Raw genomic sequence first — 65,343 nt, 5'->3', positions numbered from 1 at the left:
CTAACTGCTCCCCTGCCAGCCTGTTTGCACCTAACTGCCCTCCCCTGCAGGCCTGGTCCCCCCCAACTGCTCTTCCCTGCAGGCCTGGGTCCCCCCAACTGCTCTTCCCTACAGGCCCAGTCGCCCCCAACTTCCCTCCTCTGCCAGTCTGGTCACCCCTAACTGCCCTCCCCTGCAGGCTTGATCGCCCACAACTGCCCTCCCTTGCAGGCCTGGTCCCTCCCAACTGCCCTCCCCTGCTGGCCATCTTGTGGTGGCCATCTTGTGTCCACATGGGAGCAGCCATTTTTGACCACATGGGGACAGCCATCTTGTGTGTTGGTCAATTTGCATATTACTCTTTAATTAGATAGGAGGATAGAGGCCTGGTGCACGAGTAGGGGCCAGCTGGTTTGCCCTGAAGGGTGTCCCAGACCAGGGTGGGGGTTCCCTTGGGGTGTGGGGTGGCCTGGGCAAGGGGCCTGTGGTGGTTTGCAGGCTGGCCACGCCCCCCAGCGACCCAAGCAGAGGCCCTGATATCTGGGATTTATTTATCTTCTATAATTGAAACTTTGTAGACTTGAGTGGAGGCCTGAGCCTGCCAGGGTGTGCAGAAACTTGGCTTCCTCCATTGCCAGGGAAACCCAAGCCTCCTGCTCACTCCCTTGCTGCAGCCATCTTGGTTGGGTTAATTTGCATACTCGCTCCTGATTGGCTGGTGGGCGTAGCTTGGGGATGTAGCAGAGTGATGGTCGATTTGCATATCACTCTTTTATTAGATAGGGTATAGAATACTTGTTTCACTGACTTGAAAAATACTCTGTGTTCTTCCCTCCCCTCTAAGCTCTAATAACAACTGACCTTTTTACTGCCTTGTAGTTTTGTCTTTTTCCAGAATATATATATGGTTGGAATAAAACAGTATGTGTTAGACTTTTTCATACCTTTCCCTATGCATCTCTTTCATTTGGCTGTCCCTGAGTTGTAGACTTTATAATAAATGGGTAATAAGAAGTAAAGCGTTTTCCTGAGTTCTACGAGCTGTTCTAGCAAACTATTGAACTCGTGAAGGGGGTTGTAAGAGCCCTGGATTTATGCCAGCTGGTCAGAAGTGTGGGAGGCAGGACTTACAATTGGCATCTGAAATAGAAGCCATTTTGTGGGATTGAGCCCTTAACTTGTGGGATCTGACAGTAACTAACTCCAGGTAGATAGTGTCACTGAGCTGGCATTTGAGAATTAGTCAATGTGGGGGGAAAAATATACATTTAGGTTCAGTGTACTAAAATGCATTTTAGACTTACAAAATTTTAAACTTATGATACATTTATGGGGCCATAACCCAATCATAAGTTGCGGAGCATCTGTACTCAATAAGTTTCTGTATTCTGGAGGGATTAGACAGGCAGAAAAAGTAAATGTTTCAATTCTGTTCACAAAGATATACATTACAAAATTGGTGTAAGTCATAAGTAGCTTAAGAGAGGAGAAAAAGATTTTCTTAACTTTGGAAAACAAAACATTAAGGAACCCTCAATATTTCCAAGAAAAAAGTTGTAAAAATAATAATCATTCCCGTTAGTTCATTCAATCCTATGTTATTAATTCAGGTTCTTCTTGAGTCCAGTTTTTCCATTTGTTCTAGAAATCCTTACCCAGTTAGCGATATGATCTTAAAGTTATTAGACATTTGCATTCTAGAGTACTTGTCAGAGGGCTTTCCATGAATCTCTCTGAATGTGAAGTTCTTTTTACAAAAGCATCAGACTAAAACAATTAACTGTAAGTGACAGACTAAAACAACAACAAAAAGGCCACGGTTAACATCTGTTAAGAGCTCATTTGATAGGAAAATGTAGATATTTCTGTGGTATATAACAATTTAAGATAATAATTGGACAATGAGAGCATTGACACACTTCCATGAACTTCAAACAATTTCTGAAATACCTATATTAGCAATGTATACCCATACACATATAAACTAAGAAGGTACATCAGCACATTATCTGATTATGCTTCCCACTTATTCACATACCAAATAAACCTAATTAATTTAACATCTCCCCCGCACAAGGTGAGAGACAAATCCTTTGAGATATTCCAGGGAACCCTTGGGGTATTTCAATGTTAGTTTTAGGTCAAATTGACTTCATTTAGAATTTGATTGTGGGAATTTATCAAAACCATCAAAAAGTTTGAACATTTGATTAATTAGAAAAGGAAGTCACTATGAAATAATGCTTCATTATCTTTTTAAGCAAAGTGATAGTACTAGATATTAAAGACATACAGAAGGTTTACATGGTTGTGGAAAAATCTTAGCTCTTTTATTTTTTAAAAAATATATTTTATTGATTTTTTTTTTTTTTTACAGAGAGGAAGGGAGAGGGATAGAGAGTTAGAAACATCGATGAGAGAGAAATATCGATCAGCTGCCTCCTGCACACTCCCTACTGGGGATGTGCCCTCAACCAAGGTACATGCCCTTGACTAGAATCGAACCTGGGACCCTTGAGTCTGCAGGCCGATGCTCTATCCACTGAGCCAAACAGGTTAGGGTGAGCTCTTTTAGCATTGAGAAGACTCGGGTCTCCCAAGTAATCAAAGTCTTAAAAAAGACACAAAATCTTTGCTCTCTAGCCAAATTACTTAAAAGGTAAGATTACTTTCAAAATCTCTTAGTCCAAAAAAACTTTTTGTCCTTTTAACAAAAAGACAAAATCTAATTTTAAAAACTTAAATTTGTTAAAATTTTAGCCAGTTTGACAACACATAAAATTATTTTCTAAATCTAATGAACAAAATAGAAACATACTTATAGATACAGAAAGCAGACTGCCAGCTGTCAGAGAGGAGGGGCTTAGGGAGCTGGGTAAAAAAATGTAAAGGGATTAGGAAGAAAAAAAAAGGGAGAAAACACCACACAAAACTAATAGGCACAGATAACAATATGGTGATTACCAGAGGGAATGGAGGATAGAGGAAGGTAGGAGAGAGTAAAAGGGGCATAAATAATGATGGGATGAGACTTGACTTTGAGTGTTGAACGTACAATACAATATACAGATGATGTGTTTATTATAGAATTGTACACTTGAAACCTATATAATTTTGGTAACCAATGTCACTCCAATGAATTCAATCAAAAATTTTTAAAAATTATTCCATTTGATAAATTAAAAAAAAAATTTTTTTTCATTTTAACACTTAATAGATATTATATAACTTTTTGCAGTTTTCCATTTTGGCTTAATGTACAGTTTGTTTGTTTTTGTAATTTTTTATTGATTTCAGAGAGGAAGGGAAAGGGAGAGAGAGAAACATGGATGACAGAATCATCAATTGGCTGCCTCCTGCATGCCCCTACTGGGGATCAAGCCTGCTACCCGGGCATGTGCCCTTGGCCAGAATCGAACCCAGGACCCTTCAGTCCATAGGCCGATGCTCTATCCACTGAGCCAAATGAGCTAGGGACCATTAGATAAATCTTATACAACTTTTTAATATCCATTCAGTTTTTATCCTATACTTTTCCTCTTTCCCATTCTGAAATAACCAGTCATTCAACTAATAGATAAATGATTCTTTTCCCTTAACAAAAACATGTCCTTCATACTTTTCCTTATTAAACACACACACACACCACACACCACATTTTACTTTCCTTACCTATATCCTACACAATTTTTTTCCAGCCTTATTATTTGTAGCAGTTTAAATTACATATATTGATTATAATTCTTAACCCTTAAAAACCTTAATTTCTGGTGAAAACTAAGAAGTAAGCAATTGTGGGATGTTACACTAGCATTCTGTGAATTGGACATATTTTATAATTTCTATATGCATATTTTCTATCATTTAACTTAGTATAATTTTCAGGTTTCAAGTTACCAAAAATATTTTGGAAACCATTTTTAAGAAGACATACCATAAAATGTATTTATTGTTGAAAAGTTTATTTATAAACTTTTATTTACATCTAATTTACCTATTCTTAACAATTATATTTAGCTTACTCATGAAGATTTCATGAGACTATTAAATAGATAAACATCACCTTATGTTATTTTTCTTGACAAATTTTTTAAAATATATTTTATTGATTTTTTACAGAGAGGAAGGGAGAGGGATAGAGAGTCAGAAACCTCAGATGAGAGAGAAACATTGATCAGCTGTCTCCTGTACACCCCCACTGGGGCTGTGCCCACCACCAAGGTACATGCCCTTGACCGGAATCGAACCTGGGACCCTTGAGTCCACAGGCCGACGCTCCATCCACTGAGCCAAACCGGACAGGGCGACAAATTTTGATAACATAAATTTATGATTAGTACATCCAGGTAATAGAATAAATGTTGTATGTCTGCATTTTTTTAATGCTGAAAACTATGAAGACACTAGAGGCCTAGTGCACAAATTTGTGCATGGCTGGGGTTCCTCAGCCTACCCAGTGATCAGGGCGGATTGGGGCTGTCTCGCCCAATCCTGATCGGGGCCAATTGGGGCCTGCTGGCCGGGGGGAGGAACCTGCAGGAGGTTGGCTGGCCACAGGAGGTTGGCTGTGAGAGTGCACTGACTTGCATTGAGCGTCTGCCCCCCTGGTGGTCAGTGCACATCATAGTCGACCAGTCGTTCAGTCATTTGGTCGTTTGGTGGCTTAGGCTTTATATATATATAGATTGTTACAGGACTAAAGGAGCTTGTTTGCCTGTGTGCATCAAAGCCCAGTAAGACACAAAGTGGAGCTTGCAGCAGAGAAAGAAAGGATTTACTAGTTGAGGAAGTGGCACCATACCCGGAGTCACAGGTGAATTAGTACAAAAAGGTCTGGCTCCTGGATGGCTTCCAGGGAGTGGGTTATTAGGGGAAAAATCATTAATCGTGGTGACGGGGGTCAAGGTGTCTACTGATTGGCTGGTGCTAGGGTAGGGGGTAGTTGTTCATTGTATCTAGTCCTGCGTCAGCCATGGTATCATTCTGTCTGGTTTTGCAAGGATTTGATCAATAGGAGGTTCCATTTTCCTGGGTTTGGAGCTGAAACACAACTGAAGCCTAGATGTTATGTTCCTCTGTGGTCACTAGACTCCAGACCAGGCGTCCTCAAACTACGGCCCGCGGGCCACATGCGGGTGTTTTTGCCATTTTGTTTTTTTACTTCAAAATAAGATATGTGCAGTGTGCATAGGAATTTGTTCATAGTTTTTTTTTTTAAACTATAGTCCGGCCCTCCAATGGTCTGAGGGACGGTGAACTGGCCCCCTGTTTAAAAAGTTTGAGGACCCCTGCTCCCGACTTTGTTTCAACATTGTTTGATGTTGACCAGGCTTCATTGTCCCGAGGGCTTAATGATTAAGGGAGTGGATATGCAAGAGAGAAGGAAGCAGGTGGTCAGGGTGCTGGATGAGGCCATTCTGAATCAAAAGGAAAGAAATGAAAACAGGTCATATTAAAGAAATGAAGTGTCTGCATGGTTACGTGTGTGCTTTATTTATTTATTTATACTTTTTAAAATGTATTTATTGATTTTAGAGAGGGAAGAAGGGAGAGAGAGAAAGAAAGGAAGGAAGGAAGACAGAAAGAAAGACATCAATTTGTTGTTATACTTATGTATGCATTCATTGGTTGATTCTTGTATGTGTCCTGACCGGAGACTGAACTTTTAACCTTGGCATATCAGGACAACCAACTGAGCTATCCAGCCAGGGCAACATGTGTGCTTTAATTAAACAACAAACTTAAAACCGCTTTTCTTTACCAAAAATTATGCTAGATTACATGAGCGTTAAAAAACACTTAGGTAAGTCTGTATTTATTTTATGTAAGCATTGGTTTTTAAAAGTCAATTAAATACACTTTTCTACAAATTATTTTTTGCACACCATTTGAAGATAGAAAAAAAAGTACACATTTACAACATACTTATAGTGATATACATAAACATACAGACAGATACAGAGATCTTACAACTTTGTTTTAAAATTTTAGCCATAAGACCGGTAAACTAATGCCAAACTCACTAGTTTAATAAAAGAACAGTTGGATGGAAATTGTGTTTCTGGCTGATGGAATAAGTTAAGAGTACTTATCAGATGGCTTAAGGTTGTTTTTTTTTATGTTTATCTTTTTTAAAATATATATTTTTAATTTATTTATTTCAGAGAGGAAGGGAGAGAGAGAAACATCAATGTTGAGAGAGAATCATGGATCGGCTGCCTCCTGCACAACCCCTACAGGGGATCGAGCCACGACCCAAGCATGTGCTGTTGACCAGAATCGAATCCAGGACTTTTCAGTCTGTAGGCCGACACTCTATCCACTAAGTCAAACTGGCTAGGGTAGATGGCTTAAGCTTTTTACTTAAATTTGTGGGAAAGACTTTTAAGATTTTAAAAATTTGCCTAATTTCTAAATAGCTTTCTTTTTTTCTCCTCTGATAAAAATTACTTCCCTGCCCTAGCCAGTCCCAGGTTCCATTCAGGTCAAGGACATGTACCTCTGTTGCAGTCTCCTCCCCGCCCTGGCGGGTGCAGAGGCAATCAATCGATGTGTTTCTCTCACATTGATATTTCTCTCTGTCTTTCCCTCTCTCTTCCACTCTCTCTAAAAAGCAATGGAAAAATATCCTCTGGTAAGGATAAAACAAAACAACAACGACAAAAAGGAATTACCTCCCTGAGTTTGCATTTCATTTTTTAAAAATTATAGTTAACATTAAATATCTGAATGTTACATTTCAAAGAGGTAAATCTGCATTCCTAGAGAAGACCAGGTTGATTTTTAAATCGGAAAGCCACCTATAAAGAATATAAGTTTCTCCCAGAAGGTTTTTTGTTTCCCAAACCCAGATCTTTTACAATATCTGCAAGCCTTTTGAGATGAATAGGGGCGTTTTGGGATTCGTGAAAAGGATAAGTAGGCATAATATTGCTCATAGAACTGCATATCTGTTCATTTAAAAATTTGATTTATAAGGCAAGTACAATTGTTTTTGATTCCTCCAAGAACTGGTTGCAACCTAAATGATATTGAGAGGCTGACTCACCCACCCAACTACATTATTTTCAGTTTGCTTCTCTTTATCAGGAAGATTTCCAAATAAGATAGAAGTTAAGATTTCTATACTCTAGATTTAGATCTCTGTGTCTTTGGAATGTTTTTATAAATATTCCCACAATGGCTTCAGAATGTTTTTCTTTCCCTCTGGGTACATAGTTTCATTTTAACGTGGCCTTAAAAAAGTTCCTATCGGGCTCTGAATATCAGCTTCCAATTGGGATAACTTCTGACCACGGAGCTACATTAAGAAAAATTTGTTCTCCAATATCAGCTGGTACAAACAGTAAATATTCCTTGCCAATATTGAACAACCTTATGGACGAAAGAGAAGTCCCCCAGAGGGTGCAAAAGATAATTTGGTGGACAGTTAGACAGGCATGAGCAGAGGAAGGACATGGGCCTGGTGCAGAAGGTCAACAGGGCTGAAAGCCCTGGGTGCCTAGTAATGGGCAAAACTGGGAAAACAAGGACCCCTATTGTAGGGTAGCCTTTCCTCCCCTAGCAGGTCGCTGGTCATGTGGTTCTGACCTTTTCCTGACCTTTCCTCCCCTGGCATGTTGATAATCATGTGGTAGACACCCTTGAAGGAAGAACAAGGAGCCGAAGAGTGGCCTCATGTGACTCCCATGGGGACCCTTGCATGACCACTCCCTTAAGCATTAACCTCTAGGGATAACACCTAGGCCTCAGTTGTGTTTCTGCTCCAGGCCTAGAAAAGCAGCAACGCCACACCATGGCTGACATCAGGGCCAGCTGCATTGACAGTGGAGACCACAACCCTAAAAGTACATACCTGGAAAGCTGATGAATATTCTACTGAGATCCTCCCTTGGGATCTCCATAAAATTCTCTACTCTTAGAAGCCCTTAGGACGAAGGACTCAGCTTCAGCGTGGCTTTCGCTCTTCACCATGCCTTTCCCCATCCCCGCCCCCCCCAGGCATGGCTTCCTTGCTTCTTTTTCCTAAGCTCCAAGGGCCCTTCTTGTGTCTGTGTAACTTGTTTCCTGAGCCCATTACTTCTAAGGCTCACTCCTTCTACCTCTGTGACTTTCTAAATAAATTTTTCTCTTATAGTTGGAGTCTTGGGATCCGAATTCTTTCTTAGCCAGAACTCAAGTACCGAGGTTGCTGAACAGAGGTCCTGTCTGACTCCACAGGTCTAACACCTGCTGTCATTTTGCAGCCGACAACACTAGTCTCCCAATATCGAGAGCCACTCCCAAAAACAGCCAAAAGGAAGACTTAGACAATTCCCTCGAGAGCTGGCAATAGCTGGTGGCACCGCAGTTGTAAGTGGAGTGCAACTCACATGTTGTCCAGACATATCTAGTCATAAATGTGGTGCAGTTCACACCTCTGTCCATTCAGACTCTTGTGAATTTGGTATTGGAGTACCCATTGATTACTGATTCTTTATATCTCAGGGACACCTATTGCCTTCTTGTTTTCCTTATTTTGTCCTGAGAGCTTAGCTTGTCTTTCTGCCTGCGTGGGGCATTGCAGGTGATCAATTCTTGTGTGTACAGGCAACTGACCAGACAGAGATGTGGGAAGAAGAAACTTCCTTCTACCCTTCAAGGTTCTTTCGGGTTTTTTAGCGGGTCTAATAATTATATCTTCATGAGACAAATTAAAAAGAGAAAATAACCACATTTAATTATATACATATGTATAGAAACCCCACAGAGACACCCCCCACCCCCTGCATGAGAGATCCAGGAACTGAAAGGTACAATGAAGTGTGTACGTGGCATTTCAAATGAAGGAGGAGGTGAGTTGCCTTGGGGCTTCAGAGCGGAGGAAGGTCATTGCAGGAAAAGCAGATGTTTATTTGCCCTGCCCTGTAGATAAGTCCAAAAAGTTATCTCTGATAATCTCTTACGTGCAAGGCTCCTCGTTTCGATTTTTCTAGGTAGTTGGGGTCAGGTGAGGAGTGGGGAGGGGACAGACGTTTCTCTGCAGCCCACATACCACAGAGGCACATTTGTGACTTGTTCTGAACACCTACAGAAGGGACAACGTGAAATTTTACCTTCCTCTCTCCACTAGGCACCACAGATTAGAGATCTGAGAGAGATGAATTTGGTAAAGAATTCTCACCCTTTGCCAGCTTCTGCCAATTTTCTCGGGGTCCTACCTACAGGCTCTGAAGAAAATGGGGTGTCCTAGTGGGTCTTATTTTGTCACTAGAAACTATAGAGGAGAAAAAAATAATTTCCCCTCTATTTTTTATAGCCAGTACTTAGTTGAGACCCCCTTTCCTTTAAGGCACCTCAAAAATGGATCCAAGTGAAATGTTTCCTACTGTGGCCACTGTCATTCAAGACTACCTTTTGTTCAGCCCTTAAACAAAATTGTATTCACCTGAGGCCTCACCCTGGACCCAATCCAGTTTCAGTCAGACCTGGTCTGACCTCCAACCTGGTTGGGTTTCTTTTTTATTGTTGTTTTTTTTCTTTTGTTTTTGTTTTTAAATCCAGTTGGGTTTCTAAGTTGGACGCTGTCCAACTCTGGCTGGTTTCTGGACCTAATCTGGAAAAAAAGAAATGCTCAAATAAAGTCAGGTAACTCATAACCCCGAGAGGGGCTTGCCTATGACCACCAGATGGAAAGAAAGCAGGAAACTCAGTGGGCTAGGTAGGTACCTACACTTGGTTGCTTCTTGCTCCTGGAGGTCACTGGGGAATCGCCTTTGGTTCCTTCTTCTGATACCAGAACTGTTAAAAGATAAACTTAGGCATGTTACATTTTTTAAGAGTTTATTTGAACAAAAATAGATTAGGATTGGGTAACACCAAACAGGAGCTCTGAGAGACTTTTATAGAGAAAAGGCGAAAGCAAGGAAATTATTGATTGGCTATAGCTTAAGCCTAGTTGGCTGTTTGTGACTGCTTTTCCTTTTCCTTTTGATTTCCCAACCTGGAGGCATTTGTATGCCTAGATTTTTGGCTTGCTTACATAAGCCACCATGGTATTAGAGCCACTTCATTCTAATGCCCCTTTCTTTAATTAATTTAACTTTTTTTCCCCTGTTATACACACCGCTACAGTTTATTATAGTAAAAGGATACAGATTAAAGTCAGCCAAGGAAAGAGACACAAAAGGCAGAGTCCAGGAAAGTTCAAATCATGGACCTTCCAATTGCCCTAATTTAACATTTTTAAATGCAGATTTATGGAGGGTTCCATGGAAGAATTATAAGGAAGTCAGTGATCATCAAAAGTCATCCAATGTATATCAAATAAAGATATTTTTTCTTTTTTCTCTTTCAAATAAGGATTATTGAGCTCCTTATTTGGGGATTTCTTTTTATTTTATTTTTAAATCTTTATTGTTAAAAGTATTACATATGCCCCCGTGTCCCCTCCCCCCCGCCCCATTTACCCCTTCTAGCCCGCCCCCCACCCCAGGCCTTCACCACCCTATTGTGTGTGACCATGAATTATGTGCGTGTGCGCGCGCACACATACACACACGCATACAAGTTCATTGGATGATCACTTCCCACCCATTCACCCTCCCCCACCTTCCCTCTGAGGTTCTGCAGTCTGTTCCATGCTTCTGTGTCTCTGGATCTATTTTATCCATCAGTTTATTTTGTTCTTTAGATTCCACATACGAGTGAGATCATGTGATACTTGTCTTTCTCTGACTGGCTTATTTACCTTAAGCATAATACTCTCCAGGTCCCGCCATGCTGTCTCAAAGGGTACGAGAAATTTTTTTTTTCTGAGCAATATGTCCCAACAGTGGGCTTAAAGGAGTCAGTAAACCACATCATAAACAGACATACTGCTATCCAGGCACTGTTGTTTTATTTATAGGGCATAGGTAGAGTATATGCAGCATAATTCTTAAGGACCCTAGAATTTTCAGAATGGTGAATGAGCATTGGTTTAACTTAATGTCACCAGCCACATTAGCCCCTAACAAGAGAGTCAGTCTATTCTTTGATGCTTATTGACTTCTGTCTAGCTATACAAGTCCTAGATGGCATCTTCTTCTGCTATAAGGCTGTCTCACCATTGAAAAATCTGTTGTTTAGTGTAGCCGCCTTCACTAACTATCTTCGCTAGATCTCCTGGATCATTGGCTGAAGCATCTATATCAGCATTTGGTGCTTCACCTTGCACTTTTATGTTATGGGGACGGCTTCTTTTCTTAAAGTTTATGTACCAACCTCTGCTAGCTTTAAACTTTTTAAATATATTTTTTAATTTGATTTTTTTTTTTTTTTTTGAGAGAGAGGTGCTGGGGCTGACCAGCAGACCCTGAGTGATGGATGAATGATTACTCTGACACAACGTTTGCTGTGAAAGAGAGGGCTGAGGGACTGCCAGGGTAAAGGAACCAGGCAACCTTGATCGCCTACCTCCTGAGGCTTTTATTGTAGCAGCAGTTTGAGATAAAGTTTATCTTTTAGATACAATCAGTAGGGTAAGTAATCTCGGGAGGACACTGTGTGTGCAGTGTCCTTTAGGCAAGGACACCTAAAGATTAAGCCTAAGGAGTCCAGTAAACAGCCGGGGGTCTGCACACGCACAGACTAGTTTGGAAAGGCCTAGGAATAAGGAGAGGCGCCGCCTTCGGCACTCCCCGAAGTCGGAATTCTGACAAACAGGGCGGGCCACCTTCAGCCCACTTCCCTTTTCTCGGAACGTCCTCCTTGCAAACTTTCCAACCGAGTCTCCCGTGCTCCCAACAGAGAAGGGAGAGGGAGAGAGAGAGAGAGAAACATGGGTGAGAGAGAAACATCCATCACCTGCCTCCTGCACATGCTCCACTGGGGACTGGGCCTGTAACCTGGGCATGTGCCCCAACTGAGAATCAAACCAGTGACCTCCTGGTGCATGGGACAATGCTCTATCCACTGAGCCACACTGGCTGGGCCTACACTTTTTTCCTAAAGCTCCCTAATCTCTCATAGTTTTCAGAGAATTTAAGAGAATTAGAACCTTGCTCTGGATTAGGCTTTGGCCTACGGCAGTGATTTTCAACCAGTGTGCAGCACAGAATTTTAAAACATGCCATGCCTGACTATTTAGTCAGGGGCACGGACCTCTTTTCCCTCAGACCGTCAAAAAATTGACAACAGCCAACACAACAATAGTCATCTGCTGAGAATGAATCAAAATTATACCTATTTTTTTTTGTCATATTGGCAAAAAATATATATATTTTTTGGTGTGCTGCAGAATTTTAGTAATTAGTTTGTGTGTGTCATGAGATGAAATATAGAAGGGCTAGATAAATTTGAATTTCAGATAAACAACTGATACATTTTTTGGTGTAAGTATATTTCAGATACTGCAATATCTGGGACAAATCATCAAATAGATTTTCTCTCCCAGCATCATGAATATAAATTAGTAGTTTAGACCTTCCTTGTGGCAAATATTTGAGATAGTTATCTATTTTGTCATTTTTAGGAAATTTCAAAATATACCATCTATCAGAAGAATATTCTCTTTATCGCTGATTCTCCTATTAACCTTTCCTAAGAAGGTTTTGTCCCACTTCTAGGGTCACCTCAGGTAACTTACTGCATCACAAAAAGCTCAAGAAACTGTTGTGTAACTAACGCTTCACACTTTTGTTTCTTTGTTTCTCCTTTTCCTTTGACACCTACTGCCCTCTCTTCTCCTCTGCTCTCCAGTATTTCCTTCTGAGATCCTTGTCTCTGTTTTTGTTCAAAGTGTCTCCATTGACATTTTTACCAAGGTTTTCTCTCTTTTCCCCTTTCTTCACTCTTTTTCTCTTTCTCTTTTCCTTCCTCTTTGCCTTCTCCCCAACCCTTTCATGTCAAAATTATAATCTGGCCCTAACCGGTTTGGCTCAGTGGATAGAGCGTCGGCCTGCAGACTCAAGGATCCCAGGTTCGGTTCTGGTCAAGGGCATGTACCTTGGTTGCGGGCACATACCCAGTAGGGAGTGTGCAGGAGGCAGGTGATTGATGTTTCTCTCTCATCAATGTTTCTAACTCTCTATCCCTCTCCCTTCCTCACTGTAAAAAATCAATAAAATATATTTTTTAAAAATTATAATCTGTAGAATCAAGTCAGGGTGCCAGGGAACAGCTTACATACAGTATTTTGTTCCAGAAGGAGATTCTGTTCTGAAAGTCCTTTGGCTACAGCCACTTGCCCGTCAGGGAAAAGAGAGCTTCAAGGAACAATTGCTTTCCCTGAGGATCTGTTGGGAGGGTGATGGATGTCACTGCAGTTACTTCAAGAACTGCAGGAAGAGGAGGGGAGTCATTGCCAGGCAGCGTGAGGGGAGGAGGTTGCTGGTAGAAAGAGCCAGTCAGGAAGAGTTTAGAAAAGGGGTGGAGAATGCAGTCTCTGTGTGCTGCCTGCAAGACCTTTCTGCAGATATTGTGTCTTTGTGAGCTGACTGCAGAGGCCGTGTGCATGCGGAATGTATGTGAATGTGCGTGTTGCTGATTTCAGATCATGGGTCTGTGTGAACTGCTGACTGCAAGAAATGGGAATGTATTGTTGAAAGGATTTTGCAGTCACAGTGCTTGTTTGTGGTTGGGTGGTATGTGTGACTGATTTTTTTTTTGCCAAATGCACTGTTCCAATTCCAGCTCTGGAAGTTTAGTGAAGTCTGGCTGCCCAAGCCAAGACACAGTGAAGTCAGAAGGAAAGAAAGAGAGAAGCTGTTGCAATAGGAGACAAGAAAAAGAAGATTTGGAAAAGGGGGGAATGAGAAAACAGAAGATAAACCATATAAATTCCTTCCTTAGAAAAGGAACAAATTTGAGAGGAGGGAAAGAACAGAAACATTCTTCCAGAGATTGTTTACCCTACTTCTTCTGATACTTTGAGATAAGGTAGTTGCTAGTTTTTTCTCCCTTATTTCCTTTAGACATGGTTTGTGTGGACATATATGTTACAAGTATATTTTAGTTATTCCAGGGACATTTAAAAACTTAACAATTATCCAGAAAGGAGCATTAATAGTTCTTAGATGAGAAAAAAAGGAGGCTTTTTGTTGTTGCTCTTGTTAGACAGGAGAGCTAAGGAACATAATGGAAAGACATTCAAATTTGATCAGAGATTAATTGAACAGAATTGGAGAATTATTTTTTTGTGATTAAAATAATATGCGCAGTGCATGACATATTTCAAAAGCAAGGGTGTTGAAATACACTGTATCTCCATCCACATTCCAAGGATAGTTATTGTTATTACTGTGATAATTAGAATTTAACGGGGGCCACCTACACCTGGATTTGAGGATTCAACTTAGTGGGACGTCCAGTCAAGATGGTGATGTAGATAACCGAGGTTCTTGCTTCCTCCCAAAACCACATCAGAATTACAACTAAAGTACACAACAGCCATCATTCAGAACCACCTGAATTCTGGCTGAATGGAAATCCTACACCCAGGGAATTAAAGAAGAGGCCACACTGAGACTGTAGGAGGAATGGAGACACAGACCCGGCTGGTCCCACACCACATGTGGCAGATAAAAAATTGGGAGGGATATCTCGGCTACAGAGGTCCCCCCTGAGGAGCAAGGGGTCCCAGCCCCACATTAGGACCTTCAGCCCAGACTTCTCTTTCCAGTGCCGGGAAGAGAAGTCCCCATAACTCCTGGTTGTGAAAACAAGTGGGGGATCTAGGCTGAGGGAGATGGAGAGCTGCTGGAATCCCAGGCAGTTCCTCTGAAACAGCTCATACATGGACTTACCCTTACTCACTTCCTCTGAGCTCCAGCATTGGGGCAGTGGCTTGAAAGGCAAGAGACACATAGGGGGAGGAACAGAAATGTCTGGCTTCAGGGTGGGGGCACTTCTGTCTGTCAGAGGCCCTCCTCCCCCAGAACTAAAATGTTGCTATTTACTTCTACTCTGAAATTCAGTCTCTTGGAATATGAAGTACAATATATCCAAACTGAAGACAAAAAGAGAAGCATTATATTATCAGGGGAAGCTTGCTCACAGAGATATTAACACTATGAGAATCTGGCAAAGATACATAGGAAAATTGACAGGGGGAAAAGTTTGCATAACTGTTATCCGGAAACCCCCGGTTCGGCTCTGGCTGCCTTTCGCTGTGTCCAATAGCGAAGGCAGTGTTGAATCATATTAGGCATTTATTGAGAAGGCTAGCCATCCAGGAAGACAGGGAGCTTACAAGCATCCGATCCTGCCTTCCAGCAAGGTGCAGGGGACGGGATTATAAAGGGGAAAGGGGCTGGGGTGAGGAATGCAGCTACGTGCAGGCCTGGGGGTCCCCAGACGTCAGCTATTGTAATTAGTCATCAGACGATGAGATGATGTTTTGACTCCTGGTGGGTTGGCCTGACCATGCTTATTGGTTCTGCTTGCTGGATCCTCAATAGCTTCACACAGGCCTTGAAAATGAAACTTTAATAAAAACTTAACCCTGTATTCACATAAGTATATGGTTCTAAGATTTAAAATAATATTTTCCAGATTAATTCAGGTGCTCTATTTATCAGGTTATAGGCTCTCCCCTACTATGACCCCGCCCAGCAGAGGGTCAATAATACTTAACCTATCCCTCAATCCCACTCACTGTTAAGAGCCCAATTCATGGTAATTGTACATCAGAAAAAGTAGTTTGTATTGGTGAAACTGTGGATAGAGTGTGCTTAAACTATTAACACACAGGCTGGGTCACTTGCCTTAAAAAAAAAAGGCTCCCGTTCAATTCTATGCACTGTCACTATGTGCCAGACACATCCTTAAAGATTCTTAATGCATGCAAAAGGATTGCTTTTCAGAAAAAAATAACTTTTTTTTTTTTTTAAAAAAAAACAAGACCAATGGAAAAAAAAAATAATAAGGCCATATTGCTTCAACAGATTACATAAGATAACTAGAGGCCCGGTGAACAAATTCATGCATGGGTGGGGTCTCTTGGCCTGGCCAGTGATTGGATCCGATCGGGGCTGCAGGAGGTTGGCTGTGGGAGCACACTGACCACCAGGGGGTAGTTCCTGCATTGAGCGTCTGTCCCCTGGTGGTCAGTGCACATCATAGCGAGCAGTCGACTGGTCCTTTGGTCGCTTAGGCTTTTATATATAGAGATAGTTACATGAATAATGATCAAATTTATACTTCATATTTTTACATGAAGTAATGAAGCAGACATTATTTTTAGCATTTCCTTTTTTTTCCAAAGTACTTTTATTTTACCAAAGTATTACATATGCCTAGTTTTTAAAGTCAAATAGTAATATTTTTAGCATTTCCAAAATGGGAAAGCAAGGTCCAAAAGGTACATTTTCTTAGATTCAATTATAGTTTTTGTGCTTTCATGGTTGATATTTTAAGTAGCTTGTCTTGGGTTAATCACGCACCACTCATTTTTTTAACTAATAAATTAAAAATTTTCAGGGGTTTGGGGTCAGATGAATTTCTTGGGAAGACATGAGTAACCTAGCATCTCTGGAGTCTGGTTTGAAATCACAGCTTTATTTTCTAGTGGCATGGTATTGTTGCTCAACCTCTATAAGCCTGTGTTCTCATCAACAAGATGGAGATTAAGTACTTCATTAAGTTACAAGGATTAATGCGGTAACTCATATAATACACTACATAGTAAGTGCTCAATAAATATTGGCTGTTATAAGATTTGATAACAAAAATAGTCAAATATCAATGTTTAGATATGTGTGTTAATGGTCCCAAGAGTTATAAATATTTACTGCATGTCTCTATGAGTATGAGACCATTAACTATATATGACTGTTTGAAATGTACATATGATCAGGACACTTCAGTTAGTCGATCAGATTATCTCATTAGAATATAATAGCTAGATTTACAGCAAGAAACATTAAAGAAAAATCCTCACTCAAGGATATGTTCTTACTGATTTTTAGAGAGAGAGAGAGAGAGAGAGAGAGAAAGAGAAAAAGAGAGAGAGAGAGAGAGAGAGAGAGAGAGAGAGAGAGAGAGAGAGAGAGAAACATCAATCAATTGCCTCCCATATGCTCCCTTACTGGGCATTGAACCCGACACCTTTTGGTGTATGGGACAACTCTCCAACTGAGCTACCTGGTCAGGGCAAGGAGAACTAGGGGGAAAGCGAAGGTTTTGTGAAAACAAATCTCCCAGGTCCAATCAACCCCGTGTCTCTGATTCTACTTGTGTTGCATTGGTATATATCTACATCAGCCAGAAAAGCATAACTTACCCATTATCTAGATTGCACATCAAGCAGAAATCTCTTAAGTACCCCATAGACACCATCTGGTGCAAATCTTTTCCTCCTGGGTTTAAAGATAAGAAAACAAGCTGGGAATTGATCAAAACTCAAAGTATAAAGAGAAGAATTCTAAACAAGAATGAATCCAGGGTTGTTATCAGTGCCTAAAATTGTGTTCTTTATGGGGTACCTAGAGAAAAGGTAGGGGGTGTCTTCTAACAGACCCTACACTAGCAAATAAGGGACAGTATGGGCAGCTGCAGTACATCTAGCTCACCTCACTGCTTCCTCTCCCGGAGCCAGCCGGCTAGAACCAGCCCGACAACAGTCTTCACAGTTAGAATAACTAAACACTGATCTAGCCTTTCTCCACCCACAGCCCTCCTCCTTTTCCTCCACTCCATTTCTGCACATTAAACTGAGCGCCTCTCTAACTATGCTAAGAAAATGCCCATGCCAGACACAAAGGAGGAAGGCGTGGGAAAGGGAGGAAAGACCGTATATTGGCTGAATCAGAGAAGGAAAGGATGTAAAGAAAAAAAAAAAAAAAAGAAAGACGAGCAATGTAGGTTTTACTCTTTCTTCTTTAATTGTACTTGGTTGTTAGTAGTATTTATTTGTCTCTACTACAAAGAAATAACCTAGGATGCTAGTTTAAAATGCAGCTTCCTTAGCCCTCATCCTTGATCTTTGTATCAGTCTGTATTTGTATCGTTGAGCCAAACTCAAAGCTTATGGAATCAGCCATAAGTCTACATTTTTAAAAATCTTTATTGTTGTAAGTACTGCATAAAGTTCTCCTTTCCACCACTACCTCCCCCTCCCCCATTAACCTCTTCTAGGAAGTCTGCATTTTTTTTTAATTTTTAAAAATATATTTTATTGATTTTTACAGAGAGGAAAAGAGAGAGATAGAGAATTAGAAACATCGATGAGAGAGACACATCGATCAGCTGCTTCCTGCACACCTCCTACTGGGGATGTGCCCACAACCAAGGTACATGCCCTTGACTGGAATCAAACCTGGGACCTTTCAGTCTGCAGGCCAACGCTCTATCCACTGAGCCAAACTGGTTAGGGCGTAAGTGTGCATTTTTAATAAGCATACCAAGTAATTCTTAAGTACATGAAAGTTTAACAATAGTGTCTTTTAAAAATGTTTTTTGATTTCTTAATCATAGTTGACAATATTACATTAGTTTCAAGTGTAGAGCATAGTGGTTAGACACTTATATAAATTACAAAGTGATCCCCTGATAAATCTAGTACCCAACTGGCACCATACATAGTTATTAAAATACTAGAGGCCTGGTACACAAAATGCATGCATGGGTAGGGCCCCTAGGCCTGGCTGGTGATCAGTGCCGATTTGTAGGGTGACCAGCAGGGCGATTGGGGGTCCCCGCTGGCACCCCCCTTGGCTGGCCTGGTGCCACCCGCTCGCTGGCCCTATCCCCCGCTGCCGCCACTGGTTGGGGCCTGCAGGCTGGGGGCAGCTTCTTCATTGAGTGTCTTCTCCCTGGTGGTCAGTGTGCATCATAGTGACTGGTTGTTCCGCCGGTCGTTCCACTGTTGGTCGATTTACATATTAGGGTTTTATATATATAGACTAGAGGCCCTGTGCACAAAATACGTGCACAGGAGTGGGAGGGGGGTCCCTCAGCCCGGCTTGCACCCTCTCCAATCCGGGACTCCTTGGGGCAGTCAGACATCCCTCTTGCAATCTGGGACTGCTGACTCCTAACCGCTCACTTGCCTGCCTACCTGATAACCCCTAAACCCTCTGCCTTTCTGCCTGATCACCCCTAACTGCCTCTGCCTGCTGGCTTGATTGCCCCTAACCACCCTCACCTGCCAGCCTGATCGCCTCTAACCACCTCTGCCTTGGCCCCTGCCACCATGGCTTTGTCTGGATGGAGGATCAGATGACTGGAAGATGTCTGGTCGACCCAATCTAATTTGCATATTACCCTTTTATTAGTATAGATTATTGAATATATTCTCTACTAGGGGCCCAGTGCACGAAATTTGTGCACTTGGGGGGGGGGGTGGTCCCTTAGCCCAGCCTGCTCCCTAAGGGGAGCGGGCCTAAGCTGCAGTCTAGCCTCACTCTGCAGGAGGTGACCGGGCTAATCAGGGGAAGGCGCCATCCCCATCACCCTGCTGCTGCTGCTGCTGCCACTGCCAGCCGCTGCAGCCGCCAAGGTGTTTTCATGAACACGGACTCCAGTCCCTTCACTATGAAAAAATGCCTGTGTCTGCTCTGGGCCTGCTCAAGCCGCGCCGCCCTGTCTGTATCCCCACCCACCAGCTCCTGCCTGCCAATGCCTCCGTCGGGAGCGGCCTCCACCTCTGAGACAGAGTGACCTTAGCCCCCGTCCCCACCCCTGTCCCCACCCGCCAGCTCCTGTGCACACGCAGCCTGTTGACCAGTCGTGACTGTGACACCATTAGGACCAATTAGCATATTACCTCTTTATATATATAGATTATATATATAGATGCTGTAGAGAATAGTGTCTTAGACAAATTACCATTTGTAAAATATTCTTGATTTACTCATAATTTATAAACTCATTTTGGCCTCGAGCAACCTTTTAAGGTTGAGCAAATGTTGTTAGTCCCCTCTGACAGAAGAGAAAATTGAGGCTATAAGATAAAATCATTGGTGGTGATTTCCTAGTCTCCTGATTCTTGGTCCACTAGAATACCTTGGGCCCTAGCCGGTTTGGCTCAGTGGATAGAACATCAGTCTGCAGACTGAAGGGTTCCAGGTTCAATTCTGGTCAAGAGCACATGCCTGGGTTGCAGGCTCAATCCCCAGTGGGGGGTGGGGTGGTGCAGGAGGCAGCTTATCAATGATTCTCTCTCATCATTGATATTTTTATCTCTCTCTCCCTTTCAAAAATACAATAAGGAAAAAAAAGTATATCAACTTGGGAAGACTGGAAGAAGAGAGAATGGAATAAGTAAATGTAGAAAGGCAGTTCTCTCTTAAGATCAAAGGAACCATCTAGTAATAAGGGGGAAAAAGAAAACAAGGACCACCCCCCACCCCCTACCCCCCGCCGCCACACACACACACACACACACACACACACACACACACACACACACACACACACCACACAGTCCATGCATGGAAACATGACAGAATTGGTAGACATTTCAACAACAGAAGTGATGATATTTAAACCACACAAGGGCTGTGCGGATTTGTCACACATAGCAGCACCCTGAATGACTAACTACTTTTACAGACTGACTGACTGAAAGAATTCTGGAAACACCACTATGATTGTCCTGGTTTCCTCTGCTGTCTTTTGCATGTTGGGAAGTTAGACGAGGCAGCACCATTCATTAACCCAAATTCATTTAGTTATCTTCAGTGAAAAGAAACAGTGCAATTTAAATCTATCCTGTCCAATTCTTTAGTCCTTTTTTTTTTTTTCATTTTGTTTTCAAATCATTTTTGCTCTGTTGGTTTTCAAAACCATATTGGTCATTGAGCTAGAATTAAAAAAAAAAATCATCCTTCCTTTTCCTATTATGTTTTTCTTTTTTAATTCAACTCCACTTGAATTCCCCAAACTAACTTTTTTTCCCCCTAACTCTTTTCTTGAGTTTTCGTCTCTCCCTCAGTGCTTTTCAGTTTGGGGTTCATCCTAACAGCTTGATACAAGATTAAAAGAGACAGTAAAAAAAAAGAAAACCTATGTTGAGTGACACACTGGAATTCTTAGGCAAATCTCTCATATATTTGTTTCTATCCTTTGTGGCTGTTTCCCAGAATTTTTCTGGACAACTTAGACAGTTTAGGCCAAGATAGAGAATCTGCAATCCTGGCTTGCTTGGTAAATAAATGGTGAATGAGGAAATTGCCATAGAAATATTTGAAGCGTATATAGTTATATATCTGCCCCCAACCTTATAATAAAGCTAACACTTCTTAGAATATAGAATGTGCTTGGAACTTTTACATATATAAACAGTTTAATACTCCCAATAACCTTACTGGTTTTGAGTATCTCCTATTTACCAATGAGCAAACTGAGGCGCAGAGAAGTTGAGTAACTTACCCAAATTCATAGCTAGCAAGTGGCAAAACCATGACTTGAATCTAAGCCTCACAGCACATGCTCTTAACCACTTCTTTGTCAGCAGTTCCCCCCCACTTCTTACTATGTGAAGTTTTGTTTAGATATCAATGCCTGCTGTTTTTGCTTATGTCTACAATACCATATACAAACATTTGAAAAATAATGGTACATATATATTTGAATTTGTCACAAAGGATCTAAGAGCTCATTAACCAAGGATGCTTATAAAGATTCAACAAAAGATTATTACTGCCGAAACCGGTTTGGCTCAGTGGATAGAGCGTCGGTCTGCGGACTGAAAGGTCCCAGGTTCGATTCCGGTCAAGGGCATGTACATTGGTTGCGGGCACATCGCCGGTGGGGGGTGTGCAGGAGGCAGCTGGTCGATGTATCTCTCTCATCGATGTTCCTAGCTCTCTATCCTTCTCCCTTTCTCTCTGTGAAAAATCAATAAAATATATTAAAAAAAATAAAAATAAAAATAAATATCTTTAAAAAAAAAAAAAAAAAAAAAAAAAAAAAAAAAAAAGATTATTACTAATATATGTGTTCTCCAAACATGTAAAAATTCTATTTTAATCAACAAAATACAAATCCATTAAATGAATTTGCTAAAGTCATAGAAAAGGGTTTTTTTTTTTTTTAAATCTCTATGCTTTTTCTCACACTTCAGATACTAACAATTCAACTACTATCTTGTGGGAGACTGAAATGTATTAAGGTTTTAAAAGGGATCCACTGACATGCTGGACAAAAAGGGTTTAGCAGAGAAAAAGAGGCTGAGCGCCTAATAGAAAAGGGCAAAGTAGGTCAGTCCCTTGGCAGTCACAGCTGGTAGAGAGTGATGTCACTGAGAAATGAGGTGGGGGGTAGGGGCAATGAAATTTAAGGTGGGGAAGTAGGGAGACACGGAGGAGGAATTTGTAGAGGCAGACTTCAGCCAGCCTTTTATAGGCTGATTGCAGAAACAGCTGAAGCACCACTTTCTCCTCCTCCCTCCCTCCCAGCTTTCTCCCAGACCCCTTCCCTACTTCCTATCACCATCAGACCCTCGCTGCTGGAGACAAAGACACCCTAGAAAGGAATGAGGAGAAAAACAAGCCTGAAAAAGAATTGTTTTGTCAAGGGAGAGAGTGGTGAGGAAAGAACTGAAAGAGAATTTTAATCAAATCCTGGAGAGGAAAAAAACAACAAAGAAGGAAGGTAGGTTTAAAAAAAATAGTAGAAAGAACTTGGGGTGCTGAATACACAAAACAATATATAGATGATATATTATAGAATTATACACCTGAAACCTATACATGATTTCATTAACCAGTGTTACCCCAATAAATTAAAAAGAAAAAACAGAAGGAAAGGAGGAAAAGATGGCTAAATGAAACAGAAGACATCTATGAATTGTTATAAAAAATAATTCTAGTGATTTCTAATTATTTTTTTAAAATGAAGTGAACAAAAAGCTGAGAAAGATGTCATAACAGCTGCAATTTGAAATATTCAAAAATATGTGGTATTATGATAACACAGCAAAACTGAGATGCTCTCGACTAAAACCTTCATGCAGACCCAAGGTCAAAGTTATGCTGTCTCTGTGTTTATCTGTCTAGCTCTAGAAGTTCCCACGATTAAGTTGAATCTCGATATGTATATTTTTTAGCTTTAAAATTCACCCTGGGCCAGAGATTTTAGCTCCATGCGTGCCATGCTGGGGTAACTGTAAAGAAGCAGTGTTTGGTATCGTTCACAAGAGAGCTGTTGACAATATCATACTTGTCATACTTCAAAGTCCATATCCTTTCTAGTTTCATTTAGGCAACCAGGGTAAGTCCATGGCACTTGGTGTTAGCCCCTCTCGCACTTTCAGTATCCTTTTCAGCTTGTAGCTGGAAGGAGGCAGAAAGTTCACTTTTTCTGCAGTATTTTGCATCATATTTATATGTTGAGTAGTTTGTTGTCGGGAGTCTTGGTAAGGAGGCCATTTCTTCTCTGTGCTCTATCCTACTTTTTCTGAAGAATGAGGGAGGAGCTCAGAGAGGGTAAATTCAGGGACAACTCTTCCCTGGAGGTTTGTAAAATGTGCCTCTAGCTATACAAAGTTGGTGTAAGGCAAAGAATGGAGCCCTGCAATCAGGAGATCAGAATTCCAGATGTAGCTCCACCTTTATTGTGGGACCTCTGTCCATCTGAGTCTCACTTTCCTCTCTGCTTAAAAACAGTGCTTAAAAATACTGCCTTGACTTATGCCCTGAGGTACCTAAAATGAGGATAAAAATGAGACTAAAATGCTTATTAAACTGAAAAGTATGTCGATATGAACATAGCACTCGTGGATTTTCTTGTATTTAATATGAAGAGTGTTTCAAGATCTACAACAAACTGTGTTTGAACTGCCAGCAGCCTGAGGGGCTCATCCTAACAAAGACTGCAACCATTCAAGGTAGTACTAGCTGGAGGATCACTACAGCTGGGTGGGATGAGGTTCTACAAATATGTATGGCCTTCAAATGGGAAGCTTACTGGCAATAGAATTTGGAATAGAACTACTGCTCTTCTTTCTATCATACTGCTTCTCTCTATTTTTTAAAAAATATTTTTTTTATTTTTCAGTTACAGTTGACATACATTTTTATATTAGCATCAGGTGTATACCACAGAGATTAGACATTATATAACTCACTAATGATCATCCCAAAAAATCTCGTACCCATCTGACAGCATACATAGTTATTAGTGGCCCAGTGCATGAATTCGTGCACATTTGACAGGAAATTAATTAGAAGAAATATTTTAATATTGCTATTTGCCCTTTCTCTAAATAGAAGTATCGGAGATGAAAGAAAATTAGTAAAATGTACATGAAAGTAATATATAAATTGATTAATAAAAACCAATAACATGATATAACAACAAATATTTTTCCATGAAAATTTTACTGTCAGAATCTTCATTATTAATTTTTAAAAATATGCAGGGTATTCTGAAAAATTTATATCATTTGGACAAACTTTGCCTTTGCTGCAACATTGAGTAAAATTTCCATCAGATGGTTTTTCATTGGAGAAATTTAGGGATAGGCAAAATTGACATGTAACAGTCATTCCACCACAACTGTGTTTGATAATTGCATCTTCATTTACCCCATTTTTGCTATGAAGGCAGTTCCTACCAGTATTGGTAGTACTTGTTGATGACTGTTCTTCAGACATATTCTGTCTATGACGTCACTTTCTTTTGGCTTCAGAGGTATGTTGTGCCAATAGTTGGTCTTCGGACATATTCTGTCAATGACGCCGGCTTCTTTCGGCTTCAGAGGTACGTTATAGCAATAGTTGGTCTTCAGATATATTCTGTTGACAATTTCAGCTTCAGAATGTCAACAAAAACGTGATGTCATTACCCAGCGCCCACAGACACCGTTTGTGGGCTGGGCTGGGCTGAGCTGGGCTGTGGGCCACATTTTGCGTCATGGCAGCGTCAGCTGCGATTTGGTGGGCTGTCGCTCCGGAGTGGTGGTGGGGCTTGTGTCCCACTTAGGGGAAGCTGAATGTTGCTTTGTCAGCACCAGGTCCTTGGTCGTTTCTCTGTGTGCGTCACGGTGACTCCTGCATTGAGTGTCTGCCCCCTGGTAGTCAGTGCGTGTCATAGTGACCAGTCATTCCAACGTTCGATCGATTTGCATATTAGGCTTTTATTATATAGGAAGATTATTGACTATATTCCCAATGCTGTACTTTACACCCCGTGACTATTCTGTAACAAACAATCTGTACTTCTTAATCTCTTCATCTTTTTTACCCAACACCCCTCCCATCTGGCAACCACCAAAATGTTCTCTGTATCTATGTGTCTGCTTTTGTTCTTCTTGTTTATTTTGTTTTTTTTTTTTTTTAGATTCAATCATTAATCAATATATATCTGTCTTTCTCTTGCTATTTTTAAGATTCTCTCTTTGTCTTTAACCTTTGGAATTTTATTTACTTTTTTTTTTTTGAGGGGAAAAATATCCAGCATGTGTTTTCCAACAGTCAGCATTAGCAGGAAAAACTACAGGGTTTTACCTTGAGCATTTTAATTATGATGTGTCTTGGTGTGGGCCTCTTTGGGTTCATATTGTTTCAGACTCTGTGCTTCCTGGACTTGTATGTTTATTTCCTTCACCAAGTTAGGAAAATTTTGTCATTATGTTTTCAGTAGATTTTCAACTTCTTGCTCTTTCTCTTCTACTTCTGGCACTCCCATGATGCTAATGTTGGTATGCTTAAAGTTGTCCCAGAGGCTCTTTACACTATCTTCACTTATATTTTTTTGCTGTTCTGATTTGATTCTCGGCTTCATCTCCTCTACTGATGATTTCCTGTAAATTATTCTTCATTTCAGTTAGTGTATCCTTCATTTCTGACTGGTTATTTTTTATGTTTTTGAAGTTCTCACTAAGTTCATTGAGCATCCTTATAACCAGTGTTTTAAACTCTGCAGTGAGTAGATTACTTGTCTCCATTTTGTTTAGTTCTTTTTCTGGAGTTTTGTTCTATTCTTTCATTTAGAACATGTTTCTTTGTCTCTTCACTTTGGCAGCTTCCTTGGGTCTTTCTTATGTATTAGGTAGAGCTGTTACATCTCCCAGGCTTGGTGGAGTGGCCTAATATAGTAGGTGTCCTGTACGGTCCAGTGGCACAGCCTCCCTGATCACCCCATGTGGGCACTCACGGTGCACCCCCTACAGCCCTGTGTGAGCTGTGTACACCCTCCTCTTGTAGTTGAGCCTTGGTTGCTGTTGGCATGGAAATGGGAAGGATTTACCCCCAGGTTGATCACCTGAAAGGATTGGCTGTGACCACTGTGGAGGATCAGTTGTGCTGGGGCCCACCCCACAGAGCAAGACGTACTTCAGCAGGGCTCTGGTGCCTGTTGAGCCGGACCTGTGTGTTGCTTGTGGATATGGTTAGGTGATGATGCTTTGACATGGTCTGAAGTTGTCCACTGGGTATGTACAGGCCAAGGTCAGCCATTGCCTGCGTTCTGCCTGGGACCACACATCATGAGCTACAAAGGGATCTGCAGAAGGCGGCTACTTGTGCTAAGCTTGGAGGTGCTCAAGTGTCAACCAAAGCTGGCTGCTGCTAGTACCGGGCATGGAGCCACTTAGTGAGAGGTCTCAGAGGTGTGGGGCATGTTGAGGCCAGATGCTGCTTGTTTGAGGAATTTTAGGAAAATCTGAAGCATGAGCCAAGTCAGGCCAATTGTATGGAAAAGCCACTGGAAACAGTTTGTGTGAGCCCTCAAGTTACGTGGGGCAGAGCCTCAGGGAATCACCAGGGTGGGGTGAACAGTGTGAGCCAGGTTGATGTAATCTCAGATATGGTGGTGGCCTTTATGTTCCAGGAGACTGAATACCAGAGTGGAAGTAAATAGCAACAATTTAGTTTTGTCTACTTTCCCCACTTTCTTCTGAAGATAGTATATTGTATAGTGAGTGCATTTCCCCCCTCTAAACATGTCCTTTGTGAAAATAATTTACAATCCTGGGTTACTCTCCATGGCATGACATAGCAGCAGTGAACACATCATAGTACTTGCTTTGTGCCAGGCACGAAGTGTTATATGCTCTAACTCGTTGACCCCTCATAACAACTCAGGGAAGCAGGTAACTATTTTTATAAAGTATTTTTATAGTGAACTTTTGTAGTTGAGCAGATTAAGGTTCAGAGAAGTCACTTCAGAAGATCACCTAGGTTACGTGGAACTTGACATCTGATCCAGTCCAAAAGTTTCACCCTAGGTCCCTTGAGGAAAATCATCCGAAAAAGCAGACCCAAAAGACTGTGAAAGGAGCGCTGAGAATTTATTGGCTAAGATGACTGAGAAGGGAGATGTGTGACCTGCAAGAAGGCAAACTGGTTAGGGCAATCTTTTTATATATCGGGGATCTCCGGAGGTAATAAATGACGGGCTATTTGAAAATGAATCCCATGTGAAGTAGTAGAGCCCTCGGTTGCTTTGATTTTTATTCCTCGTGATCTAGAAATGTGGTAAGGTAGTTGAACATAGTCGTATTCTGAAGCCTCCTTATATTTTCATACAGCTTGAGAATTTGCACAATGCTCTTAAGTTGTGTTATCGAATTTCACTCTCACATCGTTTCAAGGCTCAGAGGAAGTTAAGGGACTAATTTGCCCAAGGCTCCTAAGCTGGCTGTACCACACTACCCTGCCTACATCTGTCCAACGCTGTCTCTTGAGAGCTCCGAGAATCTGCGATGCTGCAGTTAAAACTTTGCCTCACGATACACTGAGGCATCGTCCTTTCTCCGCGCAGGGCAAAGGGCAGGAGAGATATTAATGACCTTTGTCCCCCAATCTTTGCCTCCGGATTCCAGGCGGAGGCCGTCAGAAAGGATGAGCGGGGAGGCGGGCTGGGGAGGCAGAGGCGCGGACCCTGCGTGGCTCGGTGGGCGGCTCGGGTGCCCAGCGTGGATGAATGCAGCCGGAGAAGGGAGTGCGAAGGCGGGCAGGGTGTGCAACGGAAGGGATTCATCTCGCGGTTTCCCGTCGGGAACAAACCTCGCTCCCCCACCCGTTTCCCTTCCTCCGTGAGGACCGTTTGGGGCGGGTGGGGAAAGCGCGTCCTCGAACCGCTCTCGCGCTCCCGGCTCAGCGCGCGCGCCCCCATCGCCTCTCCACGTCCCGAGAGGCCGGCGATGGTCGCCCGCGGGGGCCGGGGAGCCTGGAGGGCGGATCCCGGCGCAGGTGTGAGACCGGCTGAGGCGGGTTCGGCCCGCCGGCCCGGCCTCAGCCCCCTCAGCCCCCTCGGCCGCCGGCCGCCGCGCCGCCGCGCCAAGGAGGGCGGGGCCCGGGCGCGCGCGCGCGGGAGCGCGCGCGGGGGGCTTGGCGCCGCTCCGCGGTCTGGGGCAGCGGCGCGGGGCGGCCTCGCCGGCGTCGTGCGCGCTGTGTGAGCGGGGTCTCGCGCGCGCGCGCGCACAGGCTGGGCGAGTGAGGGAGCGGGGAGCGGCTGGGTGTGAGTGTGTGTGTGTGTGTGTGAGTGTGTGTGTGTATGTGTGTGGGGGGGTGGGAACGAGTGTGTGTGTGGGAGTGGGGGGTGAGGGCGAGGCGCGGCGACCGGCGAGGCTGTGAGGAGGGTGGGCGAGTGTGCGAGGGCGCCCGGCCTGGCTGCGGGAGCCGCGGTGGCCGAGGAGAAAAGAGGCGGCTCCCGACCACCTCCCCCTTTCTCCTCGGACCTTCAGCCCGCCCGGCAGCCCGCGCTTCCCCTCCGAGGCCCCAGCCCCGCTCCGCCGGTCAAGATCACGGGAGGAGCCGCCGAGCCAGGTGAGAGCAGCCCCAGCGCTTCCCTCCCTGAGGTGTCGGGGGATGAGGCGAAGGCGCGCCCGCCCCGCGTCCCTCTTACCTCCGTGGGCGAGTTCGGCCGAACGGGCTCGGCCGGGGCCGGGGCTGTGCGCGCCCGCTGCGGGGGGCTCGGGGTCGGTGAGGGCCGGGGGTCGGTCCCGAGCCTGAGGCGTGGGGAGCGGGTTGCTGGGAGGGGGGTCCGTGAGGTGGCGTGCGCCGGAGGGGCGGCGACCTCGGGGCGTGAAGTGTGGTCTCCCCGTGGCGAGGGGGTGTGGTAACCCTGCTGACCTGTCCCCCAGGGTCGGGGTCTGCGGCCCTGCCTCCAGCAGACACACATGCCTGCGGTGTGACCCGAGGAGGAGGATGGGGTGTTGCTCCTGCAGCCCCTTCATTCCCTGCTTTCTTCCTTACGTGTGAATTTTAGGGGAGCGTGACAGTCATTCCTCTTCCCTTTGCTGGCCCTCCGGGTAAGAATGGGGTGACAAATAGTTGCTTGTTTTTTTTGTGTGTGTGTGTGTGTGTGTGTGTGTGTGTGTGTGTGTGTGTGTGTGTGTGTGTTTACTGTGATGCAATTGTTACCTCCCCCTGATGATCCCTTAAAAAAAGCCAAAATAGGGGATAATTTCAAATTCACTTCCCTGTGTCTGAGAGCAGATTTGTATTTATGAATAGAGACGGGGGCGTTCATTATATTCTGTGAGTGTGGGGTCACACTCACCGTGGTGGGTGTAACTTGGAGGTGAACTCAGTGTGCTGTGATTTCCCCCTTAATTATGAAATGGTTCCCACCTCTTTGTGGAGTTGGGTTAAACGGTAAATCTGTGTGGAAAGTATATGGGCATCTTAGTATGGAAGATAGTTCTTTTTGTGTGGGCTTGGCATTCTTCTTATTTTTATGGATGTTTTTAATAACTGTAACCATTAAAATGTAAATGCTGTTTAAATCTCATGTTCAGCCTTTTACAACATTGGGTCAATTTCCCCTGTTTTTTGTTTTTTTTTGTTTTTTTTTAAACAATTCGTTGTCAAAGGCATGACAAGATATTCATTTGGAATAAAACATTGTCTGAAATTTCCTAACTTTTAGAAGGAAAACCTCTTAATTTCCAAAATTAAAGCTACAGTTAAATTTTTCCTTACGGTTACTGTTATTTGGTTAGTGTGTCAAAGTGGGTGGGGGGGGGAGGAGGAGGAGGTCTATTTAGTGTTCAGATGACCTTTTGGTTTATTGTTTTCTATGTAGGTTATGGCTATTCATTTCCTTCTTTCCTGTCGTAGGGTTAGTTGTTAGTTTGGCTACGTGGCTGTTGATGTTTTTTATCTTTTTCTGTCTCCCTTTTTTTTCTCTGTCTTCTCTTACCCCCACCAGGTGCTGGAGTCTGTCTGCTTGTCAGGGAGGGGGGGCAGTCTGATTCTGAGGACAGAGCCAAGAAGGGGACAGCAAATTCAGTCACATACAGTTCTCCACTCAGGCAAGAGCCACTTCTTCCTCCCACCTTTCCCCCTGCAGGGGGTAAGGAGCTGCATATCTAACCTTTAGACTCCTGGCTACCCGCCGAAATGTCACTTTTCTTAGTTTCTGTGGAGATAGCTTTTAAAAATTTTTCTCATGTTTCCTTAGAGTCCCAAATGATAGCATCTGGGGGTGGTAGGGGACAGTGAGATCAAGGCTACCCTTTTTTTTCCCCTTTTCTCTTCTCATTCAGTTCCTTTTTCCTCTCCGGAGGGAAATTACCAGCAACATCTTATAAATTCTCTACCCTTTTCAGCTGTGTTGTGAAGAAACCATACTAAAGTGAACACTTTTTTTTTTTTTCATTTGGCCAATGAATACCAATGAAGCTTCAGGCATTCGTTTGTTGGGGCACAGGATGAGCCAAATCATTTAAAATATCTCCTAAGTCTTCCTTGGCCCAGTTTGTGCCACCTGGGATTTGCTACTGGGGTAACACTGATTTCTCAAAAACTTCTCCCCATCCTGTGAGCTGAAAGACTGAACACCAGGGGAATGGGGACAGAGCAGAGTTGAGTTGCTCCACACTTTTGGGGAGTAGTTTTTATCATGCGCCCTTGGGGAGCAGGCGTAGAGACCTAAACTGAGTGAAAATGGGTGGAGGAAGAACTTCTATACCCACGAACAGCATGTGAAGAGTGAGAGAAAACCAAACATAAAGTAAGGAGGGTGAGTTTTTAATTGTATGTTGCTTGCTTGTTTTTCGGGGTACTTTTAACTGATGTAGATTTGTAGAGAACTTATGGCAGGTTAGTTTACAAAGAGTATTCTCTGCAGGTGGGATTAGTCCTATAAGTATATGAGAAAAGGGCCTTTAGAAACTAGTAGTTACGTTATTTTAAAATATGAGTTAGTACATTGTGATAGGAACAATGAAAAAAGTATTATTTTTAAATGTTAGCTGTCCTGGCATGTACAGTTGTTTCAAGAGAGGTTGAATAGGGGAGATTAGGTACAGATGTTGGGGAAATTGTCTTTCATTACTTGGGAATTTTCCTGTTTGTCACATTAAGGGTTGTTAAGAAATAATAAAGTACCTCCAAAAATATCTATACATAACATATTTTAGATTCATGTGCCATATGTATCTGTGAACATGTTAGGTTTGCAAAAGAGAAGTAATGACTTTCTGGCTTCATAGTAAACTAATGCACTAACGCCATGGTGTTATTTTCAATGGGTTTTTTTTTCCTTTTAAAATTGGCTTGGAGGACAAAGGCCACAGAGCTCTGCAGTTCTACTCCCTTAGAGCCTGGTTCTGCAGTTCTGCATGGAATCCATCTGCTTATACCTTTTTTCTTACTCTTACTGAAATTGCCCCCCCCCCCCGAAACTTTAATTGTTAACAGTGCTAATTATTTCAGTTGTATAATGATGATGGAAAGTAGCATTAGGCTTGCATTTCTTTGTTTTGAGAAATGTCAGTTGGGGTACATATTTGCATGGTATTTAATATTGAAAATACCTATGGTTTTTTGAGATTCCTTTATGATTCAATTTAGCAAACAACTTTAAAATATCTCCTAACCTCCTGGTATATGAGGTTCAGTGTTGCCCACTGGGGATAACAGCAGAGAATAAAACAGGAATTCTGTATTTATGGAGATTACATTCCAATTTCATGATCCCTGTACTTTTCATCTGTCATTCAGTTCCCCCAGCAATGTCTGGAGGAGTCTACTACATTCTTAAATAAAATGTGTACCAATTTGTGAATTGAAGAATTAGCAAAACAAATGTGTGTAAACACTGATATGCCTGATTCATTTAGAAAGTGACAACACATAACCAAGTTGTGACCCCAAAAAATAAACAAAACCTTCTCCTTACTTAAATGTCTTTAATCTATTCAACCCCTAACATATTTCATTCTCCCTCTCCCTTATCCCCTTCTGATACTTGCTCTTGGCTTCATATTCTTAGTAATAAGATCTCCAAAATTGAATATGAATTTGCTATATAAGATGAGACCAGATTTCTGTTATTGATCTGCTGTTCTATGTTGGACAAGTCTTGAAAACTACATCTTGAAACTCCATGCAGATTTGCCCAAATAGCAATTTTGGAATTCCCTGATGCTTTGGAGTTATCAGTTATTAGCCATATCTGTAAAGCCTTCAGCTTGAATATATTCATAGCTTTCCAACCCTTTTTCAAAGTAATGTCCAAATGTTCAAAGAAAATTTGGCCCAACATCTAACATGTCAAACGTAATGAACTTGAAGCTATACTGTGCATTGTGTCTCCGGAATGTTTTTCAAATCTTGTGCCATGTTCCAGAGATACTTTGATATAACATTCCTCTGTTATAAATTTATAAATCATAAATTTTATTTGCATTCCATATAAAACTACTTTTTTTAAAAAAAAGTTTAATAGATTTTATATATTACAGACTGTTTTGGGAATTTTAGTAACCAAGGTACAGGTAATTTAAGTAATACTTTTCTCACCATTTAGTTGGAAATGTGTGAAAATTTACTTGTTAATTTGCTTATGTCATTTTTATTCCCTTTTCCAATTTTCCTTTTATTATGATAAAATACACACAAGATAAAAATTTAACATCTTAACAGTTTTTAAAGTTCACAGGTTAGTGGTTAAGTACATTTGTATTGTTGTGCAACCATCACCATATCCATCTCTGGAACTCTTTTCTTTGCAAAACTGAAACGCTCTAGCTGTAAAACATTAGTTCTCTATTCCCCCAACCCCCCAGCCCCTACTTTTTGTCTCTGAATTTGACTACTTTAGATACCAGATCATAATGTCCTCAGGGTTCATCATGTTGTAGCATGTATCAGAACTTAACTTCTTTTTAAGGCATAGTATGTATATATTGCATTTTGCTTATTATTCGTCTATTGATTGACACCTGGGTTGCTTTTACCTTTTAGCTGTTGTGAATAATGCTACTCTGAACATGTGTGTACAGATACCCCTTTGAGACTCTGCTTTCAGTTCTTTTGTGTATATACCTAAAAGTGGGTTTGCTGGATCATATGGTAATTCCATTTTTAATTTTTTGAGGCACTGCCATACTGTTTTCTATAGCAGATGCACCATTTTATTGCATTCCCATGGACAGTTTGCAAGGCGTCCAGTTTCTCCATATCCTTCCCAACACTTTTTTTTTGTTTATAGTGGCCATCCTACTATTGTGAAGTAGTTTCATCATTTTGATTTCCTAATGTTTAGTGATGTTGAGCATTTTTTCTTACTCATGACATTGGAACATCAGATAATTTTTAGCTTTGTGAGGGCTGGGACTATTTCTGTTTTGTTTACCATGGTATTTTTAGATACAGTGCAGTGTAAGCCCTCAAATATTTTTTAAAAATTTAAATTCTTTACTGTTTAAAGTATTAAATATGTATCCTTTTTCTCCCATTGACCTCTCCTTGGCCACTCCCACCCCCCAGCATATGCCCGCACCGCCCTACTGTCAGTGTCCATTGGTTATGCTTATATGCATGCATACAAGTCCTTTGGTTGATCTCTTACTTCCCACACCCACCCTCCCCTGCCTGGGTACTCACGTATTAATTGAAGGTATTACTTAATTGAATACTTAATTTTATGTTTACAACTACTTTTTAACTTTGAACACTTTTCTTTTTGGGGGGGAGAAGTATAGAAATACTTCTGTAGGAATGTTGTGAAAAGGAATATAAAAGTAAAATGAGCCCATCCGGCGTGACTCAGTGGTTGAACTTCGACCTATGAAGCAGGAGATCATGGTTCAATTCCCCATCAGGGCACATGCCGGGTTGCGGGCTCAGTCCCCAGTGAGGGGCATGCAGGAGGCAATCGATCAATGATTCTCTCTTATTGTTGATGTTTCTATCTCTCTCTCCCTCTCTGAAATCAAATTAAAAAAAAAAAAAAGTAAAATGATCTTATTAGTGTAAAAAGAAAGTTCCACTTAGAAACAATACCACTGCTTGCCGACATACGCAAGCTTTGATGTCAAGGTAATAATTTTCTTTAGCTTTTGAGCAAGGTATGGTAGAGTATATTTGTTAAGGTAAGGTTTAGTGGCCTAGAATAAAGAATCCCCAAATATCAATGACATAAATAAGTATAGCAGTTTATTTCTCATGCAAAAGAGTAAGTAGTTAGTCACTCCAAGGCCATGACATACACAGTTGTTAGGGATTCCGGTTCTTCTAACATGTTGTGCTTTTCCAAGGTTGACTCCTGTCCTCATAGTCCAGAATTGTTAGGGTCGTAGCCATAACATCCACCCTCCGGGTAGCAGGATGGAGCAAGGACCAAGAAGAGCCACTCCTCTAAAGTAGGCTTTCTGGAAGCTTACGTGCAGTATTTTTCACTTAGCTCTTCCTTTCTCATTCATAATCATGCATACATAGGTGAAAATGTAGCTAATACGACCGCATCTAGTTTCAGGAAAGCCTACGGAATACAGTCTTTATTTACATGGCATAGTACTCAGCTTAATATCAGATAACTTATTCCTAAGGAAAGTAGAAAATGGAAGCAAGTGGGAGTCTCTCATCGAGTGGATGAAATTCGAAGCATTCTGGGCTCTACTACTTCCTAATTGTGTGCATTTGGACACCTCAACTAACATCTCCACTAGAATAGCCTCACTTGCCAAATAACGACAATGCAGTGTCAAAGGGATGGTTGTGAGAATTAAATGAGGAGATACAAATAAGCTGCCTAATGCACGCTGTATGACTGGTGCGTATACTCACTCAAAATGTCAATTATTTTTTTCTTATCTAAGTTCCCTGTGATATCTTTAGGTATAGTGGAAAAGAGGACAAAGAGACCAGAAAACCTGACTCTCTGTCCTGCCTCTACTATTATGATATCGTAGACAGGCCAATTTTTTAAAATGGGACAATATATGTCTGTGTTCCTCACAGCATTATGTGAGATTAAATGAAAAATATATGTGGAAGGTACTTTGTGAACTGTAAATGGAGAATGTATTTAACCTTATCTGTATGCGTTGTTTTGCCTTTGTCCTGCACATATTTTTTTGTGTGTGTGAAGAAAGGGAATTTATAGGTACTTATATACATAGTCCAAAGTGTTGCCTTCTGCCAAAACCGGTTTGGCTCAGTGGATAGAGCGTCGGCCTGTGGACTGAAAGGTCCCAGGTTCGATTCCGGTCAAGGGCATGTACCTTGGTTGCGGGCACATCCCCAGTGGGGGGTGTGCAGGAGGCAGCTAATCGGTGTTTCTCTCTCATCGATGTTTCTAGCTCTCTCTTCCTCCCTTTAAAAAAATCAATAAAATATATTAAAAAAAAAAAGTGTTGCCTTTTGTACCTTTAGTGCTTTTTCTGTTTCTGTGTAAACATTCATGTTTTACCATTATTTTTCTTTAATAGTCTGATAAAGAACCATATTGAGTTTAGTTAGGAAAATTATTATCCTCCCATTTTTTCATCCATAATCATGTATACATGGATGAAAGTTCTATAAGAAGGAGATAATATGAGTGATTGTGTCATATAAATTTTGGGAAATTAGATGTTTGTTCTGTTTTTGAGATAATGCTCTTTCAAGTATAAGGAAGGTATCATGGGGACTGTCATACATTTCTTTTATGTCACTGTAAAGTCAATTTTGATTAATATCTAGTCTCCTGTCCTATTTTCACAGCATTCCAGTCTATCTTCAAGTTAAGGTAGTAAAGAAAATGACATTGTGCCGAAACTGGTTTGGCTCAGTGGATAGAGCATCGGCCTGTGGACCCAAGGGTCCCAGGTTCGATTCCGGTCAAGGGCATGTACCTTGGTTGCGGGCACATCCCCAGTGGGGGGTGTGTAGGAGGCAGCTGATAGATGTTTCTCTCTCATCAATGTTTCTGGCTCTCTGTCCTCTCTCTTCCTCTCTGTAAAAATATATTAAAAAAAAAAAAAGAAAATGACATTGTATGAACTCAGAACACATAACCAGTGATATTATTTTATAACTAGAGGTCTGGTGCATGAAATTCGTGCACTGTTCGGGGGGGGGGGGCCCTCAGCCCAGCCTGCGCCCTCTTGCAGTCCAGGAGCCCTCTGGGATGTCCGACTGACGGCTTAGGCTGCCGCAGAGGTGGGAGAGGCTCCTGCCACTGCTGCTGCTCTCACCAGCTGTGAGCTTGGCTTCTGGCTGAGTTGTGCTCCCCCTGTGGGAGTGCACTGACCACCAGGGGGCATCTCCTGTGTTGAGCATCTGCCCCCTGGTGGCCAGTGCACATCATAGTAACCAGTCATTCCACTGTTCCGTCAGTTTGCATATTAGCCTTTTATTAAATAGGATAAGTGGCATCTTAGCTAAAGGATGTGATTATATAGGAAATACCTAGTTTCAAATGGACATTCTTTTGTGATCATTTATTGATGAACATTATTAGTGAGTAATGGTGTAACTGGACTAACACTATTAGGTAGGTATTTCTGAGACTCTTCTGAGCTTTTCATCTTATCATTTATTTATTTTCTGTACCTTTAATATTTAAAAAACCCATCCCCCTCCACAAACAGGGTGGTTTTCCTTTTCCCCATTCTTTTTTTTTTTTTTAATTATTGTTGAAAATATTATATACCGTATTTTCCGGCATATAAGATGACTGGGCATATAAGATTTTCCTGGGTTAAAAAGTCGTTTTATACGCCGGAAAATACAGTAGTCCAATATATCTAATCCATTATATCTAATCCCATCAATAAAGTCCAATATACTGTATTTTTTGGCGTATAAAACAACTTTTTAACCCAGGAAAATCTTATATGCCCAGTCGTCTTATACGCCGGAAAGTACGGTATGTCTCCTTTCCCCCCCGCATTGACCTCTCCCTGCCCACTCCCGCACCCCAGCACAGGCCCTCACCCCTCTACTGTTTGTGTCCATTGGTTATGCTTTTATGCATGCATAAAAGTCCTTTGGTTGATCTCTTACTGCCCCCACCCTCCCACCCCCACCTTCCCTCTAAAGTTGGATGGTATGTTCAATTATTCTGTGTCTTTGGATCTGTTTTTGTTCATCAATTTATGTTCATTATATTCCACAAATTAATGAGATCATGTAATATTTATCTTTCTCTGACTGACTTATTTCGCTTAGCACAATCCTCTCCAGGTCCATTAATGCTGTTACAAATGGTAAGCTTTCTTTCTTTTTTACTGCAGCGTAGTATTCCATTGTGTGGAAGTACCACAGTTTTTTAATCCACTCATCTGTTGATGGGCACTTAGGCTGTTTCCAAATCTTAGCTATTGTAAATTGTGCTACTGTGAACTTAAGGGTGCATATGTCCTTTCTGATTTCTTGGGCTATATTCTTAGAAGTGGGATTACTGGGTCAAATGGGAATTGAATTTATATATTTTTGCATTTGTGTTTTTATTTCCATTCTTTCTCATTTCTATGAGCAATTCAGATCTACTTCTGATGGTCTGTTGGATAAAGGAAAGGAAAGGAAAATGGGTAAAATTTTATTATTTCTAAAATACATATTTTTATTGATTTCAGAGAGGAACGGAGAGGGAGAGACAAACATCAGTGATGAGAGAAAAATCATTGATCGACTGCCTCCTGCATGCCCCCTACTGGGGATTGAGCCCGCAACTCGAGCATGTATCCTGACCCGGGAATTGAACCATGACCTCCTGGTTCATAGGTGGATGCTCAACCACTATGTCACACTAGTCGAGCAAGTGGGTAACATTTTTTATATATATATTCCAAATTGTTTTTTATTTGAGGCAGGTTGAAAGAATTGGGGACATTAGAACTCATTGAGAGAAAAAACCTTGATAAACAACAGATCCTTGGTTAAAACCTGAGGCATCACAAAGTTGGCATTAAAAGGTACTATTTGATTATTAAGTCACATGACAGAGGGAGAGAGAGAGCGTGAGCGTGCGAGAGAGAGAGAGAGAGAGAGAGAGAGAGAGAGAGAGCGAGCGCGCGCGCGCGCGCGAGAGAGAGAGAGATAGATTAATTTTAAGGAACTGGCTCCTGTGATTGTGGAACTGGCCGATTCACAATCTGTAGGGGCTGTAAACAGGAAGGTTGTAGTTTTTTTTTTTTTGTTTTTTTTTTTTTTTTTTTTGTACAACTTGCTTCTTTTATTTATTTCCAAGAATTTCCATTTATTTGAGTTCATCTTCTCTATACAATTTTTTTTTTTTATTGGCATGTTTGTTACTTTTATTGTTATTGTGTATTGTTTTTTTCATTGTATTTCATTTAAAAAAATAGGAAATCATTTACAAATGCAAAGAACAGAGATAGCAAAAATGTATATCACACATGTCCAACATCAGAATGAACAAATATTAGCATTTTGTTGTATTTCCTTTAGCTCTTGTTTTCTTTTTTTTTTTTTTTTTTAAATTTCTTTATTGATTAAGGTGTCACATATTTGTCCTCATCCCCCCATTCCCATCCCACCCCTCTCCCCACGCATGCCCCAATCCCCTGTTGAACTTAACCGTTGGATAGGCTTATATGCATGCATACAGGTCCTTTGGTTGAACTCTCCCCCTCCCCCCACCCTCCCCCTACCCTCCCCTATCCTCCCTCTGAGGCCCGATAGTCCGATCGATGCCTCCTTGCTTCTGGTTCTGTTCTTGTTCCTCAGTCTATGTTGTTCATCATTTCCTCTAGATGAACGAGATCATATATCACTAGATATATACTAATAAGAACTGAATGTGAGACGAGCAATAATATTTATGCTGACAGGCAAATGAATCAATCTGTAGCGAGCTTCCCCCTGGACCAACAGTTCTTTTGAGACCCAATTTCGATGTCCAGTAGTTCCTTATGTGTACATGTCAGCACTGACCCCTCAGCTCTGGATGGTGGACAAATGGTGGTAACGGATGTCCGACTCCCTCTGGTTTGGTCTCGGCCGAACCCAGGGGCACGGCGTCACCTGGACTAAGGGGCACGTGGCCTCACCCATACCCAAGGGGCGCGTGTTCTCACCCGGGCCTGGGACCCAGCCTCACCCGGATGGATCCAGGGGCGCACGGCCTCACCCGGACCTAGGATCTGGCTTCACCCGTACCCAGGGACGCTTGGCCTCTCCCAGACCCAGGGGCACGTGGCCTCACCCGGGCCTAGGTTCACGAGGCCTCACCCGGATCCAGGGATACATGGTCTCACCCAGACCCAGGAACGTTTGGCCACTCCCAGACCCAGGGCCACTTGGGCTCACCCGGGCCTAGGTGCACGAGGCCTCACCCAGATCCAGGGACACATGGTCTCACCCGGACCCAGGGACGCTTGGCCTCTCCCAGACCCAGGGCCACTTGGGCTCACCCGGGCCTAGGTGCACGAGGCCTCATCCGGATCCAGGGACGCATTGTCTCACCCGGACCCAGGGATGCTTGGCCTCTCCCAGACCCAGGGCCACTTGGGCTCACCCGTGCCTAGGTGCACGAGGCCTCACCCGGATCCTGGGACACATGGTCTCACCCGGACCCAGGGATACTTGGCCTCTCCCAGACCCAGGGCCACTTGGGCTCACCCGGGTCTAGGTGCACGAGGCCTCACCCGGATCCAGGGACACATGGTCTCACCCGGACCCAGGGACGCTTGGCCTCTCCCCGACCCAGGGCCACTTGGGCTCAACCGGGCCTAGGTGCACGAGGCCTCACCCGGATCCAGGGACACATGGTCTCACCCAGACCCAGGAACGTTTGGCCACTCCCAGACCCAGGGCCACTTGGGCTCACCCGGGCCTAGGTGCACGAGGCCTCACCCGGATCCAGGGACACATGGTCTCACCCGGACCCAGGGACGCTTAGCCTCTCCCAGACCCAGGGGCACGTGGCCTCACCCGGGCCTAGGTGCACGGGGCCTCATCCGGATCCAGGGACACATGGTCTCACCCGGACCCAGGGACGCTTGGCCTCTCCCAGACCCAGGGCCACTGGGGCTCACCCGGGCCTAGGTGCACGAGGCCTCACCCAGATCCTGGGACACATGGTCTCACCCGGACCCAGGGACGCTTGGCCTCTCCCAGACCCAGGGCCACTTGGGCTCACCCGGGCCTAGGTGAACGAGGCCTCATCCGGATCCAGGGACGCATGGTCTCACCCAGACCTAGGAACGTTTGGCCACTCCCAGACCCAGGGCCACTTGGGCTCACCCGGGCCTAGGTGCACGAGGCCTCACCCAGATCCAGGGACACATGGAAGGTTGTAGTTTTGATGCAGAGTTTCTCTGGGAAATCTCAGTTTCGCTTTTTAGTCCTTCATCTGGTTGGATGATACCTACCCACATTATAAGAGGGTAATCTCCTTTACTCAAAGTCAGGTGATTATAGATGTTAATCACATTTACAAAATATCTTGACAGCAACATGTAGACTAGTGTTTGACCAAACAATTGCATACCATTGCCTGGTTGGAGAGAGAGATTTAATAGGTCAATGATATATATTTGAGTTTCATGGTAATAGTTGAAACCTGGTTGAGGATGACATTTCTAGAGAAAGGAGAGAAGAGTTTAAGAAGCCCAGAGGGTTATGTGCAGAAGTAGAGCTGTCAAGAAAAAACGGTGACAGAAAAAGAGACTACGAAGAAGTGCCTCCAACTCAAGATACACATATTTGTTATTTTTCTCTATAACCTGATCCAGTTTCAAATCCAAGACAGAATGATGTCATTGAAAGCACATCTGGAGTAATTGCCAAATGGAGTAAGTTTTAGTTTGTATATTAGAATTCATTTTTTCTTCTCTAATTTTACTCTTTCTCAGTCTTTTGATTCTGGGTTCATATACTATGTCTTATCTAGAATAAAGAATTTTTTTAATAATAGTAAGCGATGCCTTAATGTGTTCAGATGATAGATTGTGATTTTGCTTTTTTCCTACCAGAATAATTACCGTTGGGAAGGGACCTCACAAGAAAAATGAATCAACCACTTTATTTATGATTCCCATTTAATTAGCTTTGCCTAGATGACAGTTATTTGTTAAAATTGGTGTGTCCATCCAGAAGTTTACATGGGAATACTATCTCTAATATAAAAGCAAATTCTCTTTGAATTTCTTTTTATTTCAAAACTATTTTAGCAGTTTATTAGTAGCATTTATTTGATATTTGATATTGATAGATACATTGTTTTTCTTCTTGATACTCTGAGGGAAATAGAGGGAAACTACTTGATCTGAGTTTATATTCTAAGAGGAGAGATTATATTCTTGTGTATATATGAACATTTGCAAATGTTGGAGAGTAAACTCTTTTTTTACAGATATCTTATTGGGTAACTAAACCTACTCCTATAAATGTCAGAGGGGGGAAAAATCCCAGTTTATTTTATAGACTCTTTTCTATATTTAAAAATAGTGAATATAATTTGAACTTTTTTTTTTTAAAGCCTCAGAACTATAGTTTTTTGTGTGTATAGATTTGGGCTTCTGGACTGTTCACTGTTATGCTTTTGTCTTATTCTTTTTTTTTTTTTTTTGCATATAAGCAACAACAATTAATTTCACACAGTTCTCAAATCTGGAAGTCCAGCCTGGTCAGATCTTGGCCAGGATCCTCTTCCAGGTTGCAGACTGTCAGTTTCTTGTTGTATTTTCACGTGGCATAATCTGCTTTTGACTTCTTATAAGCTTTTTTGTGTTTTCTTTTTCCTTGATGTTAATGGACGGGAAGAATAGAAAAGCAGATGTTTTTATATAATGTTTAGGGGAAGAAGAAGGCCATCAGAGGAGGTGCCAAACTATTGGTCTCTTTCGGGCCACAGGAAGGCAGTGTTGCCAGGCCATGGGAGTGGGGTGGGGATGATGAGCCTCTGCCGCTGGGGCTGGAGAGTCTTCACCCGAGAATTTCTTGGGTCTGGTTAGATGTGAAGCACAGTGGAATAGTCTTAAAAAGGCAAGCAGCCTCCTCAGCAGCAGCCCTGAGCGCCAAGGATGGCCAGCCTCTCATCCTCTGGAAACACGAGTGGGCCGTTGGGTGGAGGAGAGGTTGTGCCCTTTCATTTCCTGGTAATAAACTGGTCTCAGGAGATCACCAAAATTACAGTGGATAAAAAATCTAGACAGGTGTCACTTAAAGATACCAGCACCAATGAAACAATAATTAGCAAGCTGAAGGTTGTTAAGAAGTAGATATGCCATTTTCAAACTGAGGATGTCATCTACTTGGTGTACAGAAACAGAGAGTTGGAACACACTATTGCATACCTCTATGAATCTTTACATGAAAATTAAGGTATAACACAAGAATCTTTTGAAGCTGATAAGGAAAATGTATTCCACATGACCAAAGATACCTCAGTTCCAAGTTCCTGCCATTTTCGCCTGCCATTTAGGCAGGCTTTGAGAAACCACAGCTGTTGACACTGATGTCAGCCCTCTTCATCGCAGCCTCTACTTCTTTCACAGAGTCTCCTTTTGTAGGGAGAGAGAGCATCCTTTCAGTTCCAGATTCTGGGGTGCAGGCATCCCTTCTGAAAGAATGTATTCCAGTTGTAGCAAGTGAAATGATACCTTCAGCTTTGCTTCACCTCTCGCAGACAGGGAGGGAACATCATTTTCTTTGTTTGAACCTTAGGATCAAGAGAATTTGAGCCCATTAAAAAGAAAATGAAAGCCCTAGCTCAGTGGTCGGCAAACTGCGGCTCGCGAGCCACATGTGGCTCTTTGGCCCTTGAGTTTTTAGCAAAGGCCAGCTTAGGAGTACCCTAATCAAGTTAATAATGTACCTACCTATATAGTTTAAGTTTAAAAAATTTGGCTCTCAAAAGAAATTTCAATCGTTGTACTGTTGATATTTCGCTCGGTTGACTAATAAGTTTGCCGACCACTGCCCTAGCTGGTGTTTGGCTCAGTGGAGAGAGCATTGGACTGCGAACTGGAAGGTTCTGGGTTCAATTCTGGTCAAGGGCACATGCTCGGATTGCAGGCTCGACCCCCAGTAGGGGGCGTGCAGGAGGCAGCCAATCAATGATATTTCTCATCATTGATGTTTCCATCTCTTCCTCTCCCTTCCTCTCTGAAATCAATAAAAATAAATTTAAAAAAAATAAAGAAAGAAAGAAAATGAAAGAAGATAGCCTAATCTGAACATGCAGTTATTTGTCGCATACCAGTATAGAAACACCCAAACTTTATGTGGCCATAAAGTCAGACAAGATGGGATGCTCATGTGCATCATCTGTCGGGATTGCTGCACAACAGTGTGAGATTGCAGTCTTGGAGTGCTTTTATTGTATGACTGTAGAATCACTGAAAATACCATGTGTGTTACTATTGCATCCTGGGCATTTTTTGAGAGCTGACATATCAGTATTGGCAGACTGTTCCTGCTTTCCAGTTGCCCATGGCTGTAACATCCCATCCTGATTTCTCTTGGGGCCGTAACTGCTGTGCAATTTATACAATGAGATTAAATCATTGGTGAACAGATGATCTTCAAGAACCAAATGTCAGGGGAGGCACAGAGATAGCTTTGGAGTTTTGGGAAACAAGGACAGGGTGTTTCAAAAACTACCCAATATAAACATTTTAAGGGCATTTTTTATAGTCTGTCTCTCAAGGGCAACTGGGATCTCTATATTGGGTACTCTGGTGTGACTTTTCTTTTGTGGATCTTTTTCTCCTAAGTGAGACCCTTCCTAATGGCCTGGAAGACTCTGTAAGGCCACATCCTGTCTTCCCAGTGTGTAAGTTGAGTTATTACCATATCTTACCTAGGACGCTAGTGGGTATGTTCTTGATCACAGCTAAGAAAAAAGGGTACAGAGGGCCAGGAGGCTTGGCATGAGGCATTCTCTTTGCTGGTTACTTGGGTCTTGGCCTGATGTATTAACACAGCTGAGAGCTCCTCCCTCCCATGTTTTCCCATTGCTACAAGCCCTCTCTCTTCTGTGTATCTCCCAAATTATTTTATTTCTTCCCTGCTTTCCAGTGACTGATGCCTTTGAGGCCATAGGTCATGGGGCAGGCATGGCAGGCCAAGGTGTGTGTGTGTGTGTGAGTGTGTGTGTGTGTGTGTGTGTGTGTGGTGTGGTGTGTCTTTCCCACCATGTTCTGGTCTTCTTTTTTATTTTTTAAAAAATATATTTTATTGATTTTTTTTACAGAGAGGAAGGGAGAAGGATAGAGTTAGAAACATCAATGATAGAGAAACATCGATCAGCTGCTTCTTGCACACCCCCTACTGGGGATGTGCCCGCAACCAAGGTACATGCCCTTGACTGGAATCGAACCTGGGACCCTTCGTTCCGCAGGCGGACGCTCTATCCACTGAGCCAAACCAGTCAGGGCCATGTTCTGGTCTTAATCATGTGCACATTCGTGGAGTAGGCTCTTCTGGCTGAGACCCTGGAGAGGTTGTGAATGGTGCACGAAAAACCAGTTTCAGCTGTGGGGATGCTGGAGGCCATCCATCTGTATGGCCATTGCTTCCTCTAATCCTTGCCCTTGTTCTTTCCTTCTGTATTAGGCTTGCCGTATCATCTGGAATAGTACTGGAAAAGAAAGTTTTCTTTTGTTATGTTTGTTAGTAAAACAAGTATTCATTTCTCTGAAAACTATTTTCAACTGTTGTCTTGCACATGATATAAACCCTGAGAAGCAAAACTATTTGCAGAAGCAGGTCCTTTTTTTGTGTTCTAGTAAACAAGCTGTGTTTACTTTTAAAAATTCTATTTAAAGAAAGAATAAAAACACTGAGTAAAAGCATGCTTCCTGATTGAAATAAACACATTTTAGTGAATGGACTTTGGCATTTATTTTGTTTTTTAAAGGTTTTTTTTTTCTACATTCTCAAATTATTTGATTAAAGTTGCTATGTAAATTACTTCAGTGTTGATGCTCATCCAGTAATGTTGGTGCTACTATCTCATTTTTAAAAATGCCTATAAAAATGTTTATAAAATATACATATAACAAAATAAGGGAAAAAATTAAATAAAAAACTACAGATACATGAATATACATGACTGGAACTTATAGTGATGGGAGAGCTATGGGAATATATTATTGATAATAGTCTCTATTTTGTATCAAGAAGGGATTTGTATTTCGGGGGAGGGGATAAATTAGGTCATCAGATTAGAGTATATCCTAGACAATATATAATATAGGGAATGACATTGAAAGTTTCTGGTAAGTGATCTGCTGTAATTATAAAACTGCAGTGCTGGCTTCCCCAGTGGGTAATGGAGAAATCTTATTTCAGGGGAGGTTATCAGTTTCTAGTGGTACAAATATTTTTAATTTGAATGAAAGGGGAAAAGTCATATTACCCTATTAACCTGTTTGTATAGTTAGTAGGAATCACAGCATTTATTGGGTGAAAGCCAGATATTAAATAGATTTCTTGATTTGTATGTTTATTTTCTCTTCCATCTAGAAAGAGTTTACATCCAGGAAGAAATAATCCAGGAAAAGGAAGAATAAGCAGGTCAAGATGTGTAGCTCCGTGGCGGCCAAGTTGTGGTTTTTGACAGATCGTCGAATCAGGGAAGACTATCCCCAAAAAGAGATCTTACGAGCATTAAAGGCCAAGTGTTGTGAGGAGGAGCTGGACTTTAGGGCCGTGGTGATGGATGAGGTGGTGCTGACAATCGAGCAAGGAAACCTGGGTAAGTCTTTACTAAGTAATTTTTTAGATTTTTACTTAGAATAAGGTGACACTGCATGTTTCAGGAATAATTATGACAAAGGCATATTTAAGAGCCTTAACATACTAAGTATTACCTAATCTTATAATCTAGTATATTTTCTGGAAGACATGGAAACAGCAGTATTTATTAAATCCCTTATTGTGCTATTTAAGAAAATAGTTGGGAGGGAAATTAAAGATAACCTACTAGTTTTCTTCTGTTATTACTGTCTTCTAGTTTTAAAATACCTTGTAATCCATTGGGTGAGGGGGGAGTAAGTTAAAAATCCATGTGTGGCTCACTTTTTAATTTAATATTTTATTGGTTTTTAGAGACGGGGAAGAGAGAGGGATAGAGAGATAGAAATATTAATGAGAGAGCACCATCATCAATTGGCTGACTCCTGCAGGGCTCCCACTGGGGATCGAGCATACTGATTTGGTGGTGATGAACTCCTTTAGCTTTTTCTTGTCTGTGAAGCTCTTTATCTGACCTTCCATTCAAAATGATAGCTTTGCTGGGTAGAGTAATCTTGACTGTAGGTCCTTGCTATTCATCATTTAGAATATTTCTTGCCACTCCCTTCTGGCCCGCAAAGTTTGTGTTGAGAAATCAGCTGACAGTTGTATGGGCACTCCCTTTAGGTAACCAACTGCTCTTCTCTTGCTGCTTTTAAGATTCTCTCTTTGTCTTTAACCCTTGGCATTTTTATTATGATGTGTCTTGGTGTGGGCCTCTTTGGGTTCCTCTTGTTTGGGACTCTCTGTGCTGCCTGGACTTATAATTCTATTAGTTCATCAGGTAGGGGAAGCTTTCTATCATTATTTCTTCAAATAGGTTTTCAATATCTTGCATTTTCTCTTCTCCTTCTGGCACCCCCACAATGCGAATGTTGGTATGCTTGAAGTTGTTTGTCCCAGGGGCTCCTTAAACTATCTTCATATTTTTCTTTTTGCTCTTCTAATTGGGTGTTTTTTGCTTCCTCATATTCCAAATCCTTGATTTGATTCTTGGAATCCTCTACTCTACTGTTGAATCTCTGTAAATTATTTTTTATTTCAGTTAGTGTATGCTTAATTTCTGACTGGTCTTTTTTTGTCTTTGACATTCTCACTAAAATCCTTGAAAGTCTCACCAAGTCCCTTGAAGCTCTTAACCCTTTGCACTCGCTTGCTTTTTTCTCGATTCCTTTATTCTAATGCTAACCGTGTCGAGTCACACTCGACATCCAAGTGCAAAAGGTTGAGTCCCTTGAAGCTCTCATTAAGATCCTTGAGTAACCTTATAACCATTGTTTTGAACTCTGTATCCATTAGTTTACTTGCTTCCATTTCTTTCATTTGTAACATGTTTCCTTGTCTCCGCATTTCGTCTGCTTCCCTGTGTTTGTTTCTATGTATTAGGTACAGCTATTCTGTCTCCCGGAATGGGTAGGATGGCCTTGTATGATAGGTGTCCTTTAGACACCTGTGTGCTGCAAAGTCTTGTTGTAGTTGAGCCTTGATTGGCGTCCCTGAAGGAATTGGCATCACTGGGAGGAATTGGCCTCCAGGCCAATTGGCTGTGAGGACCAGCTGCATCTACAGTGTCTGCCTCCTGGTGGTCAGTGCGTGTCATAGCTACTGGTCGGACGGACACGTAGCCTTTTACATATATAGATATGTCATCACTTAAAAAAGAATATAATACAGAGAATTATGTGGAGCAAAATGTTAAAGTTCCCTATTCTACCTTCCTCTTCCTGCCTTGCCATCCACTCACACTCAGAGATAGCCATTTATATCATTTATCTTTTCATCCATTTTCTATGCATATGCAAACACAGATAAAACTTATTCTCAGATTTGCTTTTTTTTTTTTTTTAAAGTTCAGCATCTGGAAATTTTCTATTTTTGAACATGATTATAACATTGTTTTTAATGGCTATGTTGTGTTTCTTTGTATCTATTTATTTTTTATTTTTTGTTAATCCTCATCCAAGGATATTTTTCCATTGATTTTTAGAGAGTGAAAGGGAGCGGGAGAGACAGAGAGAGAAACATCTATGTGAGAGACACATTGATTGGTTGCCTCACACACACACACCAACCAGGGCTGGGAATTGAGCCAGCAACTGAGGTATGTGCCCTTGACTGGAATTGAACCTGCGACCCTTCAGTCCTGGCTTGGGCATATTTCTTTGTATTGACACCTACAATTATTTATTTAACCAGTGAAGTTTTTTTCATTAAAATTTCTTTTCCTTATAAAGAAATATAATTTAAGGTGAGATGTCTCTTTGTCCCAGTGATATATTAACAACGTAGTACATTTAGTTTTGTGACTCGAGCTGTTCCTGTATTTTATTGTTTATTTCATTTTCACGGTTTTGATCTGTTCCTGTATATTTCAGGTTTGCGGATCAATGGAGAACTAATTACTGCCTATCCCCAGGTGGTGGTAGTGAGAGTACCAACCCCTTGGGTGCAAAGTGATAGTGACATCACTGTTTTACGTCACCTAGAGAAGATGGGATGCCGTTTGATGAACCGACCTCAAGCCATCCTGAACTGTGTGAATAAGTTCTGGACCTTTCAAGAGTTGGCTGGCCATGGTGTTCCTCTGCCCGATACTTTCTCTTATGGTGAGTTAACTAATAAGAATTTATAGCCTTAAGTTTTAGAGAACTGATAGTTTTGAAAGCCATATTAAACTAACAGGGTTATGCGATATAAGGAAATATGTAAACATGAAAGGCCTTCCTATAGAAGTAATGTTCAGTTTTTACAAATTAGTTTTGTGATATGGGTAGAACAAATTCAGAAAACTTTGCTTGGAAAGGGCCAGATAGTCAATATGTGACCCTCCGTAATGCTGCTGTCCTGTGAAAGCTGCTATAGAAAATGCTTAAGCAAACGAGTATAGCTGTGTTCCAATAAAACTTGATTACAAAAAAAGCAGGGGGCCAGTCTGTCCCTTAGGCTCTAGTTTGCCAGCCTTTGTGGTAAAAGATAGTAGACTTTGATGACATCTCTGTTTAATTTCTGTTTATCATAATTACCATTTTATGGTAATTCTTCATAAATACTTTCTTTTTTCTTAAGAAAATGACACTACACCAGGCATGCTTTAAACTCGTGCTTCTAAAACTATCCGTGGTAAAGGATCTTTTTTGTTCTTTTAAAGACCAGTTTGCTGTGTGTCAATGTCCTTATAAAGTACAATATAAATATCACAGCAATGCCAACTTCCTATAAAAGCTTTTAGTGCTTACTCTTTTTGTATTTATCTGGTCACCTATCAATAGCAAAGAAGTCAGAAATTAAGCACAGGTTACTAGACCACACTGTGAGTAACACTGCTATAAATAATATTGTTGATATATTTTCTTTCTTTCCTGTTCTTCTAGTTTGGAAAGGGTAAGTCAGTCTAGTTTTTCATAAAGATATTTCTCCAAATAAATGTCCAGTAGAATGGTAGGAGAGTTAACGAGGCTTTAAAAAGAAAGCCCTGCCCTCTTCTTATTTTTAATGTTTTAAAGAAGGAAACTCTTCAAGTCTATATAATATGTGATACAGTTGCTGTTTTTAGCAGTTGCACAAGAAGAGGCCAGATGAATCGTTTGAGAATTCTGTCTTCCTGATGTTTATATCATGGCTCTGTAATTCTGATTTTAAGAGTGGAAAGAAGGAAAGGGTTAACCAACTGAAATATCACCGATGCTCTGATGTTGAAGGCTTCATATTTGGGCATGGATCATCTTAATTTTTCTAAGCTGCTAATTTATGATATTGCAGTTAATAAACTTTTTCCTATTTCAGTTTTTCTATATCATCATGTTAATTTTTTACAACGACAGTGATTTTTTTTGCTTTAATCTTGCTGCTGTATCATTTGTTCCTTGGCAATATAAACAGTAAGAAGCACGACTTAGCACATTGGTACTGAGTAGTTAGTGTAGAAAGAACTCTGATTAATAAGAGGTAAGAAAAATTAATTTGTGTTTGAGACAGAAAGTGTGTGTACATATGCATACTCCATCTTCAACCTTGGATAAGTCTTCTCAACTAACTCTTCTGTTTCTTAATCCAAACAGGGAACTGCATATACTAAAGTAGGTCTTGAGATTTCAGTTATTTGTATGGTGGAAAAATAAGGGATAAAAATATGAAAAGCCCTAACTGGTTTGGCTCTGTGGATAGAGCATCAGCTTGCGGACCGAAGGGTCCCAGGTTCGATTCTGGTCAGGGGCATGTACCTTGGTTGCGGGCACATCCCCAGTAGGGGGTGTGCAGGAGGCAGCTGATCGATGTTTCTCTCTGATCGATGTTTCTAACTCTATCCCTCTCCCTTCCTCTCCTTAAAAAAATCAATAAAATACATTTTTTTAAAAATATGAAAAATGGTATAGAATTGGGCAACATTGTTTTAACTGAAGTATACTTAATTTCTTTAGGTTGGATATTAGACTATTTATAGTTTAAGATAGCTCTTACTCATTTTAAAAGGTGTGGTTGTTTTAAACAGATATTTAACTGTACTTTCAACTTTCATTACTTTCTCCAAGAAAAAGAAAATTTATCATGAGGTTCTTAACTTCTACCTTCCTTGTGTTGACATTAGTGTAGATAAAATTTGTCACACCCTACATCTATTGATGATGTTTTTAAAATTTTTTTGTGCGCAAATCAGGTGGTCATGAAAATTTTTCTAAGATGATTGATGAAGCAGAAGTACTGGAGTTCCCAATGGTAGTGAAGAATACACGAGGTCATAGAGGTGTGTATGTTGTTGCTATGGTAACATAATTTTGACATTTACTTTTGATAATAAGGGTGATTGATTATACAGTAGATATTTTTTTCTCTTAATCGTATCTAAGCAATTATTTTCTTTGTCTTTGCTCATGGTTATTGACTAGGTAGTAGTCTTGCCAACTGAAATTCATAGCTTTTGAAGCAGGGCTTCTGAAGAAAAATTAGAGGGAAATTATTAGGTGCATGGTACCTCAAACTTATAGAAGGCTACTGTGAGTTGTTTAGCTTGGCTTGAAGCTATTTCTATTCATTTAGTGATTATCCTAGAGATTTTAAGACACATACTTAATTAGATTGAGTCCCAAGTTAATACCCTTGTCTTATTCTAGAGTTCAGGGACTTTCACTGACTCCAATCATTCTCCTTCCCAATTTATGTAGTTTGAAGGCTTAAATGTATAAGGTAAAAATATACAGCTTTAGAAGACAGTGTATAAAAATATCTTAATGACTTTAGATTAAGAAAAGATTTCTTAAGGCATAAAGTGATTCATAAAATCCAAGTACTTCACAAGGGTGAGTGCCTTGACGGGGATAGCTGAATCAGGGGTCAGCTGGGACTCTTGACTGCAGTATTCATGTTTGGCTACTCCACTGTGGCAGCCAAGAAATCTGTGGCTCCTACAGTGGATGCTCCAAAGAAGCGGCATGAGCTTTTATGACATGGCCTCAAAAGTCATATAGAATTTGCTTCTGCTATATTCTGTTGGTTGAAGCAATCACAAGTCCTCCTAGATTCAGAGGGATGGGACATAGATTCCCCCCTTCTTGATGGGAAGAATGTCAAATGATTTGTAACTATGTTTTTAAAAATTTGCAAATAAAGCAATGGAATGGACTAGAGCCGTGGTCGGCAAACTGCGGCTCGCGAGCCACATGGGGCTCTTTGGCCCCTTGAGTGTGGCCTTTCCACAAAATACCACGGCCTGGGCAAGTCTATTTTGAAGAAGTGGCGTTAGAAGAAGTTTAAGTTTAAAAAATTTGGCTCTCAAAAGAAATTTCAATCGTTGTACTGTTGATATTTGGCTCAGTTGACTAATGAGTTTGCCGACCACTGGACTAGAGAATTCCGAAACCAAAGTTAGGTATGTAGTGACATACTGCTATTTTAATATACAAAGTGAGCAAAAGTAGGTTTGAGTACATGAAACACAGTTCATAAAGATATTGTAATAATCATAACCTGCATATCTTTTTCCATACGAACAACTATTAGCCTACTTTTGCACACCCCTGTATATAAATGAAGTATATTAATATATTGTACAAATTAGTGACATGTTTTAACTTAGAGGGAAATGTTTTTCTAATAAGTGAATGGCATTATTGGCTAACCTGGAGGAATATAAATTTTATATCTCTACCTCACAACATATACTGAAATAAATTCTAGATTACTGTAAGAGTTTGGAGATTGAGAGACTCATGGACGGTGATTATTAACTTTTCTATGTACAATTTTTGCATTGTTTACTAATTGTAACTATATTACTTTGGTTAAAAAGTAATTGGTTCTGAAAGAACAGACTGGGATACAAGATGGAGGCAGTAGATATCAACCGACCCACAGATTTTTTATTTTTTTTCAATCACAGGCAAAGCTGTTTTCTTGGCTCGAGATAAGCACCATTTGGCTGATCTAAGCCATCTTATTCGCCATGAAGCTCCATACCTGTTCCAGAAGTATGTTAAAGAGTCTCATGGACGGGATGTACGTGTCATTGTTGTGGGAGGCCGTGTGGTTGGCACCATGTTACGTTGTTCTACAGATGGGAGGATGCAAAGCAACTGTTCACTAGGTAAAAATGATGCAGGTGTCTTCTAGTATATAAAGTAATATTACGGCTTGTCCAATGAGTATTTGTATATAACTACAGATTTTTACTTCATAAGTTGAAGAACACATTATCTTTAACATCTAAATATGATTAATAGACTATGACTATAATACATATACTTTTGAGGTTTATTTTCAGTAATGAAATTGGATTTCTCTGAGTCATGAATTTATTTTCACTCAGGCTCAATTTGTAACTCAATGCATACATGTATGAAATGTCTGATTAGATTTAAGGATACCCTGTTTGTTGATATACTTATTTTGTTTATAATTGGAATTCATTTAAGATAGATGTATCCTAACTCCTTTATTTTATCCATTGTTCCAAACAGATTGCTGATTTTGATTTATCTAAATGTGTATTTTCTGAGATCTCTTATTGTTAAAATGCCACAGAACTTAGTCTGGGTTTTTTCTCTGTTTATTTCACTTTCTTGGTAAATTTATCTCGCTCCTGGCTTTAGATAAGATCTATATGTTAATACTCTCAAATTTATATCTCTATTTTAGGCTTTCTCCTTGAACTCCAGGCACATATAAATAACTGCCTACTCAGTATCTCCGTGTAGATGTCTAATAGATATTTATTTATTTATTTATTTATTTATTTATTTATTTATTTATTTAAAGCCTTGTTGAAACAAGGCCACCAAAAATTTTGGTTGCCTCCAAAAAAAAAAAAAAAAATGTTTGGGAGAGAGAGAGATTATGGACATTTATTTTAATTTTAACATATCCAGAAGTGAGCTGCTGATCTAAGTCCCCCTCTTACTTAATAGACATTTATTTATTTATTTATTTATTTATTTATTTATTTATTTAAAGCCTTGTTGAAACAAGGCCACCAAAAATTTTGGTTGCCTCCAAAAAAAAAAAAAAAAATGTTTGGGAGAGAGAGAGATTATGGACATTTATTTTAATTTTAACATGTCCAGAAGTGAGCTGCTGATCTAAGTCCCCCTCTTACTTGTGTTCCATATCCAGTTATCACTTAATGGCAATTCTACCTTTCCAGTTTATACCAATATCCTTATAGAGTCACCTTGTTCTCTCTCCTTTCCCTTTTTCTGTTTTCCGAATAAATAATAACTGGTTGTCTCAGAACTCTTTATTGAATAGTCTGTTTATTACTGATTTGTAATGCCACCTATTTTATGGATTGAATTTTCCATATATGTATTGGATTGTTGAAGGACCCTCTTTTCAGATGCTATTCTTTCCCTGTATGAATGACTATCAATCTTAATTCTTTTGGTATTATACCTAGGTATCTGATAGAGCAAGAACCCTACTATCTTGTTCTTCAGAATTGAGTACCCTTATTATTTTATCCCCAGAGAGGCCTTTTTTATGATGCATATTCTCTCATATTCAGTATTAACTGTTGTAACAGCATTTTGTATATAGCAATGAAAAAAATAGATAAAAATCACTGCTTTCATGGGCTTTGTGTTCCAGTGTTTTGCTGAAAACATTTAATAGTTTTAGTCATAGACCATATTAGAATTTCTCTTATGTTTCAAAATTCTTATATAGTACTTACATGATCTATTCCTAGGTAGTCTATAAAAAACACACAACCATTTAGAGTCGATTGTACCTATATTGCAAGAATCATTACTCACCACTGTTCACTCTCCCCAACTTTAACTTCCCATATCTTGAGGTCTCTCTTCTTAATCATTTTCTGTTATGTTAATATCTTTTCTTGATTATTTTCCCTGGTAGGTGGTGTGAGTGATAGATATACCCCCTCTTATGTCTTTCTTTCTTATTGTTTGAGATTGGATTCTTAGATTCCATGAGTTAATTTTCAATTCTACTGCTTTATAGGTTACACTAGAGGCCCGGTGCACGAAATTCTTGCACGAGGGTGTGTGTCCCTCAGACCAGCCTGCACCCTCTCCAATATGGGACCCCTCTAGGGATGTCCGACTGTCCGTTTAGGCCCTACCAGGATTGGGCCTAAATGGGCAGTTGGACATCCCTCTCACGATCCAGGACTGTTGGCTCCCAACTGCTCGCCTGCCTGCCTTCCTGATTGCCCCTAACCGCTTTTGCCTGCCAGCCTGATCACCCCTAACCACTCCCCTGACAACCTGATTGATGCCTAACTGCTCCCCTGCCAGCCTGATTGCCCCTAACTGCACTCCCCTGCAGGCCTGGTCACCCCTAACAACTCCCCTGACAACCTGATTGATGCCCAACTGCTCCCCTGCCAGCCTGATTGCCCCTAACTGCACTCCCCTGCAGGCCTGGTCACCCCTAACTGCCCTCCCCTGCAGGCCAGGTCCCCCCCAACTGCCCTCCCCTGCAGGCCTGGGTCCCCCCCAACTGCCCTTCCCTGCAGGCCCGGTCGTCCCCAACTTCCTTCCTCTCCAGGCCTGGTCTCCCCCAACCGCCCTCCCCTGCTGGCCTGATTGCCCACAACTGCCCTCCCTTGCAGGCCTGGTCCTTCCCAACTGCCCTCCCCTGCTAGCCATCTTGTGGCAGTCATCTTTGACCACATGGGGACAGCCATCTTGTGTGTTGGAGTGATGGTCAATTTGCATATTATTCTTTTATTAGATAGGATAGAGGCCTAGTGCACGGGTGGGGGCCAGCTGGTTTGCCCTGAAGGGTGTCCCGGATCAGGGTGGGGGTTCCCTTGGGACGTGGGGCGGCCTGGGCGAGGAGCCTGTGGTGGTTTGTAGGCTGGCCATTCCCCACAACGACCCAAGCGAGGCCCTGGTATCTGGGATTTATTTATCTGCTATAATTGAAACTTTGTAGCCTGGAGTGGAGCCAAGCCTCCTGCTCGCTCCGTGGCCGTAGCCATTTTTGTTGGGATTTATTTATCTTCTATAATTGAAACTTTGTAGCCTTAAGCAGAGGCCAAGGCAAGCCAGGGCTGCAGAAAGCTTGGCTTCCTCCATCGCTGGGGGCAACTCAAGCCTCCTGCTCTCTCCAGCTCCGTGGCTGCCGCTATTTTTGTTGGGATTTACTTATCTTATATAATTGAAACTTTGCATCCTTGAGTGGAGGCCTGGACCTGCCAGGGTGTATGGAAAGCTAGGCTTCCTCCATTGCTGGGGAAACCCAAGCCTCCTACTCACTCCGTGGCCGCAGCCATCTTGGTTGGGTTAATTTGCATGGTCTCTCCTGATTGGCTGGTGGGCGTGGCTTGTGGGTGTAGTGGAGTGATGGTTAATTTGCATACTACTCTTTTATTAGATAGGAGGATTGTTACAGTTGAATGGCCAAATTGTGTTTTATTTATTTATTTATTTTTTATTTATTTATTTATTTTGGTAAATCACTTATTCTTTCTAAGTCTTGTCTTTTCTTTTTAGCTCAGATTTTTTCAGGATTTATTTATTTATTGTTAATCCTCACCCGAGGATATTTTTCCATTGATTTTTAGAGAGGGGAAGGGAGGGGGAGAGACACAGAGAGAAACAAATCGATTGGTTGCCTCCTATACACACCCCAACCAGGGATTGAACCTGCGACCCCTCCTATGCATGGGGCAACGCTCAACCAACCGAGCCACACTGGCCAGGATAATAGCTTGTTATTTTTTTGATTGTTGTCTCATCATGGCTCTGCTGTGGTTGTTTGGAGAAGCAGTCATTTAATTCATGGGGTAATGTGCCAGGCTCCTACTGAGGTACTTTAAAGAAGCCTTTCTATTTCCTGGACTCCCCTCCCTACTCTTTCAGCTTCAGTGACAGGGAGGTCTCAGCTCACCTATGCAGTTACTTTTTGACCTCTTTGGGATCAAATATATTAGGCATATTCATGTAATGTTGATCTCAGTTTTCTTCCTGTGGATACACAGCGCTATTTGAGCCAAGTTCGTCTCAAAATTCTTTGCTGCCTACTCCTTATCTCAGAGCTTCCTGAAGCTAGTCTCCAAATGAGAGAGTCTAACTCTAATTCCTTTCTCTCGGATGCCAGCAAACCTTAAGACTTCACCTGTATTCAGTCAGCTCCCTTAAGCCCCGGAATCCTTCTGGCTGAGGAATGGAGACTATAGAAGAAGAGTGCCATGTTTAGGTTCCCTTTGTTGTAAGATTTTTATTCTATCCTCCATCCATATTATGCATCTCTGCTATTTTTGTCATAATTGTATTTATGTAAGAGTTCTGCTTGGTCTATATTATTGCTAGTAAGGTAGGCTTCCGTGAAAGTTGAATGTCTTCTTCAGAATAAATAGCATATTGAAAAAAGTATGAAATTAGGAATTCTCTGAGAGACTGGGTTACAAAGGGATTCCCTAAATGAAGGAAACTTAGATTTCAAAGTCCCAATTTTACACGAGAAGAGCACCTTTGTTTTAACTACTGATTTACAAGAAAGGGCTAGCCTTAGAGGCCAGCTTTATTTTATACTCCAGAAATTTATCATTTTGGTAACTTCTTATTTTTTTTTTTTTTCCAGGTGGTGTGGGGATGATGTGCTCATTGAGTGAACAAGGGAAGCAGCTAGCTATCCAGGTGTCTAATATCCTGGGGATGGATGTGTGTGGCATTGACCTGCTGATGAAAGATGACGGCTCCTTCTGTGTCTGCGAGGCCAATGCAAATGTAGGTTTCATCGCCTTTGATAAGGCTTGTAATCTAGATGTAGCTGGTATCATAGCGGACTATGCCGCCTCCCTTCTGCCCTCTGGCCGGCTCACCCGGCGTATGTCCCTGCTCTCCGTGGTGTCCACGGCCAGTGAGACTAGTGAGCCGGAGCTTGGTCCCCCAGCCAGCACTGCTGTCGACAGCATGAGCGCAAGTTCCAACTCTGTCGACAGCGACCCTGAAAGCACCGAGCGAGAACTGCTCACCAAGCTCCCAGGGGGCCTATTCAACATGAACCAGCTGCTAGCCAATGAAATTGAACTCCTGGTGGAGTGACTCCACTGGTAAATAATTAACCAACAAAACCCTGTAAAACTTTCTTTTTTTCTTCTTATTTTTTTAACCAACTTGCAATGCTGTTCATGGAATATGCTCAGGAGGATGAGAGAAAATTGAGTAGGATTAGTTAGAAGAGAAGAAAGAGGGAGATAGACAAGACCTCTGCTAGTAAGATGTTACTGTCTTGCATTTACAAATGATACAGATAGGCTAGGCAGAAGAGGTGAGATACAGAAAAATGTCAGGTTCTCATAGTTACCCTTTTAATGACTCAAAAATGAGCGTGTTCTCAGGCCATAAAGAACATACAAAATTTTTTCATGGTTCCTTGCTTTTGTTTTTGTACAGTTGGTATAAATTTCAGAGTAGCATAACTTTACATTGTGTGGCAAAGATTTATAATGGGTTTAGGGAAACATCTATCTAAATTACAGGAATTTTTTTTATACAAATCTGAAAATTCTGCCTTTACCATATTAACTAGCAGCTTTATATTCATAGTTTATGATGTCTTGAGGGGGCTCTTACTGGGATTTATTATTTCTGTTTTTAGTTTTTCCCTTAATTTGAGTGGGAGGGCAATGTGAATATGACCCAATAAAGGTTTTTTAAATGACAAAATTGGCATGTTTGCATGATAAAGGGGAAATGAACAGTATTGCAATGTCTGGTACACAAAATACCATTTACTCCAATGTAGATAAAATTACACTAGTTTAAAATTTGTGCATTGACTTGTATTTGTTAGTGTTTTGGTCTTTTTTGAAAGATAAATGCTCTGTTAATGTTGCATTTTTTAAAACATCCTAGTCTAACATTCCCTGATCTATGCCTGCATCTTTAACAATGGCCAAAGTGAAGAAAATGCTACCTTTTTTGTTAACAAGACACTGACTTCAAACATGCGCATTTAAAGCCTTTTATTTTTGTTCCCCTTTTTTCTTTTGGTGGTTGGGCATTTAAAGAATAAGGACAAGGAAAAATATTTTGGGTGGCAAATCAAGGGCCTGTTAGTTCTTAAGCATAAGCTGAAGTGATTTCTAATTTTTCAGCATTATATTGCATTTTTCACACTTTAAGAGGGAGTATATGTGTGTGTGTGCATGCATGCATGTGTATATGTTTTGCTTTTTGTTTACACCAACCAGTCAAAAAGGATAGATTCTAGAAAATATGGAGCATGATGGGAAACTCTTTTTTTTTTTTTAACTTTAAAAAGCAGATTAGTTGTTTTCATAACTGTACTCCACTGGGGTAGAGGTACTCACCTAAAAATATAAGGAAAATAGATGCTTCTTAGGCCTTTTGGTGTATATGTTGTTGTTTGTTTATTTTTTTCTTTGTTTCTGGACTGTTCAATGTATGATTTATTCAGGGCTACATGCTTTTTTCTTCAATGCTTCTGTGTGTTTTCTCCTATTTACACATAGGTTTTGGGGTGGGGTAGACTAGGCGTTTTTGTTTGGGGACTTAGCAGTATTGAGTCTCTTGTAGCCCTACTCTGAAACCTTCAGTACTCTCCACCACTTATATTCCTTTACTTTCTGGATTTATAAAAGCCCCCAAACTGCATATAATATGAGCCTTTACAACCTGGGTAAAACTATGCCAGTGATGGTTATGAAGGAGTATTAAGAAATGGAGGTGCTCCAGAGCTCAACGTAATTTTTTTTTAAGCAGCAAGTTCCATCTCCTTACAATCCTCTGAAGCTTTTACCCAAGTCCTTTCTTGCCTCTTCAGTGCTTTTTTTCCTTCAGATGGACCTTAAACTTAATTTCTTGGACACTACTAGAGAGACTTCGAGGCAATAATAAAAGACCAGTATTAACCAGCTCTAATGATCTAACAGAACGATCATGCTTACTTGTACAGTTTTCCCCAATTTTAAAAAGGAATGTAATAAAAAAAATTTTCCATAGAATTAAATAATATTGAAATTGAGTGAAAGGTTGATTGTTGACAAATAGAATAGTACTTCTACTCTGTGCAGTGTTTCATTTCACCTGAAAAATATATACATAAGAGGAGTTTCTAATTTATTTTAGGATATTCTAACCTCATCTAGAAGAATTTGACTTGCACAGGGTTATTTTGGGACTAACATATATAAGTACCCCTGACTCACTAACAGGAAGAAATACTTGATACTTCTTTCACTGAATGACCATACTTTGGAGGATATATCATATTTGGGATAAAGAAATAAATGAGGGAGAAAGAACTGCTTAATCAAATCATTCATATGTTTGTGTAGACACCATCTGGTTGCCACCTAAATTATGTTACATATATTTTAAATAGTTACATATCACGTATATAGATTAATTAATTTTAAAACACAAATACCCTCTCTATTTGGTGAAGAACTCAAGGTTTGTGTCGGGTGGAATAAGGCACCAGGAAAAATGTAGGTATCTTTTTAAAAATTTTTACCAAATTAACCAATTATAAGAAATAACAGATTATTTCATCTTTGGTTTTATTCAGTATTCATCTTTTGTGCATTCACATTATATTAAAACATAATTTTACCAACCTATTTCTAGATCACATACTCATGTTAGAATGAAAAGGGAAGAAATGGTCATCTTAGACTTTAAAAACATGAATATTTCCTTGAATTTCTTCAAAAATTAAGGTGAAGAATATGAACAAATTATTCTGGAAGAACCCAAATGAAAACAGCCCATATATTTAAGTGAAAGTTAAATATATTTTAATATTGTTTAATAACTTTTGTTTATTAATCTTTATTGCTATTATGAGAGGTAAAAATGTATTTATTAAATATGTATAATCATCATGCCAAAATTTGAATTACTGTAAAATTATTGTATATTATTAAAATTGTAATTCTGAATTGTATTTTAAAAGTAATTCTTTCTTATATTGTTTTTATGTTACTCATGATGACAACTGGACTATATATACATACATACACATATATAAATATGAACTATTCCATTTAAAAATTTTAATAGTTTTTTTTTGTGCCTAAAATTAATCGGTCATTTCTGCTGGCTTTTACTCCACTGAACTTTAAAACCTTTCTGTACGTGCTATCAATAAGAAAATATCCTGGGACATCATAAAAATCCATCAAAAGACTTGCTTTCATCAAGCGCTTTATCAGACTTTTGAGAAATGATTGAAGGCATTGAACGAAGTAATTGACTTTCAAAATCATCTCTTCTTTTTCTCAAGAAGAAAATGGAAAAACAAATTCTCTTCATTCAGTGAGCCCCCAGTTTGGGGTTTGGGAGCCTAGAGACATTGTGAAATCAAATCTTATCTTATTTTCTCCTGGCTCACTCTTTTTGAGAAGGTTAATGGGCTATATGGCTGGTGAGACACGATCCCCTCCTAAGAAAATGTAGGTGCTCAGACAGGTAACCTCTGCTGCTACTGTTTTTATTTGTTTGTTTGTTTGTTTAATTTCATTTAAAATTTGTTTTTGTTGTACTAGGATATTTTTAAATGTAATATATCACAGGATTTATAACCAGGTTTATTGCTTTCTTTCTTTTTATTAAAAAAAACAACAACAAAGTTTCATTTAAGATACATTTAGGCGCCTTTGAAGCTTGGATTTTGGAATGTTTCAGTAGTGGACAGAAATCTGCTGTTGGAATCTTCTAGTCCTCCAGGTTTAATTTGAAGTTTTTAGTTTTGTTTTGAATTTTTGTGTGGTATTTTATTTCCTTTATATCAATGCCCTTTACCATGATGTTTTGGGGTGGCTGCCTAACTCTAGTGAAAATGCTTTCTATATTAACGAAAATTTGGTGTTTGAAATTCCTTAATGTTTTGCATTTTTTAAAATTGTTTTTAAAGAAATATTCTAACTGCTTTTACTGTTACTGTTCTTTGCCAGCCTTTTCAGGAGCCAAAAAAAAAACCAAAAACAAACAAACAAAAAAATACCCAGAGAAAAAACTTTCCTTCTTCCCCCTTCCTGATGATGAGTGAGAAGTATTGAGAACTTTCGGGGTCAGTGCCCTTCTAAACTCCCCTTCCCCCAATAATGCAGCTGTATAATGAATGGTAAATGCAGCGGTTTGGATTCAGGCACAGCCCCAGCCTGCTTGCAGGTAATTTGACTCTTTATCCTTTCTTTTCCATCACAAGGCTAACTACTTTCCTTTTAAAAAATTTCTTTATGTGCTTTCAAGGTAACCATGGGTTTGTAATAGCTCTCATTTAAAAAAAAATAATGCATAACTCTATCTAGCAAATAATTTGATTAAAGAAGAACATTTGAGGATAAAATTTGAATTGGTTGGGATGAACTCAGGACTTTCATTGGGGATGTGCTTAAACCATACAGATAACTCCATTCCTTGCATTTATGTCTATAATTACTCCGGAGTGTGACTTTTTGGCTTTGTTTTTTGCTTTGGGTTTGTTTGTTTCTTCCATTGTGCTACTCTGGCTTAAGCTTTTTCAGGGGTTGGTGTTCCGAGCACACAGTGAGCTCACAGTATAAAGACATCAATTAGGAGTTGACAGGTATGGAAAACTAGAGTTTTGAAAAGGTAAACTTAGGTTCTAGATTATATGTATGGTAAAAATTCACCATAGCATTTAGTTGACTTTAGTGCTTTTCTTTCTGTGACATCATAAAAGTGAAAGGGAATGATGAGACAAAGGTAGCAGAAAGAATTGTAAGAGCAGCATGATTTCAGAACTAATTTATCATTTCAGACACTAGTGCTAACAAAAATAGATGTGAATAACTTGAGATTATCATAAAATAAAGGTTCAAACATTTAAAAATTATAGGTTTGAACAGATTGGAGGCCATTTCTGAAGCACAAGATTGTTAAGTAGATAAACAAAGGCCATAAAGTTATTGGCAGGAATAGCAATACAACTTGTCCATTTTAATAACCTTCCTATTTTTTAGTATACTATCCCCTCCTTTGTGTACCCTAATCCAATATATGAATTATCATTTTGGGAGATAATCCTCTTCCTAATAGGTGGAATTTTAGTGACAGTAGTCAGGACCTTTTCAAGATACTCTTCTACGTAATTTTATCCTGTGGCTCTAGATGTCCTATCCAAAGAGACTGTCCAATAAATCACTAGTTAGTGAGTAGAAAATCCTGGCTTATAATGCTATTTCTTCAGCTGAAGGTATAAAATAAATCGTTAACCTGTTGTGCTTTATTTCACTCATATAAAATAAGAACAGAAACTTCCATAAGCATTTTAAGACAAAAATACTTACCTGTGAACAGAAATTTACTAACGAAAGAATCCCAGCTGCACTCCTGTAGAAATTTATGATGTATGCTAAAAAAGGCTTGTATAGGAGAACCTTGTTCTCTTGTTAATGAGAATGGCCAGCTTTAGAATGTGTGGAATATGATTGCATGGGACATGGAGAATTTAGCAGCCTTCATTCTGCTGCCTCCATGAAGATCACTGACTTGCTAAGAATGATCTTACTTTTAGGTTTTACCATCATCACTTATTAGGTGGGCCTTATATAGCCTATATGCCTGGCTGCTATGGTGGGGTTTGGGAACATGAGGGGTGGGGTGAATTGTTGTTGTTTTAGGTTTCAGTCAGACAGACATCCCTGTGCCCCAGTTCCCAGAAGCACAGCAGGCCTGTAGGATCATCCGTGGGAACGGCGCAGTCCTGGCATCACCAACTCTCCTGCTCAGGCTCATCCCATATACAGAGGTCAAAAGGGTGGGGTTTGAGATGGGGGAAGGCATAGAAAGTAGAAACTGTCACGTTAGTGCTACTGTTGGCTAGCCTTTGGTGCTTATGTCAGTGTTTTATTTCTTAAGTGAGTAAAACTACATATGTTTATTTTGGGGTAAAGGTAGTGGGGGGTTGGAACAATAACAAGCCTTTACTAGCATTACTAGTTCATTATTGAACACTGTTCTTTAGTAGCTAATACAGAGTAAATTTGAAACCTAGGCCCCCAATGACAAAGAGAATGGGTATAGAAATGAATTTTAGGATTTTAACAAACAGAAAACATTAATGTGGTATTAATTTCTAGTTCTACAACTGCTATTACATTTGTTATTCTGTCATGCTTTTTTTTTTGTCCTAATTCTTTTATGTATGTATACAGTTTGAGGAAATGTGCACTTGTGGTCAGTTCTTTTAAAAGGACTTAATGGATTTATTACTCTTTTGCAAAAAATATTCCCAATGCTTATATGGGCATACAAATGCTACCCTATTTTAAATGTAGGTGGCGTATGTGTTCGTGTTTTAATGTATTCAGAGACATTGGGCAATAAGCAGTCCAGAACATTGAAAACTCAAGCAGGTAAAGCACCTAACACCCTTAGTTTCTAGAATTACTTTTAAAAACTCCTTTATTGTTGCATCTTCCACAATTCTTTTGGTAGTCTCTGAACTGGAAATTTGCAGGAGTTGTAGACTAGTTAACATTTTAAGTTATGCATTTATTCATAAAATTATAGGGATAGGTGAAGGAGGAAAGGATAACAGAAAAGAAATAGCTCCTTGAGATGGCAACTGTTGTGTCTAAATCTTTGCACCTTTTAAATTTTTTTTATTTTCCCAGCTTAGCGTGAATGAACATTGATCATACATTGTTTGATTTCCAAAATTGGGGTTTTTTTGTTGTCTTGGATTTTGGCGGGGAGGTCTTGGGGGAAACAAATAGGAAGTTTGTGCACAGGTGAAAATATGAAATGTTTAATAAAGGAATTTTTCTGTTTAATCTGAATAGTAAGCAAGAACTTTTTCTGTATACCCTTCTGCTGCAGCAGAGAAATAACTGTTAGGTGGCAGCAGAAGAAGGAATTGTTCAGATTGATGACTACTGACAAAATCTGCATAAAAGAGATAGAGCATGTATACCAAGTCAAGTAAAGTTGGCAAAAAATGGAAACTGGACTAAGATTTCTAGATTCAACTCTAAATGGTAAGTCATTTTCAATTAAGAATGTATTTTCAGTACTGGTGTTATAAGTCATTTTGATGTGTGATCAAAAATGCCAATAGGTCCTTGCGTTAAGATGAATTTCTTCTACTTTGAAAAAAAATTGAGCTTTATGTAAAATTAGGGATTTATCTCTAGTTAGTTAATATATGTAAACCCTGTTTTCAGTTTTAAGTAAAATTGATGGATACATTTTTAAGATATTTAAAGAGGAGGGGGAAGAGAGAGAAGCATCAATCAGTTGCCTCCTGCATTCGTCCTGATTGGATTGAACCCACAACCTGGGTATGTGCTCTGATTGGGAATCAAACCTGCCATCTCTTGGTGTTTGGGACAATGCTCCAACAAACTGAGCCACACTGGCCAGGGCACGCTTTTACTTTTTAATGATAAGAACATTAAATATCTTCCATCTCAGAATCAGAGTATATCTTTTCCAGCTGAGGTCACCAAGGTAAAGTGTGGTAATAAAAAAAAAAATGGTTGTCAATATGTGTGTATTTTTTGTAATCTAAACAATTTGTAATATTGTGATGTTCGTTAATTTTTTATCTTTACTTTTTTTTCTCATCCAAAGTGTTTAAATCTAATTTAAGTGAGTTGTCTGTGTTTTCCTCCCTAGGTTCTTTTGAAGTAACCAGTGGTATTTTTTGCTTATTACTTCATTCACAGAACGGATGAAGATACGTTCAACTGTGTTTTTTCAAATGGAGGATAATATATAGTACAAGGAAGCAATAGCTCTAACCTGTTGATTCATTGTGTTTTCAAAAATAAAAACACCAGCACTGGAAATGAAGTAGCATGGAGTACGATTTGTGTTTTTGGCAGCTATTTCTACCCACTCCATTTCATATGAATTCACTTCAATGCACATGTCTACACTTGAAGTCTAGCTCCACATGTATCATTTTCAGTATTCTTTTCTTCACTTTTTAAAGATGAAACTGCTTTGGTTTTTGATAGACTAATCTCTCTACAATGTATTCTAAAACAATTACTCCTCCTTTTGGCACATAGATATGTATCACATGTTTTAGAGCTTCCATGGATACTACATGCTGCTCTCAGCCCACAAAA

The 65,343-nt window shown here is 40.6% G+C and overlaps 1 protein-coding gene across 14 annotated transcripts; it reads left to right on the top strand.

The window, feature by feature from the left end:
• Positions 1 to 27,941: 27,941 nt before the first annotated feature.
• RIMKLB (ribosomal modification protein rimK like family member B) lies at positions 27,942 to 65,062 on the top strand. Of its 14 annotated transcripts, none has more exons than XR_008556646.1 (10): positions 28,416 to 28,655; positions 45,543 to 45,774; positions 48,188 to 48,418; positions 50,467 to 50,553; positions 52,186 to 52,389; positions 56,853 to 56,998; positions 61,195 to 61,411; positions 63,544 to 63,621; positions 64,091 to 64,245; positions 64,886 to 65,062. XR_008556646.1 is itself a non-coding variant. In XM_054719298.1 (7 exons), exons 3-7 carry the CDS (start codon positions 45,600 to 45,602, stop codon positions 57,314 to 57,316), a joined length of 1,161 nt encoding a protein of 386 aa, XP_054575273.1. In that variant the 5' UTR covers positions 28,218 to 28,281; positions 28,574 to 28,655; positions 45,543 to 45,599; the 3' UTR covers positions 57,317 to 60,293. The 14 variants fall into 14 exon arrangements, 7 of the variants coding, with proteins under 7 accessions (XP_054575278.1, XP_054575273.1, XP_054575274.1 ...); XR_008556645.1 differs by having other exon boundaries at positions 64,051 to 64,245; XR_008556648.1 differs by lacking the exon at positions 63,544 to 63,621.
• Positions 65,063 to 65,343: the final 281 nt, after the last annotated feature.

The sequence above is a fragment of the Eptesicus fuscus genome, chromosome 7 (assembly GCF_027574615.1).
Source record: "Eptesicus fuscus isolate TK198812 chromosome 7, DD_ASM_mEF_20220401, whole genome shotgun sequence".
NCBI lineage: Eukaryota > Metazoa > Chordata > Mammalia > Chiroptera > Vespertilionidae > Eptesicus > Eptesicus fuscus.
The sequence above is the reverse complement of the archived record's forward strand: the minus strand, read 5'-3'. Positions and strand labels throughout refer to the sequence as shown.

Excerpts from the sequence above, each read along its gene's own strand:
- RIMKLB (XM_054719303.1), top strand. The coding sequence starts at position 45,600 with ATGTGTAGCTCCGTGGCGGCCAAGTTGTGGTTTTTGACAGATCGTCGA. Across the intron at positions 48,419-50,466 it reads GCCCGATACTTTCTCTTATG|GTGGTCATGAAAATTTTTCT; the intron begins GTGAGTTAACTA and ends TGCGCAAATCAG. Across the intron at positions 52,390-56,852 it reads GCAAAGCAACTGTTCACTAG|GTGGTGTGGGGATGATGTGC; the intron begins GTAAAAATGATG and ends TTTTTTTTCCAG.